This window comes from Haliotis rufescens, unplaced genomic scaffold, assembly GCF_023055435.1.
Source record: "Haliotis rufescens isolate VD_foot unplaced genomic scaffold, xgHalRufe1.0.p SCAF_13, whole genome shotgun sequence".
Classification (NCBI taxonomy): Eukaryota; Metazoa; Mollusca; class Gastropoda; order Lepetellida; family Haliotidae; genus Haliotis; species Haliotis rufescens.
In genome coordinates, this window is record NW_025963813.1 from 16,261,236 (window position 1) to 16,322,183 (window position 60,948).

The following is a 60,948-nucleotide window of genomic DNA, read 5'->3' on the forward strand; positions in this document are numbered from 1 at the left end:
CTATGGTTTCCATATACCATATCTCTGGTTTCCTCGTACCATATCTCTGGTTTCCATAAACCATATCTCCGGTTTCCATATACCATATATCTGGTTTCCATGTACCATATCTCCGGTTTCCATGTACTATATTTCCGGTTTCCTTAAACCTTATCTCTGGTTTCCATATCCTATTTCTCTGGTTTCGCAAATGTTCAAAAAAAAATTCGTTTCGTCTTGCAATGTTTCGTTTCGGCGCAACGTGTTGAGGGCTGACACTATTACTGCACGCTCGTCTTCTATCACGTCCTCTATCACGTCCGCTATCACGTCCTCTATCGCGGAACTCGCTCTTTCCTCAGATGGCACCTGGGGTTCTGCAAGTGGGCGTGTACTCCCACCTACCGTGGGTTTGACACCTTCTTCGGGTACTACTCAGGGGCCCTCGACTACTACACCAAAACATGTGAGTTGCACCATGTGAGTTATTATACATGTATGTGAGTTCCACAATGTGACTTATATGTCAGTCACACAATGTGACTTATATGTGAGTTCCACAATGTGATTTATATATGAGTCCCACAATGTGACTTATATGTGAGTCCCACAATGTGACTTATATGTGAGTCCCACAATGTGACTTATATGTGTGTTCCATCATGTGAGTTATATGTGAGTTCCACAATGTGACTTATATGTGAGTTGCACAATCTGACTTATAAGTGAGTTACACAATGTGACTTATATGTGAGTTCCACAATGTGACTTATATGTGAGTAACACAATGTGACTTATATGTGAGTTGCACAATGTGACTTATAAGTGAGTTACACAATGTGACTTATATGTGAGTTCCACAATGTGACTTATATGTGAGTTCCACATTGTGACTTATATGTGAGTCCCACAATGTGACTTTTATGTGAGTTACACAATGTGACTTATAAGTGAGTTACAAAATGTGACTTATATGTGAGTTGCACAATGTGACTTATACGTGGGTTCCACAATGTGACTTGTACGTGAGTTGCACCATGTGAGTTATGATACATGTATGTGAGTTCCACAATGTGACTTATATGTGAGTTCCACATTGTGACTTATATGTGAGTCCCACAATGTGACTTATATGTGAGTTCCACAATGTGACTTATATGTGAGTTGCACCATGTGAGTTATGATACATGCATGTGAGTTCCACAATGTGACTTATATGTGAGTTGCACCATGTGAGTTATTATGCATGAATGTGTGTTCCAAAATGTGACTTATATGTGAGTCCCACAATGTGACTTATATGTGAGTTGCACCATGTGAGTTATTATACATGAATGTGAGTTCCACAATGTGACTTATATATGAGTTGTACCATGTGACTTATATGTGAGTAGCACCATGTGACTTAAATATGAGTTGCACCATGTGACTTATATGTGAGTTGCACAGTGTGAGTTATTATACATGTATGTGAGTTCCACAATGTGACTTACATGTGAGTCTCACAATGTGACTTCTAGGTGAGTTGCACAATAAGACTTATAAGTGAGTTGTACAATGTGACTTATGTGTGAGTTACACAATGAGACTTGTATGTGTGTAAATCCATGTGACCTACATGTGAGTTGCACAATGTGACTTAGTATACAAGTTTGTGAGTTCCACAACGTGACTTATATGTGAGTTCCACAATGTCACTTATATGTGAGTTCCACAATGTGACATATATGTGAGTTTCACCATGTGAGTTGTTAAATGTGAGTTCTACAATGTGACTTATATATGAGTTCCACAATGTGACATATATGTGAATTCAACAATGTGGCTTTTATGTGAGTTTCACCATGTGATTTATATGTCAGTTGCACAATAAGACTTATATGTGAGTTGCACAATAAGACTTATATGTGAGTTATGATACATGTATGTGAGTTCCACAATGTGACTTATGTGAGTTACACCATGTGGGTTATATGTGAGTTCCTCAATGTGACTTATATGTGAGTTGCACCATGTGAGTTATTATACATGTATGTGAGTTCCACAATGTGACTTATGTGAGTTACACCATGTGGGTTATATGTGAGTTCCTCAATGTGACTTATATGTGGGTTGCACCATGTGAGTTATTATACATGTATGTGAGTTCCACAATGTGAGTTATTATACGGGAGTTCTACAATGTGAGTTATTATATATGACTTACACAATGTGAGTTTAAGCATGCAAGAAGTAGCATGTTAGTTAAATATGCTGACAGTTTGTAACTATCCACTTCAACATGATAGACCTGAAACAGAATTGCCATTCGTAGGTCCAGACTACTGCCTGATTGTGACGACGCAACAGAAACCCCAATGAGAAGGAAATGATTTATTGAAGAATCATTTTGACTTTCAAATTTTGACATTTAAGAAAGCAACACCTGTGGTTAAAAAGACCCATTGAAAAGAAACCACACCCGTGAAGATCCGGGTTAGAATAGATCTTCAGCAGCCCATGCTTGCAGTACAAAGCGATAGTGCTTGTAGTTAGAGGCGACTAACGGGATCGGGTGGTCAGGCTCGCTGACTTGGTTGATATAGTCATCTTATCCCAATTGCATGGATCGGTGCTCATGATGTCAATCACTGGATTGTCTGGTCCAGACTCGTTTATGGACAGATCGTGAATAGCTGGAATATCGCTGAGTGCGCCGTTAAACAACAGATAAACAATCAAAAGAAACAAAAGCGTTATCTTACACTAATGGGTTATTTCTTAAATGATGCAAAACGTGTTTGCTGCAGATGTATCCGAGTACACCAGGCACCCCAACCTGGATCTGCGTGACGACATCCACCCTGCCTGGACGTATTCCCACAACACCCCCTACTCCACAGTAGCTGCACTATTTAGATACTTTAATCCGACAAGGACCTATTATATTCACTGTTGTTTAAATTAATTTGAATATTTATTTTTTTTGAAAAGAAATTGGTGATTAATCGAAATAATATAGTGTTTAAGTAATGTTCGATGGAAGCCAGTTCAAATGTATTCACTTATTAAAAATGACTTGACCAGATTTAAAAGGATGACACATATTTAAACTTCTCTTTCAGCACATGTTCACAGATCGGGCCACTGATGTGAATAATCAACACAATACTTCAACACCTCTATTCCTGTATCTGTCTCTTCAAAACCCGCATTTCCCCCTGCACGTAGGAGTGTGTCACACCTAGAAATATGTAGTTGAACTGTAAATGTAAAATGGTTTATGGTAATGGGACACGATGCGGTAGATATTGAATAGACATTCAGAACGTTACCTTGCATGTTTATTCTGATCATGTAAAAATGAAATCCAATGTCACATGCGAAAAGCGAATACGCAGAGGAGGAACAATGGTGGCCCATTCATTGTGCAGAGTTACGTCCCCTTGTTTTGCAAGAATCTGATGATTGTGGGCTCACCTCTAAGCTGCAGATTCTCCCTGATTATTTTTCTTAGTTTGTCAGCAACATCTCCATGCTCGTGGCTTCACAAAAGTGTAGACCGCCCCCGTGGTCTATCGGTAGAGCCTCTGCCCTGAGAGCGGAAGGTCCGGAGTTCGATCCCCGGCAGCGTAATACCAAAAGACGTTGGGGGTATTCATGTTAAACTGCGGCATGGTATCTCAGTGCGCTAGCGCTTTAAATCGGTATCAGTCCGTAAATCGCCATCAGTCCGGACTAGTACAAGCAGAAGCTGTTTCAAAGCAGCGTTTAACCAACATCACTTTCTCACTTGAGACCGCCTCCGTGGTCTAGTGGTAGAGCGTCCGCCCGGAGAGCGGAAGGTCCAGGGTTCGATCCCGGGCCGCGTCATACAAAAAGACGTTAAACGATTGTACTTGTTGTTACCCTGTCTGGCGCTCGGCATTAAGGGGCTAAAACAAGGACTGGTCGGCTCGGAGTCAGTATTCTGTGTCTGAGTGGGGTATTCATGTTAAACTGCGGCATGGTATCTCAGTGAGCTAGCACTATAAATCGGCATCAGTCCGGACTAGTACAAGCAGCCACACACACACGTACACGTGCATGCACGTCGCTATATATAAGTGCAATAATCTTGGACGCGACGTTAAACCCAATTTCACCACCTTTCTCACTTGATTCTGTATTTTCCGTCCAGGTGCCGGAGAAGTACACGAATATGTACCCGGATGTTGTGAACGAGAGAAGGCGGACCTATTGTGGTAGGAAATATATACACCACACAAACACACACACACAAAGATATACTGTTGTGACCAAGAAAAGGAATATGTACCCGGATTTAGTGAACGAGTTAAGAAGGACATATTGTGGTAGGAAGTATATACATGGTTCAATGTGTGAAGCCCATTTCTGGTGTCACCAGCCGTGTTATTGCAGGAATATTGCTAAAAGCATGTAAAACCATACTCATTCACTCACTCAGGTATACTGACGTGAACGAGAGAAGACGGAAATATGGTGGTAGGACGTATATACACACCACACACACAGATATACTGTAATAATTTCACAGAAAAGTTCACACGATGTGAACAATCTTTTTTTTGTGAAATTGATCGTGTGAACTTTTGCCGGAATTACTTTTTGTGTCCCCCGAATTCTCGATCGGTGTTTTCGATCAACTCGTTTTTCTATTTTCTTTATAATCCCTGCATTTATCAGGAATATTATAATTGATTTAGTCGTTTTGCCTTGTCTTGTAACATTTCATTTGACCTAAAAATAAATAAATACATTGGTTCTGGTGTTTAATGTCGTCTAGCTGCTAGATGAAACAAAATGGATTGTTATTACGGTTATGTGGATTTGGAATGGCGATCTTTCAAATCTAATAACGCATGTGAAGAAAATAAATTCTGTAAAATTACTGAGGTGAACGACTTTGACCTATTGTGGTAGGACGTATATACACACCACACACACAGATATACTGTTGCGAACGAGAGAAGACGGACCTATTGTGGTAGGACGTACATACACACCACACACACACAGATAAACTGTTGCGAACGAGAGAAGACGGACCTATTGTGGTAGGACGTACATACACACCACACACACACAGATAAACTGTTGCGAACGAGAGAAGACGGAAATATTGTGGTAGGACGTACATACACACCACACACACAGATAAACTGTTGCGAACGAGAGAAGACGGACCTATTGTGGTAGGACGTACATACACACCACACACACACAGATAAACTGTTGCGAACGAGAGAAGACGGAAATATTGTGGTAGGACGTACATACACACCACACACACAGATAAACTGTTGCGAACGAGAGAAGACGGACCTATTGTGGTAGGACGTACATACACACCACACACACACAGATAAACTGTTGCGAACCTTAGAAGACGGACCTATTGTGGTAGGACGTGTACACACACAACACTTAGGTACACACAGAAAGGCTATTTCCTCAACAGTGATACATTTCCCTTGTGTAGGAATGGTGTCGGCGCTGGATGAAGGCGTTGGCAACGTCACGGCGGCTTTGGAGGAGCGAGGCACTCTCATACTGTTGCTGAGTTGAAGATTGCTGGATTGAAGATGTAGCATTGTATAAAGAATTGATGGTTTGATGTGGAAGACGTCTTGGCCCTTGGGTGCAGATGAAGCCTTCTACATATCAAAGACTTCATTCGACATCACCACGGAGATGATGCTACAAGTGACATCAATACGTCACCTTATGAAAGAGCAAGAAGTAGCTCTGAAACGTCATGACAAAGAATAAAAGAAGTTGCTATCCATGAAACATGTCATGTATTCGTACCTCGATATTGATGTCATACTGTCGTATTTTGTTTATTGTGTATTTATATGAATTTGAGGATGCGTCTCTAATTATCCCTCGGCAAAAACAATTCTTCTTTCTTTCACCATCTTCTTTTGAAATGATGAATAGGTCAAACTTCAAGCAGATGGTCTGAACCACACTAGGGTTGGTTATATTCAGTAATTTACAGATGCTTGAATATCACTCGTCAATTACATTTAATTTTAATGTTGTTGAGTTGTGCTTTTACAGAACGGACCCGACGTGCGTTTCCATGGGGGACAGCCTTCCTCTGAGGGGAGCGAAGTTTTCAGTCTGGGAAGGCGGTCACCGATTCGTCAGTTTTCTGCACCCTTAGTGATGGTACGGACCACTGGTGCCAAACTTTAAGATATCCTTACGTCAGTCGTAGATGTAAGATCTGTGGAGGTTGATGTCGTTACTGAAGACGTCTCTGTTGCAGGTTGGTGCACGTCGTGGACTGGCGGCCGACTCTGGTGGCGGCGGCGGGAGTTAGAAGGACACCAGGTGAGGCAGATCGAGTTCTAGAATATGATGTCTTGCACGACTGTAGAATGTTCAATGGTTCTTTGTAAAATAGAGATGTTTGGTAGGGCATGACAATCTCACACAGTTTGCAAACGGTAGGGGACTTATTGACTTCAGACGTTCCACTGTATCTCTTCTTTGTCCAAAGGAAATGAGTGTGTGAGTGTTGTTTTACAGGGCTTTTGTCGCATTAATCACGGCGGGGGACACCAGATATGGACTTCACACATTGTACCCATGTCGGGAATCGTACCCGGGTCTTCGGCGTGACGACCTAAGTCTTTAACCACTATGCTACCCCACTGCCGCTCCAAGGAAATGAGACCCGCACCGCGTGGTTTCGGTGACCTCAATTCTCGTGCCACCAGTGTGACACAAAGCAGTCTCAAGAACACTTTCACAGATCATTCCCTGAGTTTGATCATAGTATCTCTACTGTATTGTTCCAAGAATGGGGCGGTCGGGTTGCCTAGCGGTTAAAGCGTTCGCTTGTTAGGCCGATGACATGGGTACAGCTGTATGACCTGGAGGGTAAGACGGCTTGACACAGCAGCTGTATGACCTGAGGGTTAAGAAGGCTTGACACAGAGCAGCTGTATAACCTGAGAGGTAAGAAGGCCTAATACAGAGCAGCTGTATAACTTGAGAGGTAAGAAGGCTTGGCACAGAGCAGCTGTAGAACCTGAGAGGTAGGAAGGCTTGACACAGCAGCTGTATGACCAGAGAGGTAAGAAGGCTTAAAACACAACAGCTGTAGCTACATAACCTAAGGGTAAGAAGACTTAAAACAACAGCTGAATGACCAGGGCCTAGATTTTTTAAACGATCTTAGCCCTAAGTAAAGTTATCGTAAGGAAATCGTAGGGTATCGTAGCATATTTTCAAAACGATATCTTAAGTTTGTCGTAAATCTAAGATAGCCCTATACCTGTCGTAAGTCTATTTTATCTTCATCCAAGATGGCGGCATACTTTGCTCTGGACATTTTTCATGATGAAGAGGATGATGATTTGATAACAAGGCCGAGGATATTCCGAGACAGAACTCGTCGCCTCGATACGCTTGACGACTCCGAGCTATTCTCCCGCTACAGAATGCATCGCCAGGCGATATTCAACTTAACTTAACTGTCCTTTTATCTAGCGACACACTGAGCGTTCCCGTCCCCTCACACCCGAGATCCAAGTGCTTGTGACACTAAGATTTTTATCTGAGGGTTGTTTTCAGTCGGCGGACATGCATGGCATCACACAATCAAGTGTGTCAGCGTGCATTCGTGACACAATTGCTGCCTTATGCAGCTCTTTGAATTCCATAAAATTCCCCAATGACGCTACCTCAAAAAGACGCGTGAAAGAAACTTTTTATAAAATAGCCGGCTTTCACAATGTTTTGGGATGTGTGGACGGCACACTTGTCCCCACCAAGCGACCTCCGGCCAATGAGGAAGTGGCATACGTCAGTCGGAAAGGCTACCATGCCATAAATATCCAAGGTATATGTGATGCCGAGCTACGGTGTGAATAAATAAAACAAAAATACATGTACAGTGTCATATACTTATGTAAAAGATACAAAACATTGAATACCTTGCGCTTTCACACCCGGCCTTGACATTTACACTCAACGCCACCTAGGTCACGATTACACCAATGAAAATGAGAGAGCCTGTAAAGGTTGACGTTTTGTATACATATGGGGCACCTTTGAGGATATTTGAAGAACGTTATGTTTGAATTAAACGCAATAAAATTGAAATTTGATACTTAACATCCAAATTAGCGATGTTAACATAATAGGAAAACAATGCTAAACCACAATTTGTAATTGTGCCGTTCAATATATAAATAGAGAGAGCATAGGTTATGAAACTGTGAAATCAATGAAGCCCCCTCCAAAAAATCTTCACATTTATTTTTTTTGCTCAGCCTTGTGTCAAAACAAAATATATATTTCTGTAATACTACTGTGCCGAAAATGTGTCAACTTTATCAGCATATTAATTATGTTCACACTGACATGTGTTTAAAGATACTATGTTTTTTAATTAAAAATGTTTTATTTAAAAGATATGCTACATAAATAGTAATATTGTAAAAGATGTGAAGTACAATTAATTATTTAAAGAGATTGGGAACCAAGTAATAATAGCAAAAAGGTTAAAGTACTTATTTCAAGGAGAAAACATTCCTTCATAATTTTTCAGATTTTTGAACATTGTGTGCAAGTGGCCAGGATCTACCCATGATGCATTTATGTTGACCAACAGTCAGATCGGCATTGCCATGGAAAACCATCACCTGGGAGGGGGTTGCTTGGCGATTCCGTGTAATGATATTATTCATGGCTTTTAACAATATAATAGTGACAAATTGGCAAAATGCAAGTATGTATCAAGTTGATTTATTGAAAGATATATTTTAAATATTAAAAAATATAGATTAATTCGACATTTCCTTCCCAGTTACGCTTGCAGACCTTGGATAATTACACCAGTTGCACATCCCCAGAACAGATCTGAGGAAAAATTCAACTCTGCCAACTGCTGGACTCGGAATACAGTGGAGATAGCTTTTGGCCTCCTGAAATCACGATTTCGGTTAGATGACCTTATAGAAACGTTATAGAAATAATTCAAATAAATCAAATTATAGTTTGAATAAATAAGTTCACAAGCAGTTGATGTGATGTATAAAGTAACCAGGAAATTGTTTTTAATAACATTGATTCTTCAGTGGTTTCAGTTCAAATAATATTCAAAGACATTTATAACTTGTAATTTCTCAAATAATTATGATCATAGGACTAATAAACATTGCTATATACTATTTGCAGTTGTCTCCACAAATCAACTGGCAGTCTCTGGTGTGGGGTAAAACAGTGTCACAGGATTGTGTATGTTGCAGCCCAGCTGCACAATTACTGTATTGACAAGCATATCCCTCCACCCCCAAATGCAGATGATGAGGATATGGATGGTGTTATTAAAGTTGGTTGTTATCTTTTAAGTTGAGCACCACATATCAATCATTATGTAAGTTATAATGCCCCAATACAATCAAAAGTTAAATGTTACAGAAAATGTTAGCTTCTCTTTTTTACATTTATATTATATTAAAATTTGAAACAAAACATCACCCACTTATCTTAATGGCATCATTTATTTTCAAAATAACAACAACTTATGAAACATATGTACATGTGATAGGCTGTACATATTTTACAAGTAATAGGCTACACACAGTGGAGCCTTGACAGTGATCTAATAGAAATTGATAATGGGTGACAAACTTTTGTCAGCATAAATATTTCTCAGAATTGACATTTTTCTTCTTCTTCCAATTGCAGCTTCCTCCTCTCCACATCAACCAATTCATTTTGTGCTCTCAAAATTCCCTCCAATACCTCCAGTTGTTCCTCCTCGATTTGGATGATCTGACCTTTAGGTTTCCCTGGGACAAGAATAGTTTGATCAGTTGCAATTGTAATGAAATATTTAAATTAATACTGAAATGTTTACTAAATGACACATGAGAAATATCTTATGTTTACAATTTGTCTTACGAATCTTGAAACATGGCAAATACAAAAACTTTAATCTCTCAATGTTATATTTCTAATACTACCCACCCGAGGCAACTGATTGTGGCAGACTTTTGGCACTTACTGCTGTTTGTGGCACAGAGGAGCAACCACTCACATGATCTTCTGTAACAAATCACCATCATAATCATCATAATAATCATCATCATCATCCACAGTTATGGAATAGTATGTTGAAAAATCATTGCTCACACCTATTCTCTTCCATATTAGCATATTTGCATATCTTTCATTCATACAGCTATCCTTGACTAATCACGTCAATTGAATGTGTATAATTTAAAACAAAATTTGACTGCTATTTTCGTCATAATGCTGCTGCTGTATAAACGTATTGTTCTGTTGTATATACATGTCTCCACTGGATGAATATACTTGATTTATGTTTCTCATAACAAACTGTTTGAAATGAAGCAGTCAGACTTCAGAAATTACTGAAAAATACAAAAAAAGTAAGAATAATACAAAGGCACAGGAACAATGAAGTATTGTCAGCAATTTAAATTTTGACTTCTTATATCTATTAAATATGTTATCAATCAAGAATCCAAAGTTTTAAATAAATAAGACCAAAAACATCAAAATGCTCGGCCATATTCAGCGGATGGTCACCAGACACGCGTACTACTAAAATGTAGATTACAAAACATTATAAATATAATTCCAGAATAATCAATAATAATAAAAACACCAACTTAAGTATTTTTTTACAAATAGTATATGCAACATTGTTTGTCATAAATAGCAAATGGTTTTACTTTTCCATTGTAAAACATAATACATAATATGTCCTAAATAACATCTTAATGTACTTACATTCTTCACTTTCCATTCCGCCCTCACATCCCTCTATTTGGCATGGTGGTATCAGTGACACAATCTTAAAGCCCAAATACAACATTTATTCTTTTCATTGTATTCTTTTTACACACATAACTCATTTTGTTTCATACATAACCTTATTTAGGATGTAAATTTGAATGTTGTAACCTGTTTATCCAGTTGTTAATATCATATATAATAACATATACTGAATTGTATGCATTACCATAAAACAACTATTACATACCATTTGTTCAACATGGTTAAGATCTTCCATTGGTGGAGGCCCACCTCCTGTTTTCGTCTTCTTCCTTTTTTGACTCGCTGCTCGTTTCCTTGTTTGACTTCTTGAAAAGAAACAATATGATCAAAATCGTTATACATTAATGTTTCATGTAATGAGTCAATAGCAGCTGCAAGATCCAAAAATAATTATCTTAGTAGAATTTAACATCAAAATCTAACATTGCATTACTTCATGCCTGTCCACTTCTTTTTAACTTCCATCCAATCCCTCTTGGAAGCACTGTTTGAGTTTATCCTGCAAAAAACAACATTTTCATAGGTCACAGTTCTGAGTTTATTTCCAATTACAATATTAATTTCTTAACAGTGTTTTTTGTTATATTTTATATTTATTTTTATTTGGATTTAGATCAACTCTCATTATAAAACACACAATATTTAAACCAAAAAGATGTAAATCAAAGGATATAAAATACAATATTACAACAACAAAATACATGCATTTTCGGTGCACTTGCTTTTCTATCTCCAACACAAATTAGTTCTCTGTCAGAGTTACGATAGGTATCGTAGCTCTGAGCGATCTGCGACAGGTTTACGATAGTTTCGAAAATCTATCTTATCTTAACCTTAAGATATCTTATCTTTGAACGTAAGTTGTTAAGATTTATCTTAGCTAAGATCATTTAAAAAATCTAGGCCCTGAGAGTGAAGAAGGCTTAACACAACATCTGTATCATCTGAGGGGTAAGAAGGCTTGACAAAGCAGCTGTATGACCTGAGAGATAAGAAGGCTTCACACAACAGCTGTAGCTGTATAACCTGAGAGGTAAGAAGGCTTGACATAGCAGATGTATAACTTGAGAGGTAAAGAGGATTATCACTGAACAGCTGTCGAACTTGATGAGTATACAGAGAGAGCTTTAAACCCATGGACAAAGTACTCCACATGAAATTGAGGTTCATTAGGTATACAGCTTTACTTACCCCAGACGCTTTGTCTTGTCGTGGAAACCATTCTAGATAAGCAGTACATTTCTGTGATGAAAAGATTCATTTGTATTGTAAATAACGTCCAGTTATTTACAGCATTTATGATTGACATGTATCTACTGTGTTTTCAAGTTAACCTGAAACTTCAACATCGCAGACACAAAGGGATTATCTCCTAATCCCCTCTCTTGAATCGTGCTGTTGTTTCAGGGGACCCCACAGAGCGGAGGAACATAGCCCTGCAGGAGCCCGAGGTGGTCGCTAAGCTGAAACTCAAGATTAACCAGTACCGTAATTTGATGGTCCCTGACAATGTTCACCATCAGCTGAACCAGTTCTCCACGGCGGCGTGTGGTCCCCAGGATGGTGCTGATATCACCATTTCCCATAAAGTCTCCTGATGTCCTGTCCCCCGATACATAGTCCCTGATGTCCCTTGTGAGTCTCTGGTGGCCCTGAAATATGTTCTTGGTGTCATCTGATATCCCCGGTGCGTTCGTATGGCCTGCCCCCTATAGGCCCAGATGACCTAGTCCCTGTTGACGTATGTTCCTGGTGCCATCTGATATCCCCGATGCCTTCTCATGACCTGCCCCCTATAGCCCCAGATGACCTAGATCCTGTTGACGTATGTTCTTGGTGTCATCTGATATCCCCGATGTCTTCTCATGACCGACCCCCTATAGCTCCAGATGACCTGGTTCCTGATGACGTATGTTCTTGGAGTCATCTGATATCCCCGATGTCTTCTCATGGCCGGCCCCTGATGGCCTAATGACCCTGGAAACCCCTGCTCATTATGCACTGAGACAAGCGTGGGCCTTCTGTTGAGCGAGATAAAGATGTCTAGAGAGGGAAAATGGACCTACTGTCCTGTTTGTCCCCGAATAAAAGCGATACTGTTTGAACATGAAAGACTTGTACGTTTATATCAAATAGTGGATCACTCCAACTCAGGCGAGCCCCGTGTTCATCTCCCCCCGTTTCTGTGGTCGTGCACGCACGCACTCACAGTCATACGCACACGCACACACAAGCTCTGTCACCGAATGTGGGTCATTGAATGAGTAAATGATCCATCTTGCAATACTCCAGATTCAAGACACGGAACACGAATATAATAAACGCGCTGTAGCCTGACAAAGGCATAAGGATCTGTACAGAAACGACGCATCATTATGGAATCAAGTTGCCATCCCTAAAATATTTTGTCTTAACTGTAATTTACAAACTTGCTAAAATGCCAATCAAACAGTTCAAGAACAAACACGATAGAGATCGGATTGGACATAGGGCACAGCTGTGTATATTAATACTATGTTTTGCTCTTATATGAGATATGAAGATTATGTACACTCTCTGCAAGGATGATGATAACATGTGCCAGCTTTAAAACTACTTACCCGTATTTAAAGAATGATGACTCCCTCAGTATATACAGGCGGTTATTTCCCGTATATTCTTACAATCCTCTGGTCGATTACCTGTACCTTAGCTTTTCTCCCATACCGATTGTCATATCTCTCCCGCTAATGGATGCGATCGGTCGGCCATGGCTTTTATCTGCGTAGCCCAGCTACATCTGTGGGGAACAACTCACTTGACACTCCAATCTGAAAGGAACGTCCAATATACGACGTCATCAAGTTACGTGTGAGTGAGTGAGTGAGTTGGGTTTACGCCGCTTTTAACAGTATTCCAGTTATATCACGGCGTGTCAGCTTAATATGGGAGGGATGCAGGTCTCAGACGTTTACCACTTCGGTGAAACCCACGAGCACGGGTATGGTGCTGACAAAACCTAGAAACATAATCGGGGCGAACCGGGATAATCATAGGTTTCTGGCGTGTCCAGGGGACGCAACTCTGCACAACGAATCGCTCATCAAGTTGCGAGCGCATATTCGAATCTCAAGAAATGACGTCATCAAAGGACAATGTTTTATCGTTCTTCATTATGCGGTGATATATATATACTACTCAAAAGAAGTTAAGGATCACCCGATTCTTTCATATTGGTAATGTTAATCTGTCATAGCATGTGGGATTAACTATTGTAATATGAAAGAATCAGGTGATCCTTAACTTCTTTTGAGTAGTATATATTAAGTATCGGATGCTGTGGCTCAAAATATAAAATGGTGTGACTATGGATTCATGGAAACAAATCATGTAATTATTTAGTGTTTTGAATAAATTCAGGCGTCCTTAATATGTACAAATGTGAAAGAGAATTTACAAAAGTATACCATTGCAGATTGACCGAGCGTCCGGTGATCAACAAACAGTGGGTAGTCCAAGCCGAGCCTGTGAAACGAGGGAGACAACTTTGGATGCGCCACACAAAGTGTGGATAATCGAGACCAGGACATTTTCAATTAAATACAAAAGCGGCTTGGACAACGTGATCAAATGTTTGTTTGAAAATGAACTTTTGGAAAGATACAATGACGATGAAGAAAACTGAACGAAGACGAACACAACCCCGCCCAACCAACGTGGAGACAGTTTGTTGGACACCCATCAGGTAATGCTCACTTTACTCCAGTCTATAACACGTCACGTGGTCATTCTGGAAACCCATTTGTCGAGAAACTCTCTCAACTATGGCCAGTCTCAATTAAGAATTGAACGTCAGTTTCATGGGTTCATTGAAATGTGAGCCATTTAAAAGCGCTAGTTAAACTGTGTGAACCTCCGAGCTTTACGAACATGAAAGTTTAACCAGCGCTTTTAAATGGTTCACACTTCAATGAACCCATCCAAACTAACCTTCAAACCTTATAATTTCATACTTTGTAGTTTACTGGTATCGCTGAATAATATCGTAACACTGTTTGCTTAAGTCCTCAGGTTTCGCCGGAGAACTTTGCAACAATGTTATTTTGTCGGTATTTGCCTGCTCGCGGTCACAAGCATTTCCCCATTCATACTCAGTTACGCAAAGACAAATAGTTCTTTTTAGATATACAACATAATCTGAATATATGTCAACATCAACATAATTTTATTCTCCGAACAAATTGACAGACAATATTTGGGATTAATCAAATCTTAAAAATAGGTGATAGGCAAGTGAACGCAAATATAAACATGACCTCTATACACCGAGGCGAGGTCAACCTTTAAGCGCGGATTTATATATGACGTTACCTAAGTTTGTAAAAAGGTGCATTTCGAGTCGAGCGGGAGCATGAGGATGAAATTTATACTTACTGCTGTTGAAAATGAAGTTTATGGAACAGTTATGGAAAACACCCCGACGCGTGAACCGTACCATGGCACTAGCAAATCGGGAATATCACTGATTTATGAATGTGTTGCTTATGTTTGGATAATCGCTAACCAGTTCGGACAATGTGGATTGGACTGGTGTGGTTTGAACAGAGTGCTCTGAAACTTTGTTTCGTGTTACTGTGTCAGGGTGTGCTATATTTGGAGTTTGGGATTTGTCGCGCGTGCTGTTATACTTTGCGTAGCTGGTGTTTCTTGTGACCTGAGATGGACCTTCTGTATGACCTGATGCTGGCTTCATTTCTGTGCCCCGTCATTCCTCCTGTGCCGCCGCTACCCGGCCAAGAATGCAAGGAGAAGGTCGGCCAACTCAGAAACCGGAATAGTAATTCCGTCCACATATATATTCTCGTTTCCTATGACCAGTCGTTGAAACAGTGTTTTTAAAAAAAATATTTGTATTTAAGTTTCTTTCCTTACCTTTTTATGTTTTACGGTTTCTCAAAATCTTGGACTTTTTTTCGAATCAATAGTGAACCAGGTCGTGTCGGCGTCTGACACGGTACAACAGGGTACAACATTGTTTTCATTCCCATATTGTCTTGGTGCTCGATTCCTGTCACTTCCGAAAACAACGCATCAAAGTCAATATCGCTCAATAAATCAATTTCGTTCACCTCAGTAATTTTACAGAATTCATTTTCTTCACATGCGTTATTTGTATTGATAGATAGCCATTTCATATCCAAATCACCGTTAGGACAATCCATTTTCTTTCATCTAGATGAAATGTTACAAGATCAGGCAAAAATACCAAATTAATCATATTGCTGATAAATGCAGGGATTAAAAAGAAAACAGAAAAACGAGTTGATTGTAAACGCCGATCGATAATTCGGGGAAACTTTTCTTTCCGTTTACAGTTGTGTGAACTCCAAATATCAGATCACGTGACTACCCCTCAGCCAATCAGCATTAAAGAAACAGATTAAACTTTAAAGTATGAAATTAATCAAAGATATTTACAAAATTCAACACAATGTTTGCATGGGTTCAAAATGAAGAAGGTAACCGATTCAGGATAGCTTGGCGTGTCACTATACCACTTTCGAATGGCCTTTACATGCATTTGCGCAGCAGTGTAACATGTTTGCCTTTTTTAATATAGGCTCTGTCCATAAATATTGTTTGTTTGTTGCTTAACGCCGCATTCAGCAATATTCCAGCTACATGACGATGGTCTATAAATAATCGAGTGTGGACCCCACGATTCAGAGATTGACCCCGTGAAACTATATTTACGCAATTGGAATAAGACATGCATTAACCAAGTCAGCGAGCCTGAAAACCCAATCCCGTTAGTCGCCTCTTACGACAAACATGCGTTTCTGAAGATCGATTCTAACCTGGATCTTCAAGATCATAAATATTGAATGCCAACTGCTTAAAAAATACGAGAAGACAATGTCTCTACAGGAATCCTGATTGCTTTCTATACACCTGCAGTACAGTAGTTTTTCACCAACCAATATCTCACAGAGATGTTGATTCGTGGACTCTTGGCGTTTTTTTGTTCTGAAAGTAATTTCACGCACATCCACAAATATACCAAATTGGATGATTTCCCACGTGTAAACCTGAATAAATTCCATGGAGTATTCTTTTTAAGATGACTGTGTGCCTTTGTTGTGTATCGTTCAACCCTGACAAATAACATGACTAAGTTATTATCATAATCACATTATTAAAAAATGTTATTGACACCAACATGTTTGTGCTTTTGTAATTTATAGAGACTTAGTGCTCGAGGGAAATGTACTGTCCATGACATAAACAGGAAATTAAGATCTATAAAAGGGACGTAACACTATAGAATTAAGCTTGCGTGTTTACGTGGGTTGAGTTGGCGATGGTCGATCTTGCCCTTGGCTACACGATATGGGATTGAGATGAGCTTCCTGTCGTGGAGGTGACCTTACTTTAAAACAACGCAATGTCAATGTGTACACGCGTGTCTAATGTTTCTTTAACAGAGTCATGTCGTTGACAGGTATGTAGAAGTTTGACGAACTTGAAGACATGGATAGCGATTTCTTTTTGCTTTGTCACGTTTATTTATTCACACCGCTCCACTCCACTCAACTCCACTCCACCCCACTCCAGGGATGATGGGGGTAGCCTACTGGTTAAGGCGTTCTCTCGTCACGCTGAAATCCCAGGTTGGATTCCTGACATGGTCATAATGTGTGAGGCCAATTTCAGGTGTCCCCAGCAGTGATATTTCTGGAATATTCCTAAAAGCGAGATCGCCTCCGTGGTCTAGTGGTAGAGCGTCCGCCCGGAGAGCGGAAGGTGCGGGGTTCGATCCCCGGCCGCGTCATACCAAAAGACGTTAAAAGATGGTACTTGTTGTTACCCTGTCTGGCGCTCGGCATTAAGGGGCTAAAACAAGGACTGGTCGGCTCGGAGTCATTTTCCTGTGTCTGAGTGGGGTATTCATGTTAAACTGCGGCATGATATCTCACTGGGCTAGCACTAAAAATCGGCATCAGTCCGGTCTAGTACAAGCAGCCACACACACACACACACGTGCATGCACGTCGCTATATAAGTGCAATAATCTTGGACGCGACGTTAAACCCAATTTCACCTCACCTCACCTAAAAGCGACGTAAAACTTCACTCCACTCTATTCCACATTTTACACCCGGTATCAATCAATCAATCAATCAATCAATCAATCAATCAGTTTATTCGGTAATAAGGCATCATGCCCAGGTACAGATATATTCAATTTAGTTTCACATCAAATGCTGCATGAAATAATATTTACAGGTAAGAAGACCGAAGACAGATAGCATCTTTAACATAATTGGCTAAGTTCTCAAGACAGTTTACATCAGAAGAGTTCAACATTCTAACTAGTATGTCTTTACGATTACCAGTAATGAAGTCTAAATATGGTCCATATTTTGAGCGATTATCTTCAAAAATAGGTCAAACAAGAAAGAAATGAATTCCATTTCCAACTGACCTCAAATTACACAATGGACTAAACCGGAGTGTCTTATCGATGGTATCCCCCCTGCCTATAATATGCATAATTTCCAGTTCTTAATAGCAGAAACCCACGTATTCCTACCAACAGCATCAGACCTATCTAACATATCGTAACACCGTTTTGGAAATCTATCTTAGGACATATTAAGAAGCTTAAACCAGTATCTTAATAATCTTGTGTAAGAATCAATATAAATACCATATCGACCACATTCTCCGATCACTGCAACATTTCTAGAATTGGAACTAATACCCAAAACATATTTACAAAACTTGGCTTGGAAATGTTCGAGAAACAACCAGTTTTGAACACCCCCTATCTCTGAGCTATATTAAATAATAGGTTTAATCACTTTAGGAACGATATTTCGAAGTTTATAACTGAGCTGTTCGACCAATACAGCCTGTTTGAAAATATATTGCCCAAATTACTGTAATATGTAGAAACCTTGACAGGCATATGCCCGAGTTTCCATGTCTCGAAGTTCCTGAACTTACCAAGAACTAAGATATCAGTTTCATCCATGTTAACTTTAAACCCCATTTGTGTAAACCCCATCTTCTTCTGTAGTTCAAGAACTGAATCTTCAAAAATACACAGGTCATCCGGTATCATTACTACTATCATAAACTACGTTTATAACGAACACGCTTAAAAACGAACTTCTGAATATAACGATCTGTTTCTTGGTCATGTCCATTTTGTGTGTATATGTTGTACATATGCTTATAACGAACTACGGTTATAACGAATTAAAATTAGTGGTCCCTTTGAGTTCGTTAAAACCGTAGATTCATAAACACGTGCTAATTATTGTCGAGCCGTACAATGGATTTTTAGCAGATATTTTTTTATGATAACGGAGGGGTTATTACCGCTTTTACTTACAATACTATATACTGCTTTAACCCTCTCATTAGAATCAGCCAATTTGTCTTTTAACTTTTTTCTTTTCAGGACTTTGATGAAGTCTTTGTGTTCTAAAATTTCTTGACTTGCCGCACCCATACACACTCGCATTGGGAATATATCAATTTGAATTAATGGATACCTTATCTGTTCAAATCTATCCACTGATCGTAAGATCTGCCGGATCAGTAAGTGTCTTTGTACTGGATCAAGTCTTCATGTATAATTTACAGCGTGGCAAGACAACCCGTAGTGAAACAAATTTTCGTTTTAAAAAACCAAAAAAAACCAACCATGAACCATTTTTCTATCTTGTGACTTCATCTTTGATGATTTCAAACACTATTTTCGCTAACTTGCGCACATAATAACGTAACAGTAATTGAGCCGATCAGGCTTTAGGTATAAATGTACAATGACATGCTCATCGTACAATAACATGCTCATCGTATACTTTGTGGATCCTGAAAATTATTAGATCAAATATACGAGTTTTCGTATAATTTGTCGTTGTAGTATATGATAGAGACACAAAGAAGACGTTCATTACCCAGTATATTGTGGGGGCGGTCGGGTAGCCTAGTGGTTAAAGCGTTCGCTCGTCACGCCGATGACCCGGGTTCGATTCCCCACAGGGGTGATATTGCTTGAATATTACTAAAAACGGCGTAAAACCATACTCACTCACAGTGTATTGTACAGAGACGTCATACGTTAAATACGTGCATCCCCAACACGTGTACCGGCTATTAATAGACTGATCCGAATACAATCAACAAAGGGAGGCAAACCACAGCAGGTGATATTCACACTCCCCCAAAGTCCGGCCTACCAAACATGTGTACATGCAATTTATACACCAAAAGACCAATTAATGAAATATAATACATTATGTTATAACACATCTTATAGATTTCCATTGGTAGTATTGTATGAGGAGGGACGTAGGGGTAGACGAGTGGTTAAAGCGTTCGCTCGTCACGCAGAAGGCCCGGGTTCGATTACCCACAGGGGAAGCCCATTGGTGTCCCCCGCCTTGGTTTTGCTGGAATATTGCTAAAAGATGCGTAAAACCACATTCATTCACTCACTTATTGTATGGAGGAAATGGAGCCAAGGTGTTCGGAGTGCCAAGCCTTTAAACACAAGGCTACCTCCCAACCAAAGGATATATCAGAGAAGGTACTGTTACTCTTCAGCTCGTCATGCTGAAGACCCGGGTACAATCCCAACATGGGTACAATCGCGACAGCGTGATGTTGGATTAATGCTATTCCGAGAGCTTTGACAGGGATCTGTTCTTCAAATCGCCCCGATGGACCTGTCTTGACATAGACAGCATACGGTTCCCACGGTTAGATATCGCAGATGTAATCGTAAACGAGACACGACACGAGACATCACAATTCAGGTGGAACGAGGACAAAACCATGATACATCACCTGTTCATATGACCTTGGTGATCACGTCGTTTAATTTAAATAATCAATGAACCTACAAGTATCTGTCTATTGTGTGTTTGCTGTTAAGTGTGTGTACTGTAACGTTTCCGATGCATGATTCTTACCTACAGTGACGACGTTGAGATGTACATATTTTGCAAAGCTCTCCTGAGGTTAATAGGGATGGATCTCCGAAGACGCCTTCACGTGTTTTTCAAGACGGCGCTGAAGGATTTGGTAATCTTGCTGTTCCAGGTACTACCTCTGTGTGGTGGACATACTTGCACAAACATTAACAGTATCAGTACTGTTCAGAAGGACACTGCTCTCCTGGGCTCAACGTTTCTCACTATACCGAACATTGGTGTCATCGGCTGTGCAAGGCAGTGTCTGCTGAGAAGACGGTGTAAGTCCTTCAACGTCGCCCTGAGCAGCTCAGAATGTCAGCTGAATGAGTTGTCTACTTCCGGTAGTGTGGCCAGCAACATTGTCGGTGTTCAGAACAGCGTGGTCAGTGACATTGACCAATGGTCAAGAAGAATCGCCGGAGCCTGTCAGAACCACGCATGTCCAAACAACTCTGTGTGTAAGTTTTACGACAACGGAACTTTGTTTTGTCAATTTGAGTGTAGTGATCCGCCAAGATTAACTAATGGTGTCATCTCACCCAACACAACCCGATATGACATTGGTACAACTCTGAGCTACAGCTGCGCGGGTGGGTATCTAAGGAGCGGTGAAGCGGTCTGCCAGTCTGCAGGAACATGGTCCAACTTCAGCTGTCAGATCGGATGCCAGGGTCTCCCAAGAATCCTCAACTCCGTCACTGGATCAATCGGTAACCTTGACCTATGGCCAGTCGGCTCCAGTCCCGACATCACATGTTCACCTACTGAAGGACAGATCGGGAAGATCAGGTGTCAAGCGGATGGGACATGGTCGACAATGAAATGTGTTCGAGTGCTGCGGTCTTGCTCCGAGGTCAGAAATTGCAGTTTGTTTTATGGTGACGGCGAGTACTGGCTATTTCCGGAGATATTCAACAACACGGCCGTCAAGATATTTTGCAGCGGAATGAACTCTACGACACCAAAACACTATGTTACATTACCACGTGAAACGTTCTCCAATTATTCAGACACCAGCTGCCGAAGTGACCAGTTCGGTTCATGTGTTTCTATCCGTTACAACAAGATCCGAATTGACAATATAGACACAATGACAACTGGATACAAAGGACTCACGGACCATACGTTTGCTAACAACAGTGACTGCGAAGTAGCCGAATACGCCGGGGCATTTGACTGTAGCTTAGACCCTTCCTGTACCGGAAACGAGGGGAGACAATTCAAAATAGACATTGGTCAAACCGGCCTAGTTATCTCCCCTGAAACACAATGGCTTGTGAAAAGTGGATACGGTAATGTGACGATACAACGATCCGACAATAACCGAATCATCAACGGAAACTGCGTCACCAACTGCAGCTTCTGTTACGTGAAGGACGACAATTTATCCTACATCCTGGATGAATCCTTCACCCCGAGTCCGAGCAGCGCTAGTGTACCGGTCTGTCTGGCTTCCTCATTTTTGTAGATTTAAAATGTTGTGCCGACTTTCAGATAAGTGCCTAAATTAAAGGAGCTACTACAGAAACGCCAGTCGTTCAAACTATCTTCAGAAGAAAGGACATTGTAAAACTTAAAATAAATATCAAAAGATAATTTTGAAACACAGAAATGGAGACTTTGAAAGTGCAAATGGACATCCCGCAGACATCGTCCAACTTAAGGAAATATCAAAGACTATTTAAAAGTAGGTCCTTTCTTGACCTCTGACTATTCGTTTACCTAAACTGTGTTTAAGCCTATATCCGCTTGTTAGTATTGATCTCTGTTTCCTGAAACCAGGTTCAGTTTTGGCCGATATTTCGGAAAAAGAAGAATTCGCACACAGATATGAAAAGGGATTTAACTTTTCATGATGTGGAATTTCGATATCCGATATTCGAAGGGGGCACGGTGGCCCAGTCGTCGAAGGCGCCGCAATTCTCTGCGCAGAGTTGCGTCCCTTGGGCACGCCAAAAACCTGTGGTTGTGAGTTCGAATCCCGGTTCGCCTCGATTATGATCTAGGTTTGGCAGCACCGTACCCGTGCTCTTGGGTTACAATTATGGCACCTGTGTACCCCTGGACTGTTCTTTTCATATTCAAGTGCATTAACATAGAAATGGAAGGGCTACTATTAGCGAAGCAGCATGATCGACATTCGTTGGTCAAAGATGTGATGAATTGACGCTTATCAAATCTAGTCCCTCACACACTGGATACCTGTACATGTATGTATATATAACTGCAAGGTTTTCAAAATGTTACTTTCTTGCATAAGTGTTATCTTTTATCTCAACTTTTGACTTTTACCTAACCACGTTAGGGATTCGCTTTCTTTTGTAAGAATTAAGACAATGGCGTAATTCTGCATAGCGAAATCCGACTCTTCAGACAACTTTGCTATGTTTTTTTGCCTCGAATCGTGTAAAGCCTCGCGGAATATGAAACACATTCGCATGTGGTCTCTACGACCTTCCAAAGAGGCTTTCTTCCTACATCAAGCTGACACGCCGTGATATAACTGAAATTATGTTCAAGAAGCATTAATACAAAGTCATTCGCTCACTCACCCACTAAGCTAAGTGTGTTTCTCTTGTCTTGTTGGCTATGCAATACAATTTTATTAAATGTGTACACCTGGGTATATTATATTCTAATATTGCATCTTTAGGATCGTGGAGCCTAAAATATTTTGTTGAGGATATGTAGATAATTTGAATTGTAGGAGAAATACAGCCTTCGAGGGTTGCCACGTCTGTCAACTCTGGATGTAACGAAATCGGCTATGTAGCTAAAAGTCTTTAATAACTGCACAATAATATCCCAAAAGCAGACAGTTCCCCCGCTGAATATCGGATCTTAATTCTTAAAATGTGGGCTGGTAGGTTAGGAGGTTTGTAAACTTTTTGTAACAGCATAGTCAATAATTGACCACTCTAAACGTCATATTCACTCCCTAAAATACAGTAAGTGACTGTGGTTTACGCCGCTTTAGCAATATCCCAGCAATATCACGGCGGGGGACATCAGAAATGGGCTTCACACAATGAACCCATGTGGGGGAATCGGCGTGGCGTGATGAACGAACGATGAAACCACAAGCCTCCCCCCCCTCTGAAAATGAACAACATTCCTGTTGTAAATATAGCGAAAGGACAGCTCGTGCCAATTCGACAACAATTCATGCGTGGTGTTCGTGTAACCTGTTGCGCTGTGTATGCACTGGTAATATTACTTGTGCGATTTTCTTATCGAAATATCTTATCTCCGCACATGCTTGTTGTTCTGCGTCCATCAATCACCGTTAGCAGCATAGCGTTTAAGGAATACAATTTTCTTTTGTAATTTTGCGGGAGGGGGTTAAGTGTAAGTGATACGTGTATATAGTAAATCAAACAGAATTATCGGAGTGTTAGTGTTGTGGTGGGAGGATCACGAAAAGGTCTGGCACAGACACAGGAACCAGTGTTTGATATAGGGAGCAACATCCCTCAAGCCACCGACCGTTACAGTTTATCTATATATATACTACTGACACAAAAAAAGGGAAATAAAAATTTCCAATACCGTGGCGTTGCATCTGAACACATCTGATCCCAATGAAATTTCATTTCATGCATGAACAGCACGTGATACACGTGCACGGAAGCCAAAGTATGTGAGCCTTCAGGGGAACTTCCAATCACTAATGTAATTGAGCTCAGCACACGCTTAATATACCACCGAAATAGTATAAGATGTTTGTCGAGTCTTTCCACATTTATAAGTTGCAACCTGGAACCCAAAAGGAGGAAAGTAAAGAGTCAGATTCTAGTGTCCATTTCTGTGAGAACAACACGCTTAGGATTTTATCTGCAACATCACGGCGGGGGACACCAGAAATGGGCTTCACACGAGTAAACGCTTTAACCACTAGGCTACCCTACCGCCCCTCAACTGCATCGAATGCAAAGCGCAAGAGTAAAAATAATTTTGCCCAAGCTTGTCTAATGATAAGATTTTGGCTATTATTTGTGATGATTACGAATTCACATAACCCATACTTGTACAAGAGCACGTACAGAATTTAATGGAACTTGGTCAGATTTACCTAATTTTGTAATCATATAGAAAAGAAACTGTGGGGTTAGGGTATAGATAGACATTTTGTTCATATATGTAGATACTTTCTAACGGTAAATAAACCGACCGACTCCTTTGATAATAACATACGAAGAGTTTGGGATAAATCTTTCCATGAGAATTAATTTTATAACTCCCGATCCTTGGCGAGAGGCTTTCAATAGAAGTTGACAAGGCACAAGTTGCGAGTCGGTGAATTAGAGTTTCCCACTGTCTTTTTTCTAAAAAAATGTAAAAGTTGATGATTTCAGGTGGAGACGTCTGCACAGTCTGTCATTTGTTGACGTCACATAAAAACTAATGTATGACGTCATGTTCAATTATTTTCAAAATTGCGCTGATACGAAGCAATCAATGAGACAAGTCAATCAGTATACTCAGTAAAAATCACTGAAACTACTTTCTCATATATCCATGCCTCTAACGGCAATATCACAATATCGTAATATCAGGTCTTCAGGAACCCATGATTGCCGTAAAAGGCGACTATGCTTGTAAGAGGAGACTAACGGGATCGGGTGGTCAGGCTCGCTGACTTGGTTGATGCATGTCATCGACCCCAATTGCGTGGATCGATGCTCATGATATCAATCACTGGATTGTCTGGTCAAGACTCTATTATTTACAGACCGCCGTCATATAGCTGGTATATTGCTGAGTGCAGCATTAAACAACAAACAAACAAACAAAAATCATTCATACATTGTTTCACACTAAAACAACCTTTTTATATACCGTTACCTTCTTGGTGTCTTCAAAGTGCTGATTGCCATATGTGATGTCATGTATCTCTGTAATAAATATGAATTGAAGCTTCTGAATTGTATTTTCGGAATTAAATAGCTTCATAAAATAACTAAGGTAAGTTCAGATCACGGACATTGGCTTATTTTGCCATATCTTTTCTTTGTTTGAAGTGCTGGTCTGTCAATTTGATGTTTCTGTTTTGCTAAATGAGAGGCTCTATCTATACTTGGCAACAGTTGACAGAAGCCACCGAGGGAATCTTGCGTATATACATGTACACTTAATAAAAGAGAATTTTTTTGGGATACTTTTTTGTAGCAAAGACTGAGTTCAATTAAATGTGTACGGAATATAACAATATTTCATGATCCCCAACCTCGCTTTGTTTAGCGTATGTAAACAAGATACAAAAATATATTGTACGCAGTCATACAGCAAGCAGATTTGTTCTTTGGTGTGGTTGAAAAGGGCATACAAAATATTTCCAATTTATTTTTGCTGCAATATTTTTTGCCCGTTTTGATTCCTTTATTCTCAGTAGACATACTTTGTTTCTTTGTTTGTTTCAACAACATTACTTTTTAAGAGCTAATGTAATAATGATATTTGTAATAACCGACCTTTGATAAAATCTATTATATCCTGCATCTTGTGCCCGATTAATTTGGTCAGCAGCAACCCAAAACCCCACGAAGCATTAGGCAAACAGGGGCACAATCTCCAAGGCGCCGAGATTCGCGGTGCAGAGTTGCATCCCTTGGGCACGCCAGAAACCTATGATAGTGGGTTCGAATCCCGGTTTGCCCCGATTATGTTTCTAGGTTTGTCAGCACTATACCCGTGCTCGTGGGTTTCACTGAAGTGGTAAACGTCTGATACCTGCATCACTTCGGGCTTTCCTCCAACATTAAGCTGACACGCCGCGATACATCTGGAATACTGTTAAAAGCGGCCTTAAACCCAACTCACTCACTCATTCACTCACTCTCTCAGTAGGCAAACATGCATGAATGGTCCTAAAATCTTTTGTTGGATCAAATCAGTAACGCCACCCGTCAACTCTATGATTTTGGAAATTTTTTAATAACATATATTTCACACGCTGCTTTTCGAAAAAATCTAAAACTAAAAATTGTGAAAGTGTTTTTTTATTTTATTTTTAACAGCTTCCCTGCTTTTCATTAAACTTCTCATATTTATAGGGAAGCTTTGCAATTCCAGTCAGGAAGAGGTTTTCTGAAGCTACCCTGAAGCTAAATCATTCACGGTAGCTTTGAGGTCATCGTTGTCGTCATAGCGCTTTAAGAAGGTGTTCTTTCAGTTTAGGTAACAGGTGGAAATCACTTGGTGCCATGTCTGGCGAGTATGGAGGGTGAGGAAGCTATTTGAACCAACATTGTCGCACAGCAGTCTTTGGAAGTCGAGAGGTGCAAGAAGATGCATTGTCATGAAGTAGTAGAACTCCAGCAGTCAGCATTCCTCGCCGCTTTTCTCTGATAGAGTCTCTCAGGCGATTAAGCAAATCAGCATAGTAGGCACCGACAATCGTCTTTTGACTTTCTAAGTAATCAACAAGGTTCACACCCTTTGCATCCCAGAATACAGTGGCCATAACTTACTTCACTTATCTTGAAGAATTTAATTTCTTTGGTGTTGGAGAAGTGGAATGGTGCCATCCCAAGGATTGAGATTTTGACTCGGCATCGTCGTGGTAGACCCAAGTTTCAATCTCTTTTTGAATTCTACGAAATCCTCCTCAATTAGCTCTAAACTTTTTCTGGCAATGTCAGTTCTTTTTTCCTTAAGATCAGAATTTAGAAACTTTGGCACCCCACAAGCAGATATCTTATTCATCTGTAAATATTCATGAATAATAGTTTCAATGGATCCATGGCTAAGACCTTCGTCTTCCTCATCTTCCTCAAGTTCAACAATGGTAATACGTCTTTCTGACAGTATAAAACTTTTCTATCTCCTTGGTTGAATCTTCATTGATGGAAGTTGAGGGACGTCCAGACCTAGGGTCATCATCAAGGCTTGTTCTACTCGTTCTTTTCCATTTCTATGACCATAAGGACCCCTAGCACGTTCAAACTGCCCCAACACACCAAATACATTAAGTGAGTGAGTATGGTTTTACGCCGCTTTTAGCAATATTCCAGCAATATCACGGCGGGGGACACCAGAAATGGGCTTCACACACTGTACCAACAAATACATTAAGAATGAACTACTCTAACAATGTACTACATTGACTTGTTTACTTTGTTATGGCCCATAGTTCAAAGTTATTCAGGCGTAGACAAACTGTTGTTTGAACCGGACATTGTACTTCTGCGAACAGTGCACTTGGACATGTTGCATGTGGAAGGTTTGTTTAAACAATGTACGACCTCGTGAAAATGTGTCTTATTTACTCATACACACCTGTCAATATCCATGTAAACACAATTTATCATCCCAAAACTGGTTTGGACGAGAGATATTGCTCGGGTGAGATCCTTGGAGATGTCGCTGCAATGAAATTGTAGCACAATATTTTGCAGAACAGTGTGATGTCATCGGTTACCATGACGTCAGAATCAAATGACATCACAAATCTCTCTGCCACTGAAGCTGGTTAGCTCTTTTGTTACACTTGTTGTTAATATTTATAACCACAATAGTTGGGCTTATGATTTTGAATGATCAATAGAATCTTGTGTCTTTTGATATGAAATATATAAACCGTCATCGACAAAAGATTAAACGATTTTACAATGTTATCGACTTGTGTTGATATATTTGACACCAAATGACACTCGGATGAGTTCATCTGTATGTGGTCAGAAAACAATGTAGACCAGCAATAAAATCGGCAATAGCCCCGAGTAGTGCAGGCACGCAGGCACTCGCGCACACGCATGTCGCTATACAAGTACAGTGAACTACGGTTATAACGAACTCAAAGGGATCACTAATTTTAGTTCGTTGTAAGAATATATGCAGCATATATTCAGCACATGGTCGGTACAAAAGAAAAAGTTCGTTATATCCGTCAGTTCGTTATAAGCGCATTCGTTATAGACGTAGTTTACTATACAATAATTTGGAACGCGACGATAAACCCCCCTTTCACCTCACATCACCTCCTGTCATGTGGATTGCGATTTAAAAGTAATTTTACAATATTATGTTTGTCATATTTCGTGATTCTATTTCTAGTGACGAGGACTAAGAGTTCCGATAATGCACAATCCCTCTTCTATCTTCCCATCATCTTACGGTCTTACTGTTAAAGCAAAATGGGGCTGACATTTTTTTATTCTATCTGGAACATTAAATTTTCAATGACAATATTTTTAAAGTAACAACCCCGATCAATTATTCTTCCAGAAACATACAGATGACAATTTACATTACAACGTCTTTTAGGAACATGACAAATGAAGTGATATATTCTGTCTCTGAGTACCATGGCAATTTCGGTTATATGTTCTTCCTCCAATGAAATCATGCCAATCCCCTGATTTTTCATTTAAGAGAATTGACAATCTCACATTTTGTATCATCGTCACCAGATTCATTTTCTCTTACATTGTCCTTTGGCGGGACACGAATCTCCTTTCTGCTTGTTGAACTTGGGCCTTTCTTGACCTTGTCTCTTGGCAATTCCGTCTACGTAGCAGTGCTCGTTGCACGCCTGGCGAGGGTCAGGCACACAGTTGTACTTAACGGCCCCAGGAGCGGTCTCACGAATGTGTTTATCGATGTCTTGATTTCCTGTGCAGTGCTCTTGCAAACGTCGTCCTATATCGTTAGCTCGCCCAACATAGATGACTTGTTTGCCCTCTTTGAAGGCGTAGATTCCTTCCACCTTTCCCTCTGGCCTTTCCTTCAAATTCTTGTATGTACCTTCTGCGAGGTCATTGCAATTCGCCATAGTTGAAGCCTACAATATATTTGAGAGAAATCGTACATAAAATGCTTCGTTTCTAATGCAACAAAATATTTATCAGACCTGATAATGACATATTTTCTCGTATTTACACACGATTCATTAACATTTTCAAAATAAGTCATGACATTCACACTTATACAGTTGTTCTAGCATGAGTTGTCTGGTAACCATATGCAATGTACCGAGCAATTAATAACATTTTGATGTGCATGGCATGGCATGGCATATTATCACATGGTTCAAGACAAAATAAATTAAAGCATGTACATTGAGTCTTGGATGCTGTGATGAGATTGTCAAAAGTTTGATAACTTCCTCAATGTTACACTCCTCCCTTGTACTAATAATGAGTAAAAATGTAAGTTAAATGTAAATTCCCTTCAGCTTTCAAATTTAATATAGGTAAAATGTAAACTTCCCTTGAAGTGCTAATGAGTACCTTTAACTAATATACCCTTAAAAAATGCAGGGCATACTTGGAAATAACTTACAACTTCCAAAATTGTAAGAGATATTAGTTTTTAGTAATAGTTTTAAAATAATGAACGAATTGGGAACACATTACAACCGGCATTGAAGTTTGTTAGTACATGTAGGTGACCGCCAAGCATCTTGAAGGACGATAGGGTTAAGATGGGAAATTTCAAAGTTGATGATTTTGCATCCGTAGTACGTAATACTGCCACGATTTGTCAAACATTCATTCACTCGACGTCTCGAGTCTCCTAATGGCGATGTGGTGGAGTCCGTCCCACTCCTCTTGTTCAGGTTCAGCCCATGACAATTTTATGGATGTCGTGCTGCGCGAGGTGAACATTGAGAATTCGTGAAAACGAACGTCGACCCACACGCCTTTCAAACGGGACAACAAAAGGTGTCAGTATGTTGACCCTTCCTTCTACAATATGGAGTGGGGTTCGTTCAGTCATAGTGATTCCATCCCACATCATAGCTATTCCAGCGTCAAATCTCCCCTGAGGTCTCGGGTTGACATTGGCATGACATTAATTTCGACGTCGCCAGACACGACCACGCCTGTCAAGGAGTAGTATAGACGATGGGGGTACTTGGGCACCATACCGGGACCAGTTCCAGCTCCTCAAAATGCTTCTATGGAGGTATTTAGTTTACCAATTATGTGACGACGATCTAATTCGCTGTGATGAGATGCTTCCCTTTGACACGCCAGAAATCTATGATTGTGTGTTCGAATCCTGGTTCGCTCCGTTATGTTTCTTGTTTTGTTTTTAGTTTTGGCTTTCCAAAGTGGTAAACGTCTGAGAACTGCATCATTTCGGCCTTTCCTGCCTCAGTAAGCTGTCACGCCGTGATATAATTGGAACACTGTTAAAAGCGGCGTTAAACCCAACTCACTCACTCACCCACTCACTCACTCTGGTTCAGCTGGTACCCATTTTTAACAGTCACGCAAACAATAACATCAATTACATACGTTTCCTGATAAAAATGACATTGAGATATTTTATATTAGTTTAATATTATGAATTGAGGGGCAAAAGAAAGTATACTGTGCTTATTTTCCTTCATTCCTGCAACAAGTTAAAAACAAATAAATCTGTGACTGGGTTAGATTGTGTTAATTTGCAGCCACATGAAGCCTACCATTCCGTCTTCTATATTAAACGATACCATCACTTTTCTTGGAAAAGTATAAACGTGTACGTATATAAGTATATACCGTAAGCTGTCAACACCTCTTCCGCTGTTGTTAGGTTAAATGTAAATCCCTTGGATCTATTAATAACTTAAATGTGAATTTTTCAGCTATCAAGCGAAGCGGTAACATTTTAACTTCCCTTCATATAAGTAAGTAAGGTGTCAATTCCTATTGAATGATAAATGAGTGGCATGTACAGGGCTATTGGGAACAATGACGTATCAAGACTTCGGAAAAAACTCTCCGAGTTATTGTATTATATATGTGCAAACGTCCTTCAGATAAAAATGAATCAGATACCTAGTTATGAGTAAAAATCTAAACTTTTTTTCAGTTACAAAATAAGTAAAAATATAACTTCTCTGTCGCTGCTAATAAGTAAAGAGTAAACTTCTCTTCAACTTATATTGAGTAAAATATAAACTTCTCTTCAACTAATAATTAGCAAAATGTAAACTTCTCTTCAGCTGGAAATGAGTAAAATGTATACTTCTCTTCAGCTGGAAACTACTCAAATGTAAACTTCTCTCTAACTAATAATCAATAAAATGTTAACTTCTCTTCAGCTAATAATGAGTAAAATGTAAACTTCTCTTTGGCTAATAATATAATGAGTAAAATGTAAACTTCTACCCATGTAATACGATGATGGGCAGTTTGATTGACCTTCACCGTGTTTCAAGTGATTCTCGTTAGCGCCCCTCAAAATATCAAGTGATTCACTCTCAAGTCATCCATAGGGACGAACACTTTTGATTGTAGTTATACATTGATATCTTCTGTGAAAATCAGACTCAGCAGAGAGAGACATAGAGAGGGAATGGTACAAGTGTTGCTTACATTACGTTTGTGAACCGATACATTTTAGACCAATTCTTTACATGGGTAGTGCGTGCACTGTTTTCTACTTAATAAGGGTGAGGGTCGTTCCGTCGTGTAAAATGCGCGGCACTTTGGCGTGCAGAATGAGTCCTACTGAACTTAGCTACATGAATGAATTTAAATGTTTAAGAAATCGTTATCGACGTATGTGCAGAATAAAGAAGGAAGCCTTGAAAGAACATCTCATATCAGATTTATCTTTGTCTGATAATGAGTAAAATATAAACTTCTCTTCAGTTGATAATTAATAAAATATAAACATATCTTCATCTGATAATAAGTAAAATGTAAACTTCACTGCAGCTTTCCTTGTTTGTTTGCTGTTTTACATATATACCACCACACACTATGTAAAATATAATACAACATATAAGAAATAAAGGTGTCAGAGTTATCCCGTGATCACAACAATAAATGTTTACCATTAATGTTTTATGTAAATCTGTTTTCTCCGTTGAAATATTTGTTGGTTGGTTGGTTTGTTTGTTGTTTAACGCCGCACTCAGCAATATTCCAGCTATATGACGACGATCTGTAAATAATAGAATCTGGACCAGACAATCCAGTCGTTGACATCATGAGCATCGATCCACGCAATTGGGAACGATGGCATGCATCAACCAAGTCAGGAAGTCTGATCGCTTCTAACGACAAACATAGTCGCCTTTTACGTGAAGCATGGGTTGCTGAAGACCTATTACTAATAGGTCTTTACTGGAGCTATTAATGAGTAAAATTTTAACTTCTCTTCAACTAATATTAAGTGAAATGTGAAATTATCTTAAGCTGGCAATGAGTATAATGTAAACTTCTCTTCCCTTGGGTTTCACCAGCAGCTTCAACACTCTGGCCTTGGGCCTTCCTCTCACATGAAACCCCCATGTAGTGATATGACTGAAGTACTGTTCAAAACGGAGTTGGCCTGACAAGCTGACTCACAGACCCGTTTCTTCCAAAAATTTCAAATGAAATATTGAATACTTACCGAACACCTATCAGACATTCTCGAAATATCAATGCAATGCAGGTATCTGTGAACGGAGCTTGAACACAGCAATGGCGCGCAGTCAGCTTCCTAGAAGAACGCAATTCCGGGAATCAGTGGATTTATATATCGACCTGTGGAAGGAGCGCTATTCACACGCATGCCACAAGGCATATCCAACAGCATGCAGAGTCATGTCACGTGATACCCATTCACATGGATGAAGACTTGTGATTATAGTTATGCACTGTGCATGCACTGTTTTCTGTTTAACAGGGATGCGGGTGGATCCGTCGTATAAATGCGCGGCACTTTGCAGTGCAGATTTGCGTCCACTGACTGGTGAACTTAGATGTATTAGTGAATTTAAATGTAAATAACAGTTTAAGAAATCGTTATCGTGCAGAATTAAGAAGGAGGGCTTAAAAGAACATCTCATCAGATTTATCAAGGATTTGTAATAATTCAAAACTGTTCTGGAGATAGTCAGAGGAACTTAATAGTACCTCCAGTACATCTGAAAATCTATATCAAGAAAAGAGTGGGTGTCATATTTTGAGAACATTTAAAATATTAATAACATTGACACAGATCAAGAACATTTAGTCTGTGTTGTATACATCATGTATCTGATCATGCTAAACATTTGTGTAATATGTGTAAGGATAATGAGATGAATGCTAGTTAAATAGTAATATATCGGGAATGAAATCCAGCATGCATTTGATAATCACAAAGATGACAAAGCAGCAGGGTCGGACGGAATTACTCCTGAGATGATAAAGTGCCACAAAAATGATCTTCCTCCTGACCTTCATACTCTGTACAATACAGTCCCGCAGAGTGGTCACTTCTCAGAATAATGGGCAAAGAGTTTACTTGCTCCACTCCATAAGAGAAGTACTAAAACCGATGTTAATAATTACAGGGTGTGTCATTCACTGAAAAGTATAACCTATAATCTGAATAAGAGGCTTTCTTTGTTCTTAGGTGTACATTATATAATTCCTGGCAGGTTTTAGGGCAGGTTAATGCACAGTGGATAATATATTTATTCTACGGTGTATGATACAGAAGTATTTATCAAAGTCTAACAGATTTGAATGCGTATTTGTAGATTTCAGAAAAAAGCATTTGATAAATATGTGTAAATAAACACTCCTGTGGTATGTTATGTTAAAAATGATACACATAGTGAACTCTTCAACAGTTTGCAGAACAAATGTTCAAAAGGTAAGTCTGTTGTTAAAATCTGGAATTGTTCCATTTCTAATTACTTTAATACATTAAGTGGTGTTAAACAGGGATGTTTTTTTAGTCATTATTATTATTATCCATGCTAATCGTAGAATTGGAAAATATGTTGCAAGACACTAGTGCTTTGGGTATATTTATCAGTCAAGAATTTATAAATGTTATTTTAACAGGTGGTTATATATGTGACAAATATTACAAAATGTCCATAGTCTTGACTGGTTCAAAATAAGTGTTCGAAACAAGTCATAGTTTCTCAAAAAGAATTTGACAAATAACCTTCAAATTTAGTCCAAAGATATATGTTATAATTTCATCGCAACCTGTTGTGCACTGCTTGGACTCACCAAGTCATTTCTTGGAAATCGAATATGTCATTTTCCGTTGTAGGGGTGACATGTTGTGGAAATAGCTTTTAAAATGCTAAACAAATATATTTCTCCAACAAACTTTATTAATTAACATTCTGCTATTTATTTTACATGTGTAAGTCTTATTAGTTGGTTAGCAATCACCCCGAGTAACACCATGGATAAAGTTTTCTCAAACACTTTTTATCATGTGATCTTTTACATTCAATGGAATATTGATACGTTTTACAGTTCCTATGGTTGATCGATCGGCAGATTCTTCATGAACATATATGTTTGCTATCGATGTGTTCATACGCACGGTTTTGTGTTTAATATATTCAAAAGGGTTTCCGTAACCTTTCTACTAAGAGAACCTGTTGAAGTGAACTTGCGTCCGTTTGCCTTATCAGCATCTTGTGGTTGAGTGTTCGAATCCCGTTTTGGCCTTGACAATGATCATTGCATTGTTAACACAATAACCTGCATGTGAGTTTTACAAAAGTGGTAAACGCCTAAGATATGCATTACTTTGGGATTTCCTCCAACATCAATACAAATGTATTGACAAAGGATAATGGCAATTTCAATAACATATTCTTTCAGAGATGTAACAAATTAAGTGATGTTTCTATAGGATCGTTCAGAGCAGTGTTACGTAATCACTAACAGAGTTGTATTTAGCATAAATATCATATGTACATTTCATTCAAATGAGTTACAGGTGCGCCAGGTGAATCTCTAACGGAATCATGACAATCCCCTGATATTTCAGTCCAGAGAATCACACGTTTGTTTCCTTGTCACAGGGTTCACTTTTTCTTACATTGTTTTGGGTTGTCACAGGTATTTCCTTTCTGCATGTTGTACTTCGGCCATTTACGTTGCAATTGACCAATCTGGTCTACGTAGCAGTGTTCATTGCACCTCTGGAAGACGTCATGCACGTAGTTGTATGTCAGTGTCCTGGGATTGGTACCACGAATGTGTCTGTCGATGCGTTGCCTTTTTCCGTAGCAGTGTGACTGCAGACGTTGTCGTATGTTGATAGACCTCCCAACGTAGATTACGAATCCGCCCTGTTGGATTGTGTAGATTCCTATGATCTTTCCTTTTGGCCACTTCTTCCAGTGTAGGCCTTGAGTATGTAGAAGGTATTGGCAATTCGACCTTGTTGAAGGCTACAATAGAGATAGGGAGACCTTATAACGCTTAAAGTTCTTGGCATATTTACTCCCTCTGTAATTACGTAGATTCCATTATTTTTTCCTTTGGCCATTTTTTCCATTGTTTGCCACGAGAACGAAGGAATTGACGCTTGGCCTTAGTTGACTTCTACAATATATGAAAGTGAGTCATCACATGAAGTGGATTTTGTAATAAAAGACAAAATATATGTCAGACCTTATACCACGTGACGTATCTGACGTGTCGGAATCTTCTGGTCATGGGTTCGAATCCAAGAATGGTCCTTTACCTGTCAGCGTCATACCCTTGCTTTCACAAAATGGTTCAACAGCCTGGCCTTTGGCCTTCCTCTCATATGAAGCTGCCACGCCGTGATATGACTGAAGTACTGTTCTAAACGGAGTTGGCAAATTTCAGATGAGCCATTGAATACTTACAGAACATTTAGACATTCTTGAAATATCAGTGCAAAGCAGGTAATTGTGGATGGACCTCGAGCAATGCAATGGCGCGCAGTCAACTTCAAATTCCGGGTATTAGCGGGGTATTACTAGTCTAAAGTACACAATGACGCCGTGGACTAATACAACGCTGACGTGTCTCCATGAACACGTGTGAATATATCTATACCTTGACATATTGATATGCAAACAGAATTATCTCTACAAGGTTATTTTCAAGGTTATATTACATGTACAAGTTATATGCAAGTTGTGTGTTTTTTGCAGGATGACGGTCCCTTTTTTCTGACAAGCTCGCTCACAGACCTGTTCCTGACACACATGTCGATAGAGATATAGAATATACATACAGAACAGTTAGACATTCTAATTAAGTCAATAGAAGCAAGTAATTTTGCAGGACTTCGTACCATGCAATGACACACGCTCAGTTTCCTAGAAATAATACTATTCTGCGTATTACCTGGGTATTCCCAGTATAATTTAAACAATGATACTGTGGACTAATATAACGCTGACGTGTCTCAGCCTATTTTTCTGCACCCACTGAATTCGATCACATTGTCCAAAAAAGGACACATTTGATACCAGATTTGATCATATGGTGTCATACATGAGGTATTTTGCATGTGCGATTATCACGGGGTGTGTTGTAACCAGACCTGTATTACACACCCAGTCGAATCCTGTCGGACTGATATGGCTTGTCAATGGATTTTGAATGTGCGATCAATATTAGCCTAGGTGGAAAGAAAATCAGCCCTCAGTGCGTCGTCTGCTCGGATAGTTGTCCTGTGACATCGCATTCACTTTCAAATAGAATTATGGAACTAGGTGCTATCTTGTACTAAACAGAGGAAGCGGAAGGTTTTGTGAACAAAATGAAAAGCAAAAGAGAGCAAGAACATGACGTAAAAGAGACACGAGAGCCGGCAGAGGTGGTATCCATCCATCGATGTTTTATTAATGGATACATTTTTTTCAATTTGATGTTATGGTGTACAGAAAGGTTATTATATGGTAGTTCATATACCCCACATCAGCCCTCTGATACGGGAGGACGTGTGCCGTACAATGATGACCTCGTTCTATTTATTTTGAATGGACAGCCGTGACCTCGGTCAAACCGGAACTACTTTATTGATTATAAACAATAACGAGACGGCATATATTTTCTAACATTTTACTTCAGCGAGACAGAAATTAAGGAATTTCATGAAAACGAGAGACATTTTCAAACACAAAATTTAACCAAACAGGAAAGTCCCAGATATGAAATTCGCTTGGCATGGAGCTAATACATATAACATATCATCGACTGATCTTTTACCTGTCAGCGTCATACCCTTAAATTTCACCACGATAGTTAAACAATCTTGGGCCTTCCTCTCACATTAAGCTTCCACGTCGTGATATGACTGAAGTTCTGTTCAAAACGGAGTCGGGCTGAGAAAACTCACTCACAGACCTGTTTCTAACTCAAATTTCAAATGAGCCATTGAATACTTACAGAACACTTAGACATTCTTGAAATATCAAGGCAGGTAATTGTGAACGGACCTTGTGCAGTGCAATGGCACGCAATCAACTTCTTGGAAATAATGCAATTCCGGGTATAAGCGGGGTATACTAAGTCTAAAGTAAGCAATGACGCCGTGGACTGATACAACGCTGACGTGTCTCCATTAACACGTGTGATTATATTTACACCTTGACATATTTATATGCAAACAGAATTATCTCTACAAGGTCTTTTTTAAGGTTATCTTACATGTACAGGTAAAATACAAGTGGCGTGTTTTGCAGGATGACAGTCCCTTTTTTCTGAAAAGCTCGCTCACAGACCTGTTCCTGACACACATTTCAATAGAGATATAGAATATACATACAGAACAGTTTGACATTCTAATTAAGTCAATAGATGCAAGTAGTTGTGCACGGAGGCCATGCAATGACACACGCTCAGTTTCCTAGAAATAATACATTTCTGGGTATTACCTGGGTATTCCCATGACACCGTGGACTGGAATATCGCTGACGTGTCTCCATGAACACGTGTGATTATATTTATACCGTGATATATTGATATGCAATTATCTTTACAAGGTCATTTTCAAGGTGAGTGCGTGAGTTGGGTTTTAACGCTGCTTTTAACAGTATTCCAGTTATATCGCGGCGTGTCAGCTTTATGTGAGAGGAAAGCCCGAAGTGATGCGGTGAAACCCACGAGCACGGGTATGGTGCTGACAAACCTAGACACATGATCGGGGCGAACTGGGATTCGACCCCACAATCATAGGTGTCTGGCGTACCGAAGGGACGCAACCCTGCACAGCCAATCGTGGCGCCTTGGACGACTGGAACACCCGTGCCCCCCATTTTCAAGGTGATCTTACATGTGCAGGTACAAGTGGGGGTGTTTTTGCAGGAAGATAGGATAAGCCAAAAGAGACTACTTTCTCACATTTCGCCAATGTACATTTTAGAGTAACTCTGTTCATACACTAACAGAGGTGGTGTTGACGTAGTCGCCAAAGGCGCCACAATTCACTGTGCAGAAAGGTGTCCCTTTGACGTGCTATGGTCCAGTGTTCGAATCCCATTTTCGCCTTGATAACGATCATTGCTTTGTTAACACGTTCGAGGGTTTTGTAAAGGCGGTATTGCCAAAATATACCAATATTTTGAAGAGATGAAGGTTTATTTTACGTTACCCTTGGTAACCATGTTTACTCCAGCATGTTGATCCTTTGTCAGTAGAGATGATTTGTTTATGGTAACGTCGAATCCATTCATCAGTATTTTTCATTCTTTACCATTTTGTTATCATGTTCATGTTGTCTTAACTTCCTTGGCTTTACATCGGGTGTTCCTGACACATAAATTTAATTTTATTGACTAGGGATCATGAAAATTTCATTGATATATTCGTTCAGATATGAAAGAAATATGAGTTATTACTAAATTGCCGTCAGAGCCGTGTAATTCCACTTCACATACATAGTTGTGTTTAGCACAAATCTCAGATGTACATAACATTCAAATAAGCTATAGGTGCGCCAGGAGAACATCCAAAGGAATCATGCCTGTCCCCTGATATTTCAGTCCAGAGAATCACACATTTGTTTCCTTGTCACTGGGTTCACTTTTTCTTTCTTTGTTTGGGGTTGTCACAGGTATTTCCTTTCTGCATGTTGTACTCCGGATCTTTACCTTGCAATTTACCAATCAGGTGTACGTAGCAGTGTTCATTGCACCTCTGAAAGACGTCGCGCACGTAGTTGTATGTTAGGTTCCTGGGATTGGTAAGACGAATGTGTCTGTCGATGCGTTGCCTTTTCCCGTAGCAGTGTGACTGCAGACGTCGTCGTATGTTGATAGACCTCCCAACGTAGATTACGAATCCGCCCTGTTTGATTACGTAGATTCCATTGATTTTTCCTTCAGGCCATATTTTCCATTGTATGCCACGAGAACGAAGGGATTGACACTTGGCCTCAATTGACTTCTACAATATATGAAAATGAGTCATTACATAAAATGGATTTTTTGAAAAAAGACAAAATATATGTCAGACCTCTTACCACGTGACGTATCTGACGTGTATACTTACAGAACACTTAGACATTCTTGAAATATCAAGGCAGGTAATTGTGAACGGACCTTGTAAAGTGCAATGGCGCGCAATCAACTTCTTGGAAATAATGCAATTCCGGGTATTAGCGGGGTATTACTAGTCTAAAGTAAGCAATGACACCGTGGACTGATACAACGCTGACGTGTCTCCATGAACACGTGTGATTATATTTACACCTTGACATATTTATATGCAAACAGAATTATCTCTACAAGGTCTTTTTTAAGGTTATCTTACATGTACAGGTAAAATACAAGTGGGGTGTTTTTGCAGGATGAGAGCAGTCCCTATTGTTCTGACAAGCTCACTCACACACCTGTGCCTGACACACATTTCGATAGAGATAAAGAAAATACATACAGAACAGTTAGACATTCTAATTAAGTCAATAGATGCAAGTAATTGTGCACGGAGGCCATGCAATGACACACGCTCAGTTTCCTAGAAATAATTCATTTCCGGGTATTACCTGGGTATTTCTGGGCCCACTGAACTGTATCACATTTACTCACATTTACTCCTATTTACACAGGATTCCTCGTCATACCTCAAACTTAAACAGGGGGCACGGGTGGCGCAGTCGCCGCGATTCGCTGTGCAGAGTTGCGTCCCTTGGGCACGCCAGAAACCTATGATTGTGGGTTCGAATCCCGGTTCGCCCCGATGATGTTCTAGGTTTGTCAGCACAATACTCGTGCTCGTTGGTGTCACCGAAGTGGTAAACGTCTGAGACCTGCATCACTTCGGGCTTTCCTCCCACTTTAAGCTGACACTCCGTGATATAACTGGAATACTGTTAAAAGCGGCGTTAAACCAAGCTCACTCACTCACTCACTCAAACTCAAACATGTCACTCAGATTTACACATATCTTTGTCACCACTTCCTTCAGTTAATAATATGAAAAATGTACACGCACTTCTGCTAATAAAGAAAAACATGTGTATGCACCAAAGCTAATAGTGAGTAAAATGTAAACTATTCTTCAACAAATAATGAATGAGTTAGTGAGTTAGCTAGTTTGATTTTACGCCGCTTTTAGCAATATTCCAGCAATATCACGGCGGTGACACCAGAAATGGGCTTCACACATTGTACCCATGTTGGGAATCAAATCCGGGTTTTCGGTGTGACGAGTGAACGCTTTTACCACTAGGCTACCCGACCGCCCCCAATAAATTAGAAACAGATTTTGACATGACTGTGATATGACTGAAATACGGAGCTGACTTAACAAGCTCACTCACAGACCTTACACAAATGTCAAATGAGATATGAAATACCTACAGAACACTTAGACATTCTCGAAATGTCAAAGGAAAGCAAATATTTGTGAACGGAGCAGGTAGAGTGCGGTGGCACACAGTCCGCTTCCCATGAATAATGCAGTTTTATTATCAGGGTATTACCAGTCTAAATTAAACAATGATACTGTATATATGACGCTGTCACGTCTCTTTATCACCACTCTCCGTCAACACGTGTGGTTATATTTATACCTTGACATATTTGTACACAAATCAGAGGTGGCAATCCCTTTGAAGATACACTGCATTATGTTTTACATGTCCTAACTTCAATATTTCAAGAAACGATTCGTTTTAATTCAGTGATTTATTGGAATGGAAATTCGGTCCATATGTACATCCTGCGTTCTGGTAGAATTGCACAGATGTAATAACTTAAGACGTAATTAAGATTTTAATATAAGTGCGAAGTATTGAATAGTTAAAGACTTGCTTTTCTTTATGATTGAACACCTTTCCATCAACTACACCAAACTGTTGACCAACAAGTATCAATATTGCTTGATAAATATAATTTTGCTTCTATTACCTTGAACTGCGATATTAGCATAAGCCAGATGACTTGATTACCAATCCAGATTAATTTATTGAATACAAGTATGTCTGAATCAAATTAAAATAATCTTTACATGGTCATTCCCCGCGCGATCTTTTACATACACAGAACGGCGGAGATGGTCTTTGCAGGGTGAGAGCAGTCCCTGTTGGCTTTTTGTGTCTCTCATTTGCAAACCGATTCATTTGGCCGATGTTCATTTCAAGCAAGTTTAGTCACAGGTAGTGAATTCACTGTTCCCTATCTATTAGGGGGCACAGGACACAGGTCGTTACAATTCGCTGTGCAGAGTTGCGTGCCTTTGGTGTGTCATAAACCTATGCTTTTTCAACATGACACTTCGTGAGGTTTACAAAAGTGGTAAACGTCTAAGACATGCATTACTTCAGGATTATCTTACAATTGAAAAGATAGAAGGTACCTGTCCTTACAAATATGTGTAACATGAAAAAATTTGCTAAAACAACGGCAATCAATGTGGTCGGACCAGACCTGCATTACACACCCAGTCTGACCCTGCCGGGCTGATATGGCTTGTCAATGGATTTTGAATGGGCGATCGATATCAGCCCGGGTGGAAAGAATATCAGCCCTCAGTGCGTCGTCTGCTCGGCTAGGTGTCCTGTGACATCGCATTCCAAACAAGATTATATGTATTGCATTCACTTGCAAATAAAACTATTGAACTAGGTACTAGCTTTTACGATAGAGAGGATAGCTACACGGACGCGGAAGGTTTTGTAAACAAATTGAAAAGCAAAACAAAGCAAGAACACGACATAAAAGAGATACGAGAGCCGGCAGAGATGGTACCCATCCATCGATGTTTTATTAATGGATACATTTTTCAATTTGATGTTATGGTGTACAGAAAGGTTAATATTATATGGCAGTTCATATACCCCCATCAGCCCTCTGATACAGGAGGACGTGTGTCGTACAAGGCTGACCTCGTTCCATTTATTTTGATTGGACAGCCGTGACCTCGGTCAAACCGGAACTACTTTATTGATTAAAAACAATAACGAGACGTCATTTATGTTCTAACATTTTACTTCAGCGAGACAGAACTTAAGGAATTTCATGAAAACGAGAGACATTTACAAACACAACATTTAACCAAACAGGAAAGTCCCAGATATGAAATTCGCTTGTCATGGAGCTAATACATACAACATATCATCGACCGATCTCTTATCTGTCAGCGTAATACCCTTGGATTTCACCACCTTAGTTAAACAACCTGATCCTGGGCCTTCCTCTTACATTAAGCTGCCACGTGGTGATATGACTAAAGTACTGTTCAAAACGGAGTCGGGCTGAGAAAACTCAGTCACAGACCTGTTCCTAACTCAAATTTCAAATGAGCCATTGAATACTTACAGAACACTTAGACATTCTTGAATATCAAGACAGGTAATTGTGACCGGACCTTGTACAGTGCAATGGCGCGCAATCAACTTCTTGGAAATAATGCACTTCCGGGTATAAGCGGGGTATAACTGGTCTAAAGTAAACAATGACACCGTGGACAAGAATAACGTTGACGTTTCTCCATGAACACGTGTGATTATATTTGTACCGTGATATATTTACTTGCGAGCCAGAATTATCTTCACAAGGTCATTTTCAAGGTGAGTGAGTGAGTGAGTTGGGTTTTTAACGCCGCTTTTAACAGTATTCCAGTTATATTGCGGCGTGTCAGCATAATGTGGGAGGAAAGCCCGAAGTGATGCATGTCTCAGACGTTTACCACTTCGGTGAAACCCACGAGCACGGGTATTGTGCTGACAAACCTAGACACATAATCGGGGCGAACCGGGATTCGACCCCACAACCATAGGTTTCTGGCGTACCCAAGGGACGCAACTCTGCACAGCGAATCGTGGTGCCTTAGACGACTGGGCCACCCGTATGGTGAGGTGATCTTACATGTGGAGGTTACAAGTGGGGGTGTTTTTGCAGGATGATAGGATAAGCTAAAAAAGACTACTTTCTCACATTTCGCCAATGTAATTTTTATATCTGTGCAAAGGTAGTGCGTACAATAATAGAGGTGCAGTTGACGTAGTCGAACAAGGCGCCATACTCGCCTTGATAACGATCATAGCTTTGTCAACATCATCCGGGCTTTGTAAAAGCGGTATTGCCAAAATATACCAATATTTTGAAGAGATGAAGGTTTATTTTACGTTACTTTGGCAACCATGTTAACTACAGCATGTTCATCCTTTGTCAGTAAAGATGATTTGTTTTTGGAAACGTCAAATCCATTCATCAGTATTTTTCATTCTTTACCATTTTGTTTTCATTTTCATGTTGTCTTAACTCCCTTGGCTTTACATCGGGAGTTCTTCACACATAAGTATAATTTTATTGACTAGGGATCATGGCAATTTCATTGATATATTTAAAAGTTATGTGATATTACTAAAATGCCGTCAGAACTGCGTTATTCCACTTCACTTACAAAGTTGTGTTCAGCACAAATCTCAGATGTACATTTCATTCAAATGGGCTATAGGTGCGCCAGGTGAATCTCCAACGGCATCATCCCAATCCCCTGATATTTCAGTCCAGAGAATCACACGCTTGTTTCCTTGTCGCAGGGTTTACTTTTTCTTACTTTTTTTCGGGCTGTCACAGGTATTTCCTTTCTGCATGTTGCACTTCGGCAATTTACCTTGCAATTGACCAATCAGGTGTACGTAGTAGTGTTCATTGCACCTCTGGAAGGCGTCATGCACGTAGTTGTATGTTAGGCTCCTGGTATTGGTACGACGAATGAGTTTATCGATGCGTTGCTTTTTTCCGGAGCAGTGTGACGTTGTGGTATGTTTTCGGACCGCCCCACATAGATGACGAATCCGCCCTGTTTGATTGTGTAGATTCCTTCGATCTTTCCTATTGGCCACATATTCCAGTGTAAGCCTTGAGTATTTAGAAGGTATTGGCAATTCGACCTTGTTGAAGGCTACAACAGAGAGCCGGAGACCTAATAACACTTAAAGTTCATGCCATATTTACTCACATTTACCCCTATTTACACAGGATTCCTCGTCATACCTCAAACTTAAACATGCCACTCGGATTTACACAAATCTTGTCACCACTTCCTTCAGTTAATAATAAGTAAAATGTACACGCACTTCTGCTGATAAGGAAAAAAACATGTGTACGCACCAAAGCTAATAGTGAGTAAAATGTAAACTATTCTTCAACAAATAATGAATGAGTTGGTGAGTGAGCGAGTTTGATTTTACGCCGCTTTTAGCAATATTCCAGCAATATCACGACGGGGACACCAGAAATGGGCTTCACACATTGTACCCATGTTGGGAATCAAACCCGGATTTTCGGCGTGACGAACGAACGCTTTAACCACTATTCTTCCCGACCGCCCCGAATAAATTAGAATCAGATTTTAACATGACTGTGATATGACTGAAATACGGAGCTGACTTAACAAGCTCACTCACAGACCTTACAAAAATGTTAAATGAGATATCGAATACTTACAGAACCGATTCATTCGGCCGATGTTCATTTCAAGCAAGTATAGTCATAGGTAGTGAATTCCTGTTCCCTATCTATTAGGGGGCACAGGATGACGTTACAATTCGCTGTGCAGAGTATCGTGCCTTTGGTGTCTCACGAACCTATGCTTTTTCAACATGATACATCGTGAGGTTTACAAAAGTGGTAAACGTCTAAGACATGCATTACTTCGGGATTTTCTTCCTCATTAAGCAGACTCATCGTGATTTGAAGATTGGTTCAGTTACATCATGCCATCTTCATAAAGACAGAAAAAAATGTTCAACGTGGCGCAGGCCATAGATGATTGCCCCGACAATGGATATCGCGTTGACCAATAATGGCTCACTATTTAGTACATGCGAGAGCTTCATTTCATTGCTTGAATTGACGAAGTATATTACGCCGAATGCATGCACTAAATTTATTCTTGTGAGCACATTTGTTCATAATTTACTCACGTAAGTAATTTTATTTATTTTTCATGATTTTGCGTAGAGTACAACAAATATGTATATATTATCAGTTATAAAGGCAATCGTGTTGGTAAATTTTCTGATGTCTCTCTAGATCTCCAGATCGAAGGTTGTTATCTTACAATTGAAAAGATAGAAGGTACCTGTCCTTATAAATATGTGTAACATGAAAATATTTGCTAAAACAACGGCAATCAATGTGGTCGGACCAGACCCATATTACACACCCAGTCGGAACTACTTTATTGATTATAAACAATAACGTGACGTCATTTATTTTCTAACATTTTCAGCGAGACAGAACTTAAGGAATTTCATGAAAACGAGAGACATTTACAAACACAAAATTTAACCAAACAGGAAAGTCCCAGATATGAAATTCGCTTGGCATGGAGCTAATACATACAACATATCATTGACTGATTTCTTATCTGTCAGCGTCATACCCTTGGATTTCACCACCCTAGTTAAACAACCTGATCCTGGGCCTTCCTCTCACATTAAGCTGCCACGTGGTGATATGACTAAAGTACTGTTCAAAACGGAGTCGGGCTGAGAAAGCTCACTCACAGACCTGTTTCTAACTCAAATTTCAAATGAGCCATTGAATACTTACAGAACACTTAGACATTCTTGAATATCAAGGCAGGTAATTGTGAACGGACCTTGTACAGTGCAATGGCGCGCAATCAACTTCTAGGAAATAATGCACTTCCGGGTATAAGCGGGGTATAACTGGTCTAAAGTAAACAATGACACCGTGGACAAGAATGACGTTGACGTTTCTCCATGAACACGTGTGATTATATTTGTACCGTGATATATTTACTTGCGAGCCAGAATTATCTTTACAAGGTCATTTTCAAGGTGAGTGAGTGAGTGAGTTGGGTTTTTAACGCCGCTTTTAACAGTATTCCAGTTATATTGCGGCGTGTCAGCATAATGTGGGAGGAAAGCCCGAAGTGATGCGGGTCTCAGACGTTTACCACTTCGGTGAAACCCACGAGCACGGGTATTGTGCTGACAAACCTAGACACATAATCGGGGCGAACCGGGATTCGACCCCACAACCATAGGTTTCTGGCGTACCCAAGGGACGCAACTCTGCACAGCGAATCGTGGTGCCTTAGACGACTGGGCCACCCGTATGGTGAGGTGATCTTACATGTGGAGGTTATATACAAGTGGGGGTGTTTTTGCAGGATGATAGGATAAGCTAAAAAAGACTACTTTCTCACATTTCGCCAATGTAATTTATATATCTGTGCAAAGGTAGTGCGTACAATAATAGAGGTGCAGTTGACGTAGTCGAACAAGGCGCCATACTCGCCTTGATAACGATCATAGCTTTGTCAACATCATCCGGGCTTTGTAAAAGCGGTATTGCCAAAATATACCAATATTTTGAAGAGATGAAGGTTTATTTTACGTTACTTTGGCAACCATGTTAACTACAGCATGTTCATCCTTTGTCAGTAAAGATGATTTGTTTTTGGAAACGTCAAATCCATTCATCAGTATTTTTCATTCTTTACCATTTTGTTTTCATTTTCATGTTGTCTTAACTCCCTTGGCTTTACATCGGGAGTTCTTCACACATAAGTATAATTTTATTGACTAGGGATCATGGCAATTTCATTGATATATTTAAAAGTTATGTGATATTACTAAAATGCCGTCAGAACTGCGTTATTCCACTTCACTTACAAAGTTGTGTTCAGCACAAATCTCAGATGTACATTTCATTCAAATTGGCTATAGGTGCGCCAGGTGAATCTCCAACGGCATCATCCCAATCCCCTGATATTTCAGTCCAGAGAATCACACGCTTGTTTCCTTGTCGCAGGGTTTACTTTTTCTTACTTTTTTTCGGGCTGTCACAGGTATTTCCTTTCTGCATGTTGCACTTCGGCAATTTACCTTGCAATTGACCAATCAGGTGTACGTAGTAGTGTTCATTGCACCTCTGGAAGGCGTCATGCACGTAGTTGTATGTTAGGCTCCTGGTATTGGTACGACGAATGAGTTTATCGATGCGTTGCTTTTTTCCGGAGCAGTGTGACGTTGTGGTATGTTTTCGGACCGCCCCACATAGATGACGAATCCGCCCTGTTTGATTGTGTAGATTCCTTCGATCTTTCCTATTGGCCACATATTCCAGTGTAAGCCTTGAGTATTTAGAAGGCATTGGCAATTCGACCTTGTTAAAGGCTACAACAGAGAGCCGGAGACCTAATAACACTTAAAGTTCATGCCATATTTACTCACATTTACCCCTATTTACACAGGATTCCTCGTCATACCTCAAACTTAAACATGTCACTCGGATTTACACAAATCTTGTCACCACTTCCTTCAGTTAATAATAAGTAAAATGTACACGCACTTCTGCTGATAAGGAAAAAACATGTGTACGCACCAAAGCTAATAGTGAGTAAAATGTAAACTATTCTTCAACAAATAATGAATGAGTTGGTGAGTGAGCGAGTTTGATTTTACGCCGCTTTTAGCAATATTCCAGCAATATCACGACGGGGACACCAGAAATGGGCTTCACACATTGTACCCATGTTGGGAATCAAACCCGGATTTTCGGCGTGACGAACGAACGCTTTAACCACTATTCTTCCCGACCGCCCCGAATAAATTAGAATCAGATTTTAACATGACTGTGATATGACTGAAATACGGAGCTGACTTAACAAGCTCACTCACAGACCTTACAAAAATGTTAAATGAGATATCGAATACTTACAGAACCGATTCATTCGGCCGATGTTCATTTCAAGCAAGTATAGTCATAGGTAGTGAATTCCTGTTCCCTATCTATTAGGGGGCACAGGATGACGTTACAATTCGCTGTGCAGAGTATCGTGCCTTTGGTGTCTCACGAACCTATGCTTTTTCAACATGATACATCGTGAGGTTTACAAAAGTGGTAAACGTCTAAGACATGCATTACTTCGGGATTTTCTTCCTCATTAAGCAGACTCATCGTGATTTGAAGATTGGTTCAGTTACATCATGCCATCTTCATAAAGACAGAAAAAAATGTTCAACGTGGCGCAGGCCATAGATGATTGCCCCGACAATGGATATCGCGTTGACCAATAATGGCTCACTATTTAGTACATGCGAGAGCTTCATTTCATTGCTTGAATTGACGAAGTATATTACGCCGAATGCATGCACTAAATTTATTCTTGTGAGCACATTTGTTCATAATTTACTCACGTAAGTAATTTTATTTATTTTTCATGATTTTGCGTTGAGTACAACAAATATGTATATATTATCAGTTATAAAGGCAATCGTGTTGGTAAATTTTCTGATGTCTCTCTAGATCTCCAGATCGAAGGTTGTTATCTTACAATTGAAAAGATAGAAGGTACCTGTCCTTATAAATATGTGTAACATGAAAATATTTGCTAAAACAACGGCAATCAATGTGGTCGGACCAGACCCATATTACACACCCAGTCGGAACTACTTTATTGATTATAAACAATAACGTGACGTCATTTATTTTCTAACATTTTCAGCGAGACAGAACTTAAGGAATTTCATGAAAACGAGAGACATTTACAAACACAAAATTTAACCAAACAGGAAGTCCCAGATATGAAATTCGCTTGGCATGGAGCTAATACATACAACATATCATTGACTGATTTCTTATCTGTCAGCGTCATACCCTTGGATTTCACCACCCTAGTTAAACAACCTGATCCTGGGCCTTCCTCTCACATTAAGCTGCCACGTGGTGATATGACTAAAGTACTGTTCAAAACGGAGTCGGGCTGAGAAAGCTCACTCACAGACCTGTTCCTAACTCAAATTTCAAATGAGCCATTGAATACTTACAGAACACTTAGACATTCTTGAATATCAAGGCAGGTAATTGTGAACGGACCTTGTACAGTGCAATGGCGCGCAATCAACTTCTAGGAAATAATGCACTTCCGGGTATAAGCGGGGTATAACTGGTCTAAAGTAAACAATGACACCGTGGACAAGAATGACGTTGACGTTTCTCCATGAACACGTGTGATTATATTTGTACCGTGATATATTTACTTGCGAGCCAGAATTATCTTTACAAGGTCATTTTCAAGGTGAGTGAGTGAGTTGGGTTTTTAACGCCGCTTTTAACAGTATTCCAGTTACATTGCGGCGTGTCTGCTCAATGTGGGAGGAAAGCCCGAAGTGATGCGGGTCTCAGACGTTTACCACTTCGGTGAAACCCACGAGCACCGTTATGGTGCTGACAAACCTAGACACGAAATCGGGGCGAACCGGGATTCGACCCCACAATCATAGGTTTCTGGCGTGCCCAAGGGACGCAACTCTGCACAGCGAATCGTGGTGCCTTGGACGACTGGACCACCCGTGCCCCCCGTTTTCTAGGTGATCTTACATGTACAGGTTATATACAAGTGGGGGTGTTTTTGCAGAATGATAGGATAAGCTAAAAGGGGACTACTTTCTCACATTTCGCCAATGTAATATTTTAGCAACTATGTTCTTAGATAGTGCGTACACTAATAGAGGTGCGGTTGACGTAGTCGTCCAAGGCGCCACAATTCACTGTGCAGAAAGGTGTCCCTTTGACGTGTTATGGTCGAGTGTTCGAATCCCATATTCGCCTTGATGACGATCTTAGCTTTGTCAACACGGTCGAGGGCTTTGTAAAAGCGGTATTGCCAAAATATACCAATATTTTGAAGAGATGAAGGTTTGTTGTACGTTACTTTGGTAACCATGTTAACTACAGCATGTTGATCCTTTCTCAGTAGAGATGATTTGTTTATTGAAACGTCGAATCCATTCATCAGTATTTTTCATTCTTTACCATTTTGTTATGTTCATGTTGTCTTTACTTCCTTGGCTTTAAAACGGGAGTTCTTCACATATAAATTTTATTTTATTGACTAGGGATCATGGAAATGGCATTGATATATTCGTTCAGAAATGAAAAAATATATGAGATATTACTAAATTGCCGTCAGAGCCGTGTTATTCCACTTTACATACAAAGTTGTGTTCAGCACAAATCTCAGATGTACATTCCATTCAAATGTGCTTTCAAATTAGCTATAGGTGCGCCAGGAGAATCTCCAACGGCATCATGACAATCCCCTGATATTTCAGTCCGGAGAATCACACATTTGTTTCCTTGTCACTGGGTTCACTTTCTCTTACATTGTTTTGGGTTGTCACAGGTATTTCCTTTCTGCATGTTGTACTCCGGCCATTTACCCTGCAATTGACCAATCATGTGTACGTAGCAGTGTTCATTGCACCTCTGGAAGGCGTCATGCACGTAGTTGTATGTAAGGCTCCAGGTATTGGTACGACGAATGAGTTTATCGATGCGTTGCTTTTTTCCGTAGCAGTGTGACTTCAGACGTTGTGGTATGTTTTCGGACCGCCCCACATAGATGACGAATCCGCCCTGTTTAATTGTATAGATTCCTTCGATCTTTCCTATTGGCCACATATTCCAGTGTAAGCCTTGAGTATTTAGAAGGTATTGGCAATTCAACCTTGTTGAAGGCTACAACAGAGAGCCGGAGACCTAATAACACTTAAAGTTCATGCCATATTTACTCACATTTACCCCTATTTACACAGGATTCCTCGTCATACCTCAAACTTAAACATGTCACTCGGATTTACACAAATCTTGTCACCACTTCCTTCAGTTAATAATAAGTAAAATGTACACGCACTTCTGCTGATAAGGAAAAAACATGTGTACGCACCAAAGCTAATAGTGAGTAAAATGTAAACTATTCTTCAACAAATAATGAATGAGTTGGTGAGTGAGCAAGTTTGATTTTACGCCGCTTTTAGCAATATTCCAACAAAATCACGGCGGTGACACCAGAAATGGGCTTCACACATTGTACCCATGTCGGGAATCAAACCCGGGTTTTCGGCGTGACGAGTGAACGCTTTTACCACTAGGCTACCTGACCGCCCCGAATAAATTAGAATCAGATTTTGACATGACTGTAATATGACTGAAATACGGAGCTGACTTAACAAGCTCACTCACAAACCTTACACAAATGTCAAATGAGATATCGAATACTTACAGAACACTTAGACATTCTCGAAATGTCACAGGAAAGCAAATAATTGTGAACGGAGCAGGTAGAGTGCGTTGGCACACAGTCCGCTTCCCAGAAATAATTCAGTTCTATTATCAGGGTATTACCAGTCTAAATTAAACAATGATACTGTATATATAACGCTGACACGTCTCTTTATCACCACTCTCCGTCAACACTTGTGGTTATATTTATACCTTGATATATTTGTACCCAAATCAGAAGTGGCTTCCCTTTGAAGATACACTGAATTATTTTTTTACATGTCCTAACTTCAATATTTTAAGAAACGAAACGTATTTCTTTTTGAAAGGTTACAGTTTAAATTAAGTGATTTACTTGAATGGAAATTCGGTCCATATGTACACCATGTGTTCTGGTAGAATTGCACAGATGTAATAACTTAAGATCAAATTAATTATTTTAATATAAGTACGAAGTATTAAATAGTTAAAGACTTGCTTTTCTTTATAATTGAACACCTTTCCATCAACTGCACTAAACTGAAGGTACCTGCCCTCATAAATATGCGTGACATGAAAATAATATTTGCTAAAACAACGGCAATCATTGTGGTCGGATGATGCCAGCAGGGCGGGACGGTGGGGTAGTTTAGTGGTTAAAGCGTTCGCTCGTCAAGCCGAAGACCCGGGTTCCCCACATGGGTACAATGTGTGAAGCCCATTCGTGTTGTCCCCCCGCCGTGATATTGATGACTATTGCTAAAAGCGGCGTAAAACCATACTCACTCAACTCACTAACAGGGCATGACTGATACATTGAACAGTAACGAAATTACATTCCACTCAGAAAACGGTACACATATCATTGATAATGAAGATGAAAACACTTGATGTCAAGAGAACATCGGGGGCACGGGTGGCCCAGTCGTCTAAGGCGCCGCGATTCGCTGTGCAGAGTTGCGTCCCTGGACACGCCAGAAACCTATAATTGTGGGTTCGAATCCCGGTTCGCCCCGATTATGTTTCTAGGTTTGTCAGCACTATACCCGTGCTCGTGGGTTTCACCGAAGTGGTAAACGTCTGAGACCTGCATCACTTCGGGCTTTCCTCCCACATTAAGGTGACACGCCGCGATATAACTGGAATACTGTTAAAAGCGGCGTTAAACCCAACTCACTCACTCACTCACTCACTCAAGAGAACATCATCCTTCCACGAATTATTAGTCAGCAGTTTTTTCAGTTATAGTATAATTGGTTGATCCCTTGGTGTTTGACTCTTGGGTCAGTCTGAGTCGAATTCACATATTCGTCTGTGATTGACGGGTAATCTCCAATATTTGCCCATCTTGTGTTTTAATGAATATGAGTACATCGCTGGTCCACGTACCTGGTATTTTACTCTCCAGTCCTAGCTGTAGAGCTGTGGCAGCGATGCTTGATCTGTCGTTAGTCAAATTGTCGTTGATGTATATTTTCCCTTCGACTGATTTGAGCTTGGATCGTTGCTTGACGAATTCCTTTTTGTTGCGCTAGGACAGGAACATGACAAGTATTGGCCTAGGTTTGCTGTCAGAGAAGAAGGCCGGACCACCTGACATGTGACCCTTCTCTTTTTCTCTCAGGTCAAGACTTTCCTCTATCTTTTCAGTCAAGTCCAGCACTAGGAAATCTGTATCCTCACCGTCCACGAAAGGGATACCAAAGATGCGGACGTTATTGCGTCTGTTATACTGTCTGATCTCAGCTTCAGCTTCAACTCGGCGATGGCATTTTCATTCGCTTTAATATGCTGAGGTCGATATCGTTCCAAATACAGGTGAACTGTCAGGTTTACTTCTGCGCGGTTGTTGGGAAAAGATGTTTCGTTCATAATAATAAATGTTTAAATTCTATATTCAAGTATGATTTTGATGGAAACTTCAACGTTATGAATTAGATAATCACCTGGGTATGACGGGATATTCCTAGGTATTGCGGGGTATTCGTGGATATTGCTGAGTAGTCCTGAGTATGAAGTGGTATCCTGGATATTACGGGGTATAAGGGGGTATTCCTGAATATTGCGGGGTATTCATGGACATTGTGGGATATTCCTGGATATTCCTGAGTATGAAGGGGTATTCCTGGGCATGACAGAGTATTCCTTGATTTTGCGGGGTATTCCTGGACATTGGGGGGAATTTCTGGGTATGACGGGGTATTCCTGTGTATAACGGGGTATTCCTGGATATTACGGGGTATTTATGGGTTTGACGGGATATTCCTGGATATTGCGGGGGTATTCCTGGGTATGACGAGGTATTCCTGAGTATTACGGGATATTCCTGGCTATTACGGGGTATTCCTGGCTATGACGGGGTATTCCCGGAGATAACGTGGTATTCCTGAGTATTGCGTGTTTTTTCACGGTAATTGCTGGGTATTCCTTAATATTGCAGGGTATTCTTGGGTATAACGTGATATTTCTGGGTACAACTTGGCTGTTATAGGGTCATGAGCACTGGTATGTCAGAAAAAATATTGTTGGAATAGGGCTGACAGTGGTGTTCAAGATTCATTTACTGATTGATTACTTATTAAATAAATATCTCAATGTTTTATGGCTGTTGATTCGCCAACGAGATGGAAGTCAAGCGATCAAACTTAGCTGCCTCTAAAAATGATTTACACGAACATGAGTGAGTGAGTTGGTGTAACGCCGCTGAGGACAAAATTTCAGTTATTTGACGATGTGACAGAAGGAAGACCGAAGTGATGCTGGTATTTTACGTTTACCACTTTGGTGAAACCAAAGAACACAGGTATGGGTGCTGACAGACCAGGAAACAAAATCAGGGCAAACTGGGATTCGAACCCACTGATTCCGACTGCCACTGCACAGGGCTCAGTACCTACCTTGGCTGCCACGAAGAGATTATCTTTACCCGCGAGGGAACACTGTAGGTCTGCTCGTCTGAGGCACTGCAGTGTGAAGAGTTGCATCCCTTGGGTATGCCCGACACCTTTGACCTTGTGTCAGCGTCATACCTGTGGATTTCACTTCTTATCAATGCCCAGACTTTGTAATAAGTAACTTGGGGGAAACTGAGAAAACTATCTGTGTAAGTTTCTTCCTTAGCTGATACAGGCAGTCGTGTTTCAAGGATGATAATTAATCACATTGGTCTTCAGCAACCCATGCTTTCGTGAGAGGCGACTAACGGGATCGGATGATCAGGTTCGCTGACTCGGTTGATGCATGTCGTCGTATCCCAACTGCATAGATCGATGCTCATGATGTCAATCACTGGAATTCCTGGTCCAGATTGATTATTTACAGTCCGCCGTCATATATGGCGTCAAACAACAAACATGATGTGAGAACTTATAAGTACAGTAGAACATGGAAAAGCGAGCTACAAGGGACCAGAGAAATCAGTTTGTTATATACGTTGTACGTTATACACGTTTTCGCTCGGAAACGTCCGCCATCTCGGCTAAATCAAAACACAATACACATACACGTTTATATACGCTTCCTCCCGCATCTACAGGTGATTCAGTTAATAAGTACCCAATGATACAACTTCTAAACATTTTGATCCAATTGTAGGATCAATGTTTGTTTTACAGACAAGATTGGTCCAAATTTCAAGATTAACATAATGCAAGTTTAACAAGAATCGTCACCAGTGACTATGTTGATTCGCCGCGATTGTGTTAATTCGCCGCTGAATGCGTACAGCCAATAGTGAGTGAGACTTGACACTGAGTGAGATTTCTCAGTTCGCTTTTCACGTCACTCTGATCTCCAATGTCATCTAATTATGTCAGAAACATTCCCACTGAGGTAAACAGACGAGAAAGGGTCCATATGGTATTTTGAACAGTGAAAAGAATGGCCAACAGTACATGACGATCAAGTGAGCGAGTGGGTTTTAACGCAGCTTTGCACAATATTCCAGCAATATCACGGCGGGGGAGACAAGAAAGGGCTTCACACATCGTAGCCATGTGGGTAATCGAACCAGTCATCCGTCCACTTAAATGGGGGGGGGGGGGGACCACGGCACGTGACAAGATAGGCCAATCAGGGCCGAGTATGGTGAACGGGTCGCCCGTGCAGCATGTGCAGATCAGCCTTGTCTTCCGTCCTGTGTGGTCGATCTGAACAAATGTTTAGTGTGTCGTCTGGCAGCCTTCCTTTTCAACACTTACATTCGGTGACAGGTGAAGAATGTTTGAATATACAACAAATGAAAATCCAACGTGTAAGTAAAAAAATGACTTTGTATTCCATTTTCATCACAGTTTTTGTTGAGTGTGTCACATTAGAGTCAGGCCAGCATGCCCGATCCAGAGGGAGAGAATTCGGGTGGCTCTGGGAACCCAAAAGAGTAAGCACTTTCGGGGCAGGTTTTAAAATGCAAGTTAAATACTCTGAGCAAATAACAATTTCTGCATACATTTTTTGGTCTATCTCCGTGAATCAAAGTCTGGATTCGAAACTTTCAAGGAGTATTTGACAGGAAATTGACAGAACTACTGTACGTGAACAAAACGCAGCTACTGATTTCCATACTTTGGTTTAGATAGCTTCTCAAATCATTGATGAATTTGCGCATTGTTTGACTTTAAAAGTACAGGAGGCTTATCTTTCATTTGCGAAGTTAAATAAGGAAGAGCTTTGTGCTCAATGTTTCCACGATGTTCTGTATTCCAAATCTGTTCAAGATCATTTACAAGTCACGTCGCCGTACAAGTGCAATAATGTTTGTCGCGACGTTAAACCCAATATCACCTCACCTCAGTAGATCGATCATAACGGAATATATATTTACATCATTTATTACATGAGCGTCAGCCCAAGTTCCAAAACTGGATGTATTACATATACAAATTACTTTCTTATGACGGCACGTCAGCCAAAGTAGACACACACACGCATATCAACCAACCCGACAGGGGCGTTGCTGCTCAATTAAAATTCCAACACTTCAAATCATCCCCGATCACGCAATCCTTCTCGTCAGAATTGTAATTATGCAAACACGAACATACAGAACTACTTTGGTAAATTATACATAATAATGGATAACAAAACTTATATTCAGTGTTGCTGACTAGCGAGACGAGCTACTTTACACGCCACTGATTTTTATACCCTTAACACACCCAAGCTAATTACCTCCTTAACCGCAAAGGAGAAAGCTGTTTCTCTCTTTTATTCATAACGCACCCAGCCGAGAGAAACTTCATTGACGTATGTCTTTATTTATGGGTGGCACGGGTGGCACGGGTGGCACAGTCGTCTAAGTGCGCCGCGATTCGCTGTGCAGAGTTGCGTCCCTTGGGCACGGTGATTGTGGGTTCGAATCCCGGTTCGCCCCGATTATGTTTCTTGGTTTGTCAGCAACATACCCGTGCTCGTGGATTTCACGGAAGTGGTTAACGTCTGAGACCTGCATCACTTCGGGCTTTCCTACCACATTAAGCTGACACGCCGTGATATAACTGGAATACTGTTAAAAGCGGCGTTAAACCCAACTCACTCACTCACTGTATTTATAATAGCGTCTATGATTGTATTTTCCATTGTATTGAGAATGTCCTGCTTAGCTGTAATTACTAATCAAACTTTGACTGTGTTACTCTGTACCTAAAGATGAAGAAGTCAAATAGGGTAACAGGTAATTGGTTGACAGGGTTGCCACAGTACATTTGACTGAATCCGTTATGGCACCAAGGTGTTGTGAAATGTTGTGGGTGTCTGTCGGAAACTGTGTGATGAACAGAGAGAACGGAGTGGGTATTTTCAAACCAAGACAGGTGTGTTTTGTTGCCAGGTTTGTCAGCTCAGGGTATCTGTGTTGGTGATGATCGAGTGTCAGGAATATGTATATTGAAATAAAACTACATTTTCATCCTTCCATAATACATTAAGTCTTTAGCAACCCATGCTTGTCGTAAGAGGAGACTATGCTTGTCGTAAAAGGCGACTATGCTTGTCGTAAAAGGCGACTGTGCTTGTCGTAAAAGGCGACTGTGCTTGTCGTAAAAGGCGACTATGCTTGTCGTAAAAGGCGACTATGCTTGTCGTAAAAGGCGACTATTCTTGTCGTAAAAGGCGACTATTCTTGTCGTAAGAGGAGACTACGGGATCGGGTGGTCAGACTCGCTGACTTGGTTGATGCATGTTATCAGATCCCATTTGTGTAGATCGATGCTCATGATGTCAATCACTGTATTGTCTGGCCCAGACGCAATTTACAGACCGCCGTCCTTCTGCTATTTAATACTCATGGCAATGTATCTCATGTATTCAATTGTTACTGTTAATCCTCCACACTATATATATATTTGTACCGTGTTCATTTTTCAGCCACATGACTTGAGCTCAGAGGCCAGTAAAACGGGTGTACCTTTGCGGAATTATCCTGTTTGTTATGCTTCAATAAAGTTGTCAATATTGAACCAAATTATTCCACTGAACCTAGGGAAGCTTTCGCACTTATCTGGGCAGTACAGCCAGGCACTTTATAATCAAAACAGACCACAGGCCTTTGACATCAAAATCTGTAAAGTGCGCAAGATAAGTTTGATGTGGAGTATATACCTGTGGGAAAGACAACATTCCGAGTGACATTCTGTCCAGATTTCCCGTTGAAGATGTACCTAGATTTTTGTTAACATTTTTATTTGATGTTGCTTTATTTACATTCAGATGGGTCACCATGGCTATGACATACTTGGCGTATCTGAGGTCGTTGGGCTCGGTGCGACACACATGGTGTTATGCATTCAAATTCTGTCCTGTGGCTAAATGTAATCATGGTCAGTTTTATATCACCTATGTTTGTCAGTACACATGACAAATCTTGTGCATGGAGGCGCCGATGACCCAGCCGTCCAAGACTTCGCGACCCTTAAACACGTCAGAAACCATGATAGTGGGTTCGAATCCCGATTGTATTTCTAGGTTTGTGGGCACCATACCTATGCTCGAGGGTTTCATCAAAGTGGTAAATATCGGAAGAACTTCATCACTTCGGGCTTGCCTCCCGCTTAAGCTGACACGCCGTGATATGACAGGAATACGGTTAAGGGGTTAAACCTAACTCACTCTGATTGCCTGATTGCTATTCCATCAACAAACTACTCTGGTTACTCTAGATACACTGTACAGTTTTAGGCAAGATGCATGATCATACATTCAGGCTTACGCTTAAACCGACTTTAGACTTGAGCAAGGTAACGTTGATTATGGCGTCTTTGGGTTTGTATATGGATATCGCAGGTATCGTATAGCGTTTCTCAGATGGCGTCGGTCCCCCACGGAAGTAAGGGTCAAGAATTATCCTCTTCCTGGGAGTAATTTTGCTTTGGCGATGTTGCTTAGTAGTGTCCCCAATGTTTCCGATTTGGCTTTGCCACGTGGTCGCATGGTTGAATCTCGCATGTGTGGTTGCCATGAAATTCTGTACTCACTGAGGCGCAAGTGTTAGCACATCCTGACTTGAGCTCAGAGAGGCCAGTAAAACGGGTATTGTGGGTGTTCGTTTAAAGAATATCATCCTGTTTTGTTTGTCTTCAATAAAGTTGTACCAAATTATTCCACTGAACGTAGTATCTGGGCAGTACGGAAATTTAGAGAGCTAAGCCTTTGACATAAAAAAAAATCTGTTAAGTGCGCAAGGTGGTATTTTGAGCTTTCATATGTTTGATGTGGAACATATACCTGTGGAAAAAAACATTCCAAGTGACATTCTTACTTTGGTTTTTGCTTGGTAATATGGTCTCTCATAAGGACCAGCACCGAGCCTGATAGTGGAATGTCATTTTGTAACTTGAAACTCCACAATCTCTGCTCAGATCCGGGCACATTCTGACCACTGGAGCATATAATATTCTGTCTTGATTTTGAGGAATTACAGTATCACGATCTTGCTCAGTGTGCGAGGGAAATAGAATTTATCACAGGTGGTCCATTACGGTCAAATAAGAGCATGTGTAGGACATCATGTTGTGCTGTGTGGTCCCAATGGTGAAATGATGGCAAGTTGTGCACCATGACTTTGTCCGACCTGCATGTTATATGATCTGACGCGTTTGGTGTTTCCTCGGTGTCTCAGATGTATGCACTAGAGAAACTGTTTTGTCTTTCGACCACCATATGCAACCCATCAGGATCTAAAGCCTCCCATGATTGTCGTCACAGGCAACAAACATGATTTCACATTGCAACGATTCATCTTTGTAGTCTGCTGCATTTAAAGAATTCATGGATCATTGTGCTCAGTTTAATTTAGCAATATGTTGTGTAGTTGAGCAGAATAAATGTTGTGTGCCAGGGACCAGTCTTCTTTGTTATCCATTACAATCCTCTGGGACCCGGGTAAGAAGTGGTCTTCAGCCAACCATGTTTGTCATAAGAGATTGGGTGTTCATGCATGTCATCGTATCCCAATTGCAAAGACCATGTTTCACTGGTGCAGGCTGCTGTCATAGCTGGAATATTGCTGAGTCAGACATCGTAGATGATGAAAACAGACACTGAAAGACCGCAAAAGCAATTTCAAGCTAGCAATAACTTGCTCCCCCAAAATCGGGTTCTGGGGTAGAAAAGGTCTTCAGCAACCCTTGCTTGCCGTAAAAGGCGACTAACGGGATCGGGTGGTCGGGCTCTCTGACTTGGTTGATGCATGTCATGGATCCCAACCAAATGATTATCCCATTGAATCGAGAGACAGACCGTGATTTTGACGAATTCAGTCGCACAGCCCAAACCAACCAAAACCGGGATATGAGTCAACCATCTGATCCCAAGCAGCACTTTCCAATAAGATCATAAATAAAAAAGAACACATTGTTTTTGTATGACGGTTTATAAATGCATGGTTAATATTGGACTACATCCAGACAAAGCATTGAATGAAGGGCGAATGTAAAGAATCACTGACCACTGAGAATCGGCACAGAACAAGCGTTGGAACACCCCAAAATTGGT

At 40.3% G+C, this 60,948-nt stretch overlaps 2 protein-coding genes and 5 long non-coding RNA genes across 8 annotated transcripts; 2 read left to right on the forward strand and 5 right to left on the reverse strand.

The window, feature by feature from the left end:
- Nucleotides 1–9,555: 9,555 nt before the first annotated feature.
- On the reverse strand, nucleotides 9,556–11,372 carry LOC124124753. The gene is made up of 5 exons (XR_006859539.2): nucleotides 11,243–11,372; nucleotides 11,015–11,114; nucleotides 10,762–10,825; nucleotides 9,973–10,050; nucleotides 9,556–9,794 (listed from the first exon to the last, which is right to left on the reverse strand). It is a non-coding gene; the product is annotated as an uncharacterized LOC124124753 (long non-coding RNA).
- A 44-nt stretch (nucleotides 11,373–11,416) lies between these two features.
- LOC125378596 lies at nucleotides 11,417–12,914 on the forward strand. Its single transcript, XR_007220350.1, has 2 exons — nucleotides 11,417–11,842; nucleotides 12,217–12,914. It is a non-coding gene; the product is annotated as an uncharacterized LOC125378596 (long non-coding RNA).
- Nucleotides 12,915–20,268: 7,354 nt separating this feature from the next.
- Nucleotides 20,269–24,808, forward strand: LOC124124751. Its single transcript, XM_046488011.2, has one exon. The coding sequence runs from the start codon at nucleotides 20,767–20,769 to the stop codon at nucleotides 22,246–22,248; it is 1,482 nt and encodes a 493-aa protein (XP_046343967.2). The 5' UTR covers nucleotides 20,269–20,766; the 3' UTR covers nucleotides 22,249–24,808.
- Nucleotides 24,809–28,916: 4,108 nt separating this feature from the next.
- On the reverse strand, nucleotides 28,917–46,527 carry LOC124124755. 2 transcript variants are annotated; one of them, XM_048394252.1, is made up of 3 exons: nucleotides 46,498–46,527; nucleotides 33,117–33,206; nucleotides 28,917–29,562 (listed from the first exon to the last, which is right to left on the reverse strand). In XM_048394252.1, the coding sequence occupies exons 1-3, from the start codon at nucleotides 46,510–46,512 to the stop codon at nucleotides 29,194–29,196; spliced, it is 474 nt and encodes a 157-aa protein (XP_048250209.1). In that variant the 5' UTR covers nucleotides 46,513–46,527; the 3' UTR covers nucleotides 28,917–29,193. The 2 variants fall into 2 exon arrangements, with proteins under 2 accessions (XP_048250209.1, XP_046343972.2); XM_046488016.2 differs by lacking the exon at nucleotides 46,498–46,527 and adding an exon at nucleotides 37,880–38,553.
- LOC125378599 lies at nucleotides 35,543–36,339 on the reverse strand. Its single transcript, XR_007220353.1, has 2 exons — nucleotides 36,125–36,339; nucleotides 35,543–35,901 (listed from the first exon to the last, which is right to left on the reverse strand). It is a non-coding gene; the product is annotated as an uncharacterized LOC125378599 (long non-coding RNA).
- A 756-nt stretch (nucleotides 46,528–47,283) lies between the features above and the next one.
- On the reverse strand, nucleotides 47,284–50,068 carry LOC125378597. Its single transcript, XR_007220351.1, has 2 exons — nucleotides 49,746–50,068; nucleotides 47,284–48,092 (listed from the first exon to the last, which is right to left on the reverse strand). It is a non-coding gene; the product is annotated as an uncharacterized LOC125378597 (long non-coding RNA).
- Nucleotides 50,069–50,600: 532 nt separating this feature from the next.
- Nucleotides 50,601–52,250, reverse strand: LOC125378598. The gene is made up of 2 exons (XR_007220352.1): nucleotides 51,983–52,250; nucleotides 50,601–51,438 (listed from the first exon to the last, which is right to left on the reverse strand). It is a non-coding gene; the product is annotated as an uncharacterized LOC125378598 (long non-coding RNA).
- Nucleotides 52,251–60,948: the final 8,698 nt, after the last annotated feature.

What these genes read in the sequence shown, in the direction of transcription:
- LOC124124751 (XM_046488011.2), top strand. Translation starts at nt 20,767, where the DNA reads ATGATTCTTACCTACAGTGACGACGTTGAGATGTACATATTTTGCAAA.
- LOC124124755 (XM_048394252.1), bottom strand. An exon ending in GAATGTCTGATAGGTGTTCG is followed by an intron (nt 29,563 to 33,116) that starts GTAAGTATTCAA and finishes AATATATTGTAG; the next exon opens with GCTTCAACTATGGCGAATTG.